General features: G+C 37.2%; 1 long non-coding RNA gene across 1 annotated transcript; it reads left to right on the top strand.

Moving 5' to 3' along the window:
- The first annotated feature begins 35628 nt into the window (after window positions 1–35628).
- Window positions 35629–40094, top strand: LOC126598629 (uncharacterized). Its single transcript, XR_007614907.1, has 2 exons — window positions 35629–35999; window positions 36183–40094. It is a non-coding gene; the product is annotated as an uncharacterized LOC126598629 (long non-coding RNA).
- Window positions 40095–72089: the final 31995 nt, after the last annotated feature.

The following is a 72089-nucleotide window of genomic DNA, read 5'->3' as shown; positions in this document are numbered from 1 at the left end:
TTTATTTTTATTATCTTTCGGAGACATCTGTATAAACCCCATCAGAGGGTAATATATATAAACCCCATCAGAGGGTAAAAAAAAAAAAAAAAAAAAAAAAAAAAAAACAAACGGCAAAGCCCAAAATAAATGGGCTGGAATGTTGTGTGGAGAGCAAAGACCCATAAGCCCAAAATAGCACCAACCAGGTGATCAAAAGTACGCCAAGTACTCCAAATTATACATGAGCATTACTCATGTCATTCATACATAAACATTCATGAGCATCATTCATGATAATCATACATAAACATTCATAACCATCATTCATGTCAACATTCATGAGCATCACTCATGTTAACATTCATGAGCATCACTCATGACAACATCCATGAGCATCATTCATGTCAATCAACATAAACATTCATGAGCATCACTCATGTCAATCAACATAAACATTCATGAGCATCACTCATGTCAATCAGCTTCAAAAGCTTCATTTACAGAGCTCTAGCTTCACAAGCTTCATTTACAAAAGCTCCAGTTTCGAAAACTTCATTTACAGAGCTCTAGCTTCAAAGCTTCACTTGCAAAGCTTCACTTGCAAAGCTTCACTTACAAAGCTTCAGTGCAAGGTATACAAATACCACATCTGAACAACCGTCACTTCGGCCCATACATGGATTCAATTTGAAGTCTCCAGCCAACAGACTCTATTGACCGAAGACTTGGGGGACTACATTATGTACCATATATTGGGCCTCAACTGGGCCTTATAAAAAATACTTGGGAGACTCTAGCCCATCACTTATGTATTGAGGAGCGAGCCCTTATTCTATAAAAGGGACTCCTTCACTTTTAGAGAGCACTCATGAAAAATACTTGGGGGACTTAGCCCATTATTTATGTATTGAGGAGCAAACCCTTATTCTACAAAAGGGACTCCCCTCACCACTATTAGAGAGCATCAACTCTAGCCCATCATCCATGTATCGAGGAGTGAGCCCTTATTCTATAAAAGGGACTCCCTCACCTTCAAACGCCACAAACCGAGCCAAACAAGGCAATATAAGTCACAAGCCGAGCAGCCTCGCAGCGTGTGCTACTTCTGGATGAGCATCATTTCACTTTGAGCACCGCCTCATATCGGGCATCAGTTCAAGACAACGTCTAGTTACTTCGGCCCACACATGGACTGAATTTCAAGTCTCCAGCCAAAAGACTCTCTTGACTGAAGACTTGGGGGACTACTGTTTATACCATATTTAGGGCCTCGTATATTTGGGCCTTGGGCCTTGTATTTAGGCCTCACACTAAAGCCCATACTTTGTAAAAGAGGAGGAGCCCCTTATTCTATAAAAGGGGACTCCTCCCCTCATTCTAGAGGAGGCAAAAGAGCCAAGCCTAAGAAGGCTAAGAGAAGCTATCATTACATTCAGGAGAGACCTCACACCACCGAGGCTCTCCTCTCCCTTCTCTTCTTTCTCCGGGGACTTCCCCCAAACACTTGTATCCATACACTTACAGAGAAACAGAATCAACTACAGTGTGGACGTAGCCCAAACATTGGGGTGAACCACGATAACTCTTGTGTCATTTACATTTCATTGCAGATCCACGGTCGGATTTATGTTGTACCAAGGCCATCCGGTTTTGTGCATCAACACGTTACAAACTTATATTCACATGTAGTGGAGGTCGCTTATAAACGATCGCGTTAAGTTTAATTCCTAGCATGAGTGACATGATGTCATAGTTGCAAGTGCTTTGTCAATGCTTAAGATTTTCATTAAACGTAATGATCTTTAATTGTATCTCTATTATGATGTCATGTAGGGAACTTTTAAAGAATGTTTTGGGTTGTCGAATGATGTCATCCAATCCAATATAACAAGGAAAATCTGAGGGTTAACTAGTGATGTCACAGTTAATTTGGGGCATTGTCGTTCATAATTCAATGAAGTAGTAACTGGAAATCAAGTTATTTGCATACATGTCATGTGTGGAGAAAAAGCCTCTAGCTATCTCATCCATCATCTTATTTCTCAAATTTGTTTTACAATCTGTCTAGTTTTTCATACTTGTTTGTTTGTTTCATCTTCGTCCAAAACTCAATCCCCCTTTACTTTAGTGTGTCTAATTAGTTAGAATCTGTTTTAATTTGTGTTTTTTTAATGTTTTGATTCAAGTAAAAATCAATTTTCGTCCAAAGTCATTCCTAGTGTCTAGTTTAAGTTTATTTAGTTGTTTTAAACTGTTTTGAGTATTTTTAAGTTTGCTTTGAGTCTTGTGAGTCTTGTTAAATATTTTTAAGTTTAGTTTTATGTTTTTGAGTCAGTTTAGAGGTTATTAGCAAGCCCTCCTAATCCCCGGTCCAGAACGATCCCTACTTATACTTATACTACAGTTGTCAAAAGAGGGTTAAATTTGTGTGTTAAGTTAATTTTCGCATCAAGTTTTTGGCGCCGTTGCCGGGGATTAGCAACTTTGCTAATCCCTTGTGATTTCTTTTTGTTTATTTTTGTGTCTTTTTGTTTTTAGTTACTGACTTTGTTTTTGTTTGTGTTTTTTTTTTTTTTTTTTTTTACTTTTGATATTTGATATAGTTTTGTTTCCTTGATTTCAGGTACTAGAGAAGTAAAACATGGATTTTGCTGCCATTCAAGCTTAATTGGTGGAACTTACTTCTTAATTGTCACAATATGCCGAAAGGACCACAATGCAAAGTGTCCCTACATGTGGTGTGTCCTATGGGCAAGGATATCCAACTAAGGAATATTCTCAATTCGCTGTGAATGAAGATGTTTGGGGTTTTCAAGGCCATAGCCAATCATGGGACAACATGTTTTTCAACGCTTACAATTCGGATTGGAGAGATTGTTTAGATTACATAGAACCTCAACAATTCCAACAAGATGGATATTAGCAGCAAGAAGAGGAGTTCCATTCTAGACTTATGCAGCCATCACAACCTCATATACAATATGCTCAATCAAACTCAGATTCGTCAATAGATTATGATCGAATTTTTGATGAAATAAATTATTTGGTGCAGGGCTCACAAAATCAAACCAAGGAGGCTCAACAAGATGGATATTGGCAGCAATCTGAGGAGTTTTATTTAACACCTATGCAGCCACCACAGCTTCCCCTGCAACAATTCCAATCAAATTCAAGTATGTCCACGGATAGTGATCAAAATTTTCAATTACTAACCTCTTTGGTGTAGGGGTAGCAAAATCAAAATGAAACAATGCTCAATCAAGCTAAGGAGATGAGTGAATTGAAAAATCAACTTGGAGAGATTATGGAGTTCACGCCATAAATTCAAGAGCAAAGGGAACTCTCCAACTCAACTATTGAAAATTTGAAGGAAGATTTTGAAATCCATGATGTTATCACTTTGGGAAGTGCTATGGAGGTTGGAGGTGAACCCAAGACATCCAAACCAAGCCAAAACATGGATGAACATCTACTGCTCGAAGAAGAGCAGAATAACAAGGCCACAGCAAGGGAAGAACCACCATTGCTGCAGCCTCATATGCCCTCTATGCCGTCCACTACAACCAAGGTAAGCCTAAATTTAATTCGTCTTAACCCCGTTTCACTAAATGTCCTTATTCATTGTATGATCATGCAATCCAAGGAAGAAGAGGGTGAGAAAGGCATCTTCGAAACCTTTCCAAAGAATCAAGAGCAAGAAGTGGATGGGGAATGTCTAGAATTCATCAAAGAAGATACACTTGAGACGAAAAATCCCAAAAAAGTTGGATTTTATGACACGGGACAAGTCATAACTCTCAAAACACCAAATCTGGCCAAGTCCCATATCCTTGCAACCTTTAAAGATGTGGTGTTCGTAACTGAGTTTGTGTCGGAGCAAGCAAGTAAGCCATCTTCTCCAACTTCGATTTTATTTTATACTAACTTGCTGATTTTGATGATTCAGGCACCTACACTAGAATTTAAACCATTGTCGGATCACATCAAGTATCACCTTCCATTCAAGGATCAATTCCATGCTATGGGCCCTATCCAAGCTTAGAAGGAAGTTTCGTCCGGCTGCAAGACGTTAAAGCAAGCGTTTCTTGGGAGGCAACCCATGTATTCAAATAAGGAAGATCTTTGAATTGCTCCAAGATTAGTTTTGCGTTCCTAAAAACCTTCCCTTTTCTGCATTTTTATTTTGCCATGATTGTCATTTTTATTTGTTGCTTGTTTAATTGTTTTTGGTGTGGGTTTATTTTTGAAACATTGACAGATATACAAGGTACTTTTACATTAAAATTCGTGGAAAATGAACAAGAGGCAGAAAAATACAAGAGAGAGCCTTCACAAAGGCTGCTTAGGAAAAGTCTCAGTAGTCGGCGGAGCCTCAGCAGTTGGCGGAGCCACAAAAGGAGGAGGTATCAGAGATTGATAATTTGGAGCTTCACTACGTAGTAAGCCCCAGAAGACGAAGGAAAATGCTGTTGGAACAAACCCACAAACCTCTGATGATCAAGTAAAATCTGACCATCAGATTCCTGCATCTGGTCAATCTTCCTCTTCATGTTTGTAGCATAGTTGTGTGCAAGCCTGTGCAACTGTTTATTATCATGCTTGAGCCCTCTAATCTCCTGTTTGAGACTCATCACTTCAGCCGCCAATGATTCAACTTGACGGGTTCGAGCAAATAGACGTTGGGCCATATTGGACACAGAACATACACACTGCATATTGAGAGCCAGAGAATCCTTAACAGCCAACTCATCAGATCGTTTTGAAAGTAGTCTGTTATCTTTGGGAGTGACAAGGTTCCGGGCCACCACCGCAGTGGTCATATCATTTTTCATCATCGAATTCCCAACGGTAAGAGGACCAGTAGGGGATATGAAGGATGGGCACCATATGTTGTCTGGAGAAGGCATGGATGCCTCTTCACCAAGGTTCAAGTCAAAACGACGATCGGAGGGGCCAGAAATTTTCAAAGGTGTTGAAGAAAGAAGAGGTCGGACAAATCGAGATCTTAGAAGTGTAATGAAGGGAGTTTCTAAAGGCGAAAATTTAAGTGTGCTTTGAAATGAACTGCACGCCTCTATAAAAATCAGCACTCGACGGGATTTCAGAGATCGAAGAGGCGAGCTTAGAAATCGAAGAGGCCAATTCAAAAATCGAAGAGGCGCTAGCTTTCTCAAAAGCTGGGCTTGCTCAGAAACCACGGGCCAATCTTCTTTTCCAGATTTGTTTGCACTTGTCACATGCAACCTCTACACTCGACGTAGCTAAGAACTTGAAGAGGCGAGCTCAGAACTCAAAGAGGCAAGCTCAGAAATCGAAGAAGCATCTGCTTTTCCAGATGTGTCAGCATCTATCACCTGCACACTCAGCTTTGCAGAAATCACGGGCAGTTTGTCGAAGCGCCGATTCCAGATATCGAAGAGGCACTTAATTTTCCAGATGTGTCAGCGCCTGTCACATGCACACTCAGCCTTGCAAAAATTACGGGCAATCTGTCGAAGATTTCTTGTGAAGTAGAAGGCACATCAAGTTTACTGTTAAATCATCCAACGGTTGCCGACAAGAGTGAAAGAATAGTACCGGTTATTAATTCCTATAAATGTCAACCTTCACCCTCCATTGCAAGGCAGACATACATAACCTTTCTTCATCTCCGAGAATGCCTTCCCAACGAAGCCTCTCGAGTCACTCAGTGTTCCTTATTCCTTGGGGTACCTCTGCAAACAACTCATCCAAAGCAAAAGTATTTCATATCATGAAGGTTGAAAGCAAGAGTATCTCATATCATGCTTTCTCCCTGTCCTTCTCCTTGTCGTTGTTTTCATCTGTGGGACAAGGAGAAAGAGAGCAATCAGCCAGCACTTGGTATCAATCTTCCGATCTAGAACCAACTGCCTGGAACCTCTTCCTGATTGCTTACCTATCCTTGCTCTTGAGTACTCATCTTCAACATCTTATGCTTCCTCTTCGTCTACCACATCTGCCTAGGGAACAGATAAGGGAAGTGAAAATGATACCTCGAAACATGTGGAGACAATGTGCTAATTCATCCTCAGCTAGGGACAAGGAGAAAGAAAGAAAATGGTGGGCACTTGGAAAGATTGAAGAAAGAAACAAACCATCACCTCTACCTCGTGCCTGCCTGCCATGCAGAAGAAACAAGCAGAGAAGAATGCAGACTGCACAACTAAGGAACTCTTATATCCCTCGCTCAGAATTCCAAACCAGTTTGAGATCAAAGCTGTGGAAAGTCAACAAGATCATCTATCTCCAAAACCATGCGTTCTTAAACTCTACTCTGTCTTGTTTTTACTTTGCCATATTTGTCATGTTTATTCGTTGTTTGTTTGTTTGCTTGTTTTTGTGTGTGTTTATGCTTGAAACATTGAGGAAGATGTTTGATTTAAGTATGAGGGGGGTAACCAAGTTGTTTTGCATGAAATTCGTAGGAGTTTATCACCCATTACTTCTAGTGTTGTTCCTTGCTGTTTTTAAGTATTTTTAAGCTGTTTTGGAGTGTTTTTGTGTGTTTTGACATAAAAATCCGAAAATCTCATAAAAATTTGAAAAATTGTTTTGAAAAACCCAAAAAGAGTTGTTTTTGTGTGTTTATTTGTGTCTTAGGGTACCTTTCAACACAATGATGAGGATTTGGTTTTTAATTACATGACTATTAAAGAGAGCTATAAACATGGATGAAAATTTGATTTACTCTTTGGTGTATGCTTGGTTGTGGTTATAATTTATGAATTCACATGCAATCATAAAGGAAAAATTAGTTTTTGTAACATGCTTGAAGGAAGGAACTCAAATGAATGTTACAACCTTGTGAGACTTAAGCCTAAACGTTTATTTGGAGAGTTAATAATCTGTGCACCATTGTTTTCTAAAGTCGTTGCATGATCTCATTATTCTTTGCTTGGTTGCTACTTAGAAGGCGTTTCATCATTTAGTTCCAAATGCTAGAATTCATGCCTATTTCATTCAAAGCATGCTATTGATTTGCATAACACATATTCAAGATGAAGTTGTGTAGTGACCACCAAAGCCAAATTGCCGTGCCCCTATTTCATTATGTGTTTAAGTTTAACCCCGTTGAACCTTGTTAAGCCTATGTTCTTTGTTAACCCACACTATCCCTACCTAGCCTAGTTTTAGGACCATCCATACCTTTATTCTTGAAGCATAGTAAAGCATGACTTAAAATGAACTCCTTTTTTATCAATGTATTGCAAAAAGCAAGTGTGGGGGAAGTGATTCTTGTGTGTGTGTGTGCCAAAGTCCTTAATAAGGCATGGGTAGAAAAGAAAAAAAACAAGTGAAAAGAAAAAAAGAATTGAAAAGAGTATGAAAAAGAGCCCTAAGTGTTGCATGAATCTTCCCTTTGTATTTAAAAGTTGATTCTGCATTCTAAAGTGAATTCCAAGTGTCCATTTCATTGATTTGCTTGCTATCGCTTTAAGAACGTTTGTTATTCCTATCCTTTCTTTATTAGCCATTACCCCCAAGCCCTGTTACAACCCTTGACTTCAGTCTTCAGTGTTGTGTGTTTCAATTTGTGGAGTTTGAAATTGGTATGAGCATATGGTGTCACTGGTTCTCACATCTAAGTAGTAGCATTCCATTCATGAGATCATATCTAAACATGCTTAATAACTCCAGAAAATTGCTTTCTTTGTTATAACATACGTGAGTCCTAGTCTTTCGTGTTTACATCAATCTTCTCACATATACTAGTGTAGGGTCTGTAGTCAGAAAATGTGTGTGAAAATAGAGAGTATCTTGTAAGGAATTGAGCAAATTCTCTAAGGCATGTTACTACATTCAAAACATTGTTTTAATTGGTTAATTGTGAACTAGTAAGTGGTGACTGTGATTAAGTATGTGCTCAAGTGTAAAGATGACCAAAATCAGTGGGAATGATGATTTTTAACATGTCATGTTTCATTAAAAATCCCTGAGGCAAATGTTGGAAGATCTAGGTTGTGTTTTGTTTGTTTGGTTTGTTTTGTTTTGCTCGAGGACTAGCAAAAGCTAAGTGTGGGGGAATTTGATAGGAGCATATTTATGCGACTGAGTTAGCTTGTTCTCATGCATTTATGTTGTTATTTCTTAGTTAATTATGTATTTTAAGCTATTTTCGTGTGTTTGTAGGTCCATAGGCCTTATAAAGCAATAAGATGCATTTTGATGCATTTTGGAGCAGTTTTGGGCTTAGAGTGAATAGCACATGCATGGAGCAAGGTGGATGGACGAAATTTAAGACTAAAGAGGCTAGGAATGTGTTAAAGAGAAAGAAGAATTAATGTAAAGAGGACAAAGAGCTCAGCCACAAAGGGGTGTCACTCCACTATTCACCTTTCCATCATTTCAGATTCATGTATCATTACATTGAATCATTGCACTCAATTGCTACACCATTCCTTGTTCCCTCCATCATTTCAGATTTCATGCATCATTGCACTCAATTGCTACACCACTCCATGTTCCCCTCCATTGCCATGCAGTTCCTCTATAAAAGGAAGTGTGTCTAACATAAATTTAGTTCATACTTTGCTTGATCGTTCATCCCCATTTCAATACAACCTTCATCCAAACACATCCATTCATCTTTACATCCATTCCTCCATACAAACAAACCTTCAAACACTCACCAACACCTTGTGCCGTAGCAAAGGAAGGGAAGGAAAGTGCTTTGACGTGCTTGCAATCTAACTCGGATCGTTGGAGCGTTTAGGTGTTTTCTTTCTTTTGTTTCTAATGTTTAAATTCATTTCCTTTTGTTTTGTTGTAAATATGAGTGGCTAAACCCCTCTTGGCTAGGGGTGATTTCAAAGCCATGATTATGTGTGCAATATAATTTGATAAATTCCAGTTATGAACTCTTGAATAGTGAATGCAATTGGCTTAACTATTTGATTGATAACTTATTTGTAATTGTTAATTAAGGGTCGACACTTAATTGGCATGCATAAATCCGTTGCTAGAATATAAGGAAGTTTCACATAATCGTTACAAACTTATATTCACATGTAGTGGAGGTCGCTTATAAACGATCGCGTTAAGTTTAATTCCTAGCATGAGTGACATGATGTCATAGTTGCAAGTGCTTTGTCAATACTTAAGATTTTCATTAAACGTAATGATCTTTGATTGTATCTCTATTATGATGTCATGTAGGGAACTTTTAAAGAATGTTTTGGGTTGTCGAATGATGTCATCCAATCCAATAAAACAAGGAAAATCTGAGGGTTAACTAGTGATGTTATAGTTAATTTGGGGCATGGTCGTTCATAATTCAATGAAGTAGTAACTGGAAATCAAGTTATTTGCGTACATGTCATGTGTGGAGAAAAAGCCTCTAGCTATCCCATCCATCATCTTATTTCTCAAATTTGTTTTACAATCTGTCTAGTTTTTCATACTTGTTTGTTTGTTTCAACTTCGTCAAAAACTCAATCCCCCTTTACTTTAGTGTGTCTAATTAGTTAGAATCTGTTTTAATTTGTGTTTTTAAATGTTTTGATTCAAGTAAAAGTCAATTTTCATCCAAAGTCATTCCTAGTGTATAGTTTAAGTTTATTTAGTTGTTTTAAGTTGTTTTGAGTATTTTAAGTTTGCTTTGAGTCTTGTGAGTCTTGTTAAGTATTTTTAAGTTTAGTTTTATGTTTTTGAGTCAGTTTAGAGGTTATTAGCAAGCCCTCCTAATCCCCGGTCCAGAACGATCCCTACTTATACTTATACTACAGTTGTCAAAAGAGGGTTAAATTTGTGTGTTAAGTTAATTTTCGCATCATCAAGCACCATACTTCAAGTTGTAGTCATACTAAGACCTTTAAAGTAGTCATATAAGAATTATCCAAGTCATTAGTGGAAGCATGGCTCCTACTAAGGATATAGGAATTCAACCATACCTCATAGGTGGTTGATTTAATTCTTTATCAAAACTACATAGAGTATTATAGTTACATGAGGTGCCGAAATCGGACTGTCTTGTTGTTAAACAATATGTTGTGACTCAATTTGAAATAATTCCCTTTTGTTTCATCAACTTGTCCGTTTGCTTTGTTCTTAGCTTGTTCTCATAAAAGAGAATGATGGACAACTCCCAACATAAAACCATTTTATGCTAGGTTGGTGAAATCAACATTCATAGGTTATCCTTAACAATTTAAAATTACAAGCTCAATAAGAATAGTATTGTACTGTTAATTTTAGACAACTATAAACCAATCACATTCAAGTTTATATCCTTTTCTCACCTCCCACTGTTTCTCATGACTTTAATGAGAAATCGCATTATACATTCAAATTGTATAATTCTGAAGTATACGGGGTAGAAGACATTGTGGAGTAGCTTCAAACCTTTTAAGCTTATTGTTCTAACTCCACTAAGTTGATGTCTTGTTATTAAGTGACTAAGGTCTTTAAACCTTTTATAGATTTAGACACTTCATTCTTGGTTTGTTTTACTTACACATTTGACATTTCTTAAGACAATTTAAGAATGTCCAATTAGTTGTTCAAAACTACTAGTTGAACCAAGAGTGATCTTGGTTATTATGGTTAAGTAAGTGGTAACCATATAAGAAAAAAATTTCTTATGTATTATTCACCTCATTATAATCTGATCTTCCTTTTCTTCAAGAAAGGAATCTCTAGACTTTATCAATTCATATAGAACTCATATGTACGCAATTGGAACCAAATCTAAAGATTCATTGTATCCATCTATGGCCCACATGTGAGATCTATCCTTAATTTATGGATCCAAAGTTTGGATATCGCATTATATAAGTGATACATTTCTTGTATCTCAACTAGAATACAACAAGACAATATTCAATTCATAACACTACTTTGAGGAACAAATATAGTAGAAGACATTCATCACATTACATTGATATGATAAGTTAAACATTCATAATGTTCAATACAAAAGAATTAGCTCTTACATTAGAGGCTAATTATATACCTTCTTATAGGCACCAAAAGTGGGTCTTCCATCATATGAAGCCACATAATAAGTTCTTAGCAAAATAAGAAAGTTTAAAGATTGTATTTAAGTGCCTAACAGACTTCCTAAGTAGTTAGCAAAAAATATGGGCCGAACTTTTCACTCCATCCTTTATTTTCTCATCCATCTTCTACTTGTCTTCTTCACCTACATAAAATTGCATAAGTGATTAACATTTTATATCAAATATAAAGATTAGAAGATCTAACAATTAGAATTGAAGATAAGAGCAAAAACCATACTTTGTGCCTTGTCCTTCAAAGATGCAAGGTATAGCTTGCAATTTCTCTTCCAATGCCCGTCCATTCCATAGTGGTGGTAGGTCCCCTTGGGCTCCTTTGCCTTCTTCTTCTTCACTCCTCCTTGGGCCTTAGGAGTGGATGACTTCTTCTCATTTCCTTTGCCTTTGCCTTTCGGCTTGGCCTTGGAAGTGGATGGCTTGTTGTAGGCTACTGCTGAAGTCCCCACAACATTCTCTTTCTTCATAGTCTTCTCAGCGGTTACTAACAAGTTTAGTAGCTCAGAGAAAGTGATATCCATCTTGTTCATGTTGTAGTTTATAACGAACTGTGAGAACGAATTAGAAAAAGAAGCCAAGATGAAGTCCTGGGCCAATTCCTCGTCAAGTGTAGTACCTAGGTTCTCCAGTTGTTCAATGAGTCCAGTCATCTTCAATACATGTTGATCCCTTGACCATTTTGGTCTTCACAAGTTCACTGACAGTGCTAAAGAGACGGTTGCGCGTCCCTTCACCATATAACTCCGTAAGACGGAGTATTATGGAGGATGCATTGTCCATACCCTCGTGCTGTCTCTGCAACTCCTCATTCATAGAATCCAACATATAGCACTTGGCTTGTGTATCATCCTTAACGTGCTTGTCATACTTAGCACGCTCATACTCAGTGGCCTCAGGGCCAAGAGTTATGTGAGGTGGAGCCTTGTCCAGTACGTAAACAATTTTCTCCAAGGTTAGGAGAATCTTGACATTACAGTACCAAGATGGGAAATTGTGCCCCTCAAGGCAATGCTTATCGAGTATTTTCGATAGCATGCTTCCAACCATATCTAAATACATAACGATAAAATAAATTAGTTTGATTGTTGATTAAGTCAAACGATTTGGGTCTTTAAACCGAATGACACCACCCACTATTTTTGACAAATCCCATATCCCTCAAGATGGAATCTGGGGAATTTCAAAGAAAGCTCCTAGCGGGTTATGAAAGGCTCACTATTACCAAGCCCACCTCACAATGATATGATGTTGGCTGGTAAAAATAATAATGAGAGGGTAGAGTTACCCATTCACATCAACGTCTTGTAATTATCCATCTATTTGGCCTCTAGAGAAGAATGCCTTACAATGATATGATGTCGGCACCATTTCTCTTAGTTAAGTTGTGACCTACCATGCCGGTTCAGATAAGGGTCTAAATATGACCTCACAATGATATGATGTTGGCCATACTCATTGCCTACCTTCACCACATCAAATGTTGAAATAGACTCCTCCTGAGTATAAGCACGTACTTTGAACTCCCCCATGAGAGGGTGAAGGTGGTGTATGAGTCATAAACGATTGGAGCCTACCATAGTGGAAGGTCATAAAGAAGTGTTCAAAGCACCTCTCCTCTTTCAACTTAATATTTGGATGTTGGTTGAGGGATTTTAAGGTTTCATCATTTTATTTATTTAATAATATTGAAATAAATTGTGTTTTCTATTATAGTCAATTTTGATTATTTTATTTTCTATTCTTGTTGTTCTAATTTACAATTCCGGACTTTTCTAAATTTTGTGTTAAATAGTTCATTAAGAATTAGTTATAAATACAAGTTATTCATATCAATACTTGTGGAGAATGATCTTGCTTGAGCTATCTATACTACAATAACCTGGTTCTTTTGCAAGTATTTTTTAGGTGTTTTAAACTTATTTTTGCAGACAGTAAAAATCCTATTAGCTAATATGGGATTGAATGTAGTGAACGTGGTGTTGTAACTTATCGCATTATGATTGGCCTCCAATGGATGAGATGTAAATTAGTGATCTCATTTATTCTTCTCACAATAACTTAGCGAACATTTATATTTTACATCCTCCCATTAGAGAGTTTTCTGTAGACTTGGCAATTGTGTTGTATTTGCCATGTCCATGTCATTTTCATGACATACCTAATGTCTTAACGGATCATGTCGTGTCAAACCCGTTAAAATGAACAAGTAATATGACCTGACTCGTTGCCCGTTAAAGAAAATATATTTCACTTCAATAAATAATCAAATGAAAAGCGCCGTAATAAATCAGTATATGCATACTACATTGTCCCTAAAGTAGTATTTACATACCCTAAACCCTAAAAATCCAAATAACGATGTAATCATTATCAAAGTGTAGGCATAATTTTTTTCACATTTTTCACGTTTGTAAATTAATTATTATGAGAAATTACACATTTTCAACTCCAACTAAAATCACTGTTCAAGAGGGTTTGGATGGTTTTATAAATCCAAAGGATGATGTACCCATCGCATTTTTTACAATTGTAAATGAATTATTATAAATATTTTTAATGTAATTGATTTTTTCCTACAAAATTTCAAAGCACATTTAAAAATTCATAGTAATTAACTTACACTATGAAAAATGAAAAAAAGAATATGCAAAGGCTTGTGATCACATCCTCTACGCTTAGACGATGAGTACTCGTCGTTTAAATTTTGAAAACCCTCCAAACCCTCGTGAATGTTTTTAGGGGGTTCAAAATAAATAAAAAGTCATAATAATTAATGTACCAGTGTGCAAAATATACAAATGCTCATGATTGCATCATCTATGCTTAGATGAGGGTTGCATCGTCGTTTGGTTTTCTAAAACTCTCCAAATCCTCATTAGTGTTTTTTGTTTAAGTGCAAATTGATAATAATTAATGTACATGTGTTAAAAATGTAAAAAAATAAAAAATAAAATAAAATAAAATAAAATGCAAACACTCATAATAACAAGCTCTACAACTTTCATGGAGTGGTCAACTTCAAAATATGACACCATAATCCATAAACCTTATATTTATATTCAATTGTTGATTGTTGTTTACGTTTACGCTCCATTCTTGTCACTGGATTTTATTTTTTTAGATTTTATTTTTTGAAAACATAATCTTTTAGTAGATGTAGAAAGATGAACAATTCGGATCATTGATATCACATTCGAATTTTTACGTGATAGGAGCATATTTATGCGACTTAGTTAGCTTGTTTTCTTGTGTTTTCGTAATTAGTTTGTGTTTATTATAGTGATTTAAGCTATTTTCGTGTGTTTGTAGGTTCAAATGACAAAGTTGGCAAGAAAATGCATTTTGGAGCAGTTTTGGGCACTAAATGGATAGCACATGTATGGGCCAAGGTGGATGGATGAATTTGGAGTTCAAAAGGCTAGGAATCTGATAAGGAGATGAAGAAATTAAATTCAAGACAAATAAGATAAGGAATCAGCTTAAAAGAAGAAACATTATCCAAAACCTTATCCAATCTTATCTTATCCAAACTAACCTTATCTTATCTTATCCTATCCTAATCTTATCATGCCTTAATTATAGCTGTAAGGGGACCTAAATATCTATTTCTAGAAGCTATTTCTAGAAGCATTCTCTTCTAGAAGTCCCAAATTAGCCACAAAACACATTGTTTCTAGAATCCGTACAAAAGTGGTGCCTATTCCCTTCTAGAAGGCTTTTGCCTTGCCTTGCAAGCCACTCATTTTCCCTCCAATATGTGCCTCACCTTTCCTCACCCAATTCCCCTTGGATTCTGATTTTATTAGCCTTATTCCTTATGGATTTGGGCTGTGCAATCCTTTTCAGAAATTAATTGGGCCAAACCTTTTCCTTAGTGGATTTAAATCCTTGTGCCGCACCTTTAGGCCCTAATCCTTAATTTCTACTAAGTTCTAACTCTAATCTGATTAACCCTAACCCTTGCCGTGCCTATATATATGTGTTTTAAAAGCCAAAATTCGTCATCACCCTCATACCATTCAGAAACACATTGTGCCACAACCTATACACCATTCTACATCATTCTACATCAACATACATCCTTGCCACACCTTTTGGAGAAGAAGGAGATCCTTGTCGTGCTTTCCATTGATAAAGGAAGACCTTGTGCATAAGCCACCTGCATCCTTGAGAGTTCTAGTAGTCCTTTCTTCCTTTGTTTTAGTTTCAATGTTTATTTCAATTTGCTTTTCAATAGCTGTGAACATGTGTAACTAAGTTTTTATTAGTTAGTGGTGAATTTGAAGCCATGGATATATGTTTAATATGAATTGATTCCTTTCAGTTATTGTTTCGTAAAACATGAATGTGATTTACTTATCTATTTGATTGATAACTTATTCTTGTGTGTTGATTAAGGATGCATACTTAGTTTGCATACATGAATTTGATGCTAAATTATAAGGGACTTTCACTTAATCGTTAGGAACTTATAATTACAAGTAGTGGAGATTGTTAGTCACAATCGTGTTAAGTAGATTCTTGGCAAGAGTATCATGCAGTTCATAGTTATAATTGCCTTGTCAATGTTTATGATTTCCATGGAACTTAATAATCTTTGAATGTATCTCTATCATGCTGCTCATATAGGGAACTTGAGAAGAATAATTTGGTTGCGATGCGTTGTCCATTCAATTCAATGAATTTAGGGAAATCTGAGAGTTAATTTGTGCATTCACGATTCATTTGGAGCATTGTCATTCATGGTTTAAAGAAACAATACTGGAAATCTATTTATGTTGCATATGTTTATGTGTGGAGAAGGATCTTCTAACTAGCCTATTTAGTTTACTTTGTTTTGCAATCTGTTTAGTTTTACTTCAATTTCGTCAAAACCAAACCCCCTTTTCTATTTGGTGTTTTTAGGTCAGAATCTGTCCAATTTAGGTTCTTTAGAGTGTTTTGAGTTAATATAGGTTAGAATTAGTCTAAAAACATTGGTTGAGTCTCAATTTAGTCTTAAATTTGTCCAATTAAATCCCTATAGTCTGTTTTGAGTCTAATTGTTAGTATTGTGCTGTTTTGAGTCTTTTAAGTGTGTTTGGAGTTAGTTAAGTCATAATCTATGTTCTTTTAGTCTTTTGAGTCAAATTAAGTTTTATTTTCGTCCAAATCAATTGTTGGGTCTATAATTGAGTCTTTTTAAGTTAGTTTTGCTGATTTGAGTGTTCTAGGTCAGTTTAGAGTCTATAGAGTCTAGTCTTGTGTTTTTAAGTCTAGTTTAGTGTTTTAGAGTTTAATTTATGTAGGTTAGTAGCCCTAGTTAATCCCCGGTTTAAAACGATCCCTACTTGCTTAATACTACAATTACATATTCAATAGGGTTTAATTTGAGTGTTAGTTAAATTTCACATCAAATTTTCGTGTCTTTGTGTTTTCTTTTAAGTGAGTCCGGGGGTTAGCAAACTTGCTAATCCCTTGTTTATTTTCGTGTCTTTGTGTTTTCTTTTAAGTGAGTCCGTGTGTTTGTGTGTTTCTGCCGTGCTTACTACTTGTTGCCGATTGTGTTTGTTTCTTCGTTTCAAGTACTAGTTTATGACTCGTAGTTCTTAACACATTAGTGCACATGGAGTTCAACGACCATTTTGAAAGAACTTTGAGATGAAAGAGGAAACAACCAGAACCTAATCCACCTAGTTCAAGTTCAGAGGCCGAATCTGAGTTTGAAGAACAAGAAGATGAGGAAGTCATGACAGCGGACAATCGAACAATCAAAGAACTCTCGGCCTCGGGGTTGGCCAATGCCGCACCCATTTGCATTTAATACCCCGTGGTTTCTCAAGGCAAGACCAATGAGTTCGAATTGAAGTCTAGCTTGTTGCATCACATTCCCAAATACCATGAGCTATCCATGGAAGATCCAAACAAGCATCTTAAGGAGTTCGAAGTGGTTTGTTCGAGTATGACACCCATCAATGTCGATGGGAACATTTTGATGATGAAGGCTTTTCCATTCTCTCTTTTGAAAAAGGCTAAAGATTGGATATATGAATTAGCACCTGGAACGGTCACTTCTTGGGAAAGCATGAAGAGGGCGTTTTTAGAGAAGTTCTTCCCCACTTCGAGAGTCATTCTCTTAAGAAAGAAGATTAGTGGCATTCAACAAAGCCAAGGAGAGTCATTTCCAGCATACTATGAGTGTTTTAAGGCTTTTGTCGCCTCATGTCCTCAACAGCAAATGAAAGAAGAACTTCTACTTCAATACTTTTAAGGCTTTTGAGCGACAAATGCTAGATGCTTCAGCGGGAGGTGCATTGGTTGACAAAACACCAATGGCTGCAAAGACCCTAATTGCCAACCGAGCGTTAAATGCATAACAATACAAAGGACTTGGACAAAGAGTCTCCTAACGGCAGCAAGTTAATGAGGTAAGTTCTATGTCCGACATTCAATCACAATTAACTAACCTCACTTCTATTATATCTCATATGACCGAAGGGATGAAGATACAAGGACCAAGTGTTTGTGACGTGTGTTCTATGCAAGGACATCTTAATGACCAATGCCCTCAATTAATTGAGAATAGAGGGTGGGAATCTACTAATGCCGTGGGTTTTGGGAGCCAAAATCAGCCACGAAACAATCCATACTCTAATACCTACAATCTGGGATGGAGAGATCATCCAAATTTCAAATAGAGAGAGCAACAACAACCTGCCCAACAAGGGGGATTTCGAAAAACACCACCTAGAGTGTTTCAAAGGCCATACGCACCAACACAAGCCCCACAACAATATGCCAAAAACACTTTAGGTACTTCTTTGGATAATGACACACTTATTAAGTTACTCACCAATTTGTCTCAGGAGCAAGAAAATCAAACCAAAGCAATGCAAAACTAAGACAAAAGGGTGGATCAATTGGAAAAGCAAATTGGGCAGATTACGGAGTTTGTAGGGTAGTTTTGAGACCAAGGAAAACTGTCTAGTTCAACCATTGTGAATTTGAAATGAGAATTTGAAACCGCCAAGGTAATCACGTTGAGGAGTGGAAAGCAAGTTGGAACCGACCCACAACCATCCAAATCAAGTAAAAAAGAGGATGAAAAGTTGCTGATTGAGGAGGAGGAATAAGCTAAACCCACGGCAAGGGTGGAGCAACCCTTGCCGCAGCCATCTTCCACTTCCAAACCATCTAATTCGACCAAGGTAAGTCCTAATTCGAATTTTTCTATTTCTATTCCACTAAATGCTCATTTTCCTAGCAGATTCATGCAATCTAAGAACGAAAAGGATGAAAAGGACATTCTGGAGACATTTAGGAAGGTACACGTCAATATCCCGCTCCTTGATGCTATAAAGCAAATCCCGAAGTACGCTAAGTTCTTGAAGAAGCTTTGTACAACAAGGAAATGGATTCGGGAGAAAGAGGTGGTACACGTAAGTGAGAATGTAACTGCATTGTTGCAAAGAAAGCTACCACCCTAATGTAAAGATCCAGGTAGTTTCATTATCCCTTGTGTTATTGGAAATACGAGGTTTGATCATGCTATGCTAGATTTAGGTGCATCAATTAATGTCATGCCATATTCTGTTTATGCATCTATGAATCTAGGAGAGCTTAAAAATGATGGTGTTATTATTCAATTAGCCGATCGATCTAATGCATATCCGAAATGAGTTTTGGAGGATGTTTTGGTGCAGGTAGACCATTTGATTTTTCCTGCAGATTTCTATGTTCTTGATATGGAAGACTCGGCACAATCTCCATCATCACCACTCTTACTTGGATGACCTTTCATGAAAACAGCTCAAACCAAGATTGATGTGGCTAAGGGAGCAGTAACTATAGTGTTTGGTGGTGACTTGATTAATTTTAAAGTTTCTGAATCTTTTGAGAATCATAAGGATGTTCGTTCTTGTTTTGCCATTGATGTAATTAGAAATATAGGGCATGAACGTTCAGCACCTATCAAGAATGATGCATTTCAAACCACCAACGAAGAGGGAATTGGAATGGATGACAAGGAGTGCACGGCCACAATCCTCAAAACCCCAAATCTGGCCGAGAGCACCCTACATGCATTTGCTGATTATGCTACCACTTCCTTGCAGTACATTGGTAAGCCACCTATTCCAATTTCGATTCCCATTTCAACTAATAGGTTGTTACCTTGTATGGTGCAGGTCTCCAATCGAATCCAAGCTGGTGGGAATGATTACATAGACTTTAGGATGCTCAACGCCCCAATCAGGAATGATTACTATCTCCTTCCATTCATAGAGCCAATGTTTGAGTATTTTGAGGAACAGGTCGTGGAGAATGTACCCCTCCATGCCATGGGCCCTATTCAAGCTTAACTGGAGGTATCGTCTAGCTGGAAGACGTTAAAGCAAGCGCTTCTTGGGAGGCCATCCATGTGTTCAAATGAAGGATTGAAGGAATTCGAGCTCCATAACCAGATTTGCGTTCTTAACATCTACTCTTTCTTGTTTTTACTTTGCCATAATTGTCATGTTTGTTAGTTGTGTCGTTTGTTTGCTTATGTGTGATTCTATGTTTGAAACATTGAAGACAATGTTTGGTTTAAGTGTGGGGGAGGGGGGGGTAAACAAGTGTTTTTATTGCAAATTCGTGGGATTTTACCACCTAGCATAACTAGAGTTGTTTTTCATTGTTTTTAAGTGTTTTTAGAGTGTTTTGGAGTGTTTTAGTGTGTATTTGACAGAAAATACGAAAATTTGAAGAAAAAAAGTAGAAAAAGTTTTGAAAAAAAAAACAAAAAAGAGTCGTTTTTAAGTTGTTTTTGTGTGTTTGTTTGTGTCTTAGGGTACCTTCCAACATAATGATGAGGATTTGGTTTTTAATTGCATGACTGTTAATGAAAGTTACAAACATGGGTGGAAGTTTGATATGCTTTTTGGTTTATGCTTGGTTGTAGTTAACGTTTACAAATTCACATGTAATCACAAAGGAAAAAAATTAGTTTTTGTAACATGCTTAAAGGAAGGAACTCAAACTAACGCTACAACCCTGAGAGACTTGAGCCTAAATTTTATTTGGAGAGTTATTAATCTGTGATTTCTTGTTTCTAACGTCGTTGCATGATCTCATTATTCTTTGCTTAGTTGCTACTTAGAATGCATTTTATCACTTTAGTTCCAAATACTAGAACTTGTGCCCGTTTCATTCAAAGCTTAAAATTGAGTGCATAACATATAACAAGATGAAGTTGTTTAGTAGTTACCACCAGAGCCAAAAAGCCTTTGTCCCATGCATTTGTTTTGTAGGTTTAACCCCTTTGAGGTTTAATTAGCCTATTTTCCTTGTTAACCACATTATCCCCACCTAGCCTAGAATAGGACTATCCATACCCTTGTTCTTAAAGTATAGTAGAGCATGACTTAGAGGGAATTCCTTTTGATCTAACATATTGCAGAAATCAAGTGTGGGGGAAGGTTATGTACATGAGAAAAAGAAAAAAAAAGGGTGACAAAAGTAGAAAAAGAAAGAAAAAAATTGTGAAATAAGTGAGAAAGAACTCACAAGTATTGGTTGTTGAAGAAAGGGTCCAAAAAGTGTGAATATGACCCTAAGTATGTAGGAAATCCCCTTAGTGTTTCAAGTTATTTGCTGCATTCAAGAGTGAATTCTAAGTTGATTTCATTACTTTGCTTACTATTGCTTTAAGAAATTTTGTTTATCCTTACCTTTCTTTGTTAGCCAACACCCTTAACCCCGTTACAACCCTTAGACTTCAATCTTGGTTGTTGTGTGTTTCAATATGTGGAGTTGGGATTGGTATGAGCATATGGTATCCCTGGTTCTTGCGTCTAAGTAGTGGCATTCCATTCATGAGATCATATATATGTACATGCATTAATAACTCCAGAAATTGCTTTCTTTGATGATAACATATGTGAGTGTTAGTTTTCATGTTTACATCAATCTTCTCACATATACCTAGTATAGGAAGTATAGTTAGAAAATCAGTGTGAAAATAGATAGTATATCTGGTGAGGCATTGAGGGAATTCTCTAAGGCATGTTACTACATTCAAAACCATGTTTTAAATTGATTTAGTGCAAGCTAGTAAGTGGTGACTGTGATTAAGTATGCGCTCGAGGATAGGGATGACTAAAACCTATGTGAGTAGTAATCTTTAATGTGTCATGTTTCATTGGAAATCCCTGAGACAAACGTTGGAAGGTTTAGGTTTGTTTTATTTGTTTTGTTTCCCTTGTTTTGCTTGAGGACTAGCAAAAGCTAAGTGTGGGGGAATTTGATAGGAGCATATTTATGCGACTTAGTTAGCTTGTTTTCTTGTGTTTTCGTAATTAGTTTGTGTTTATTATAGTGATTTAAGCTATTTTCTTGTGTTTGTAGGTCCAAATGACAAAGTTGGCAAGAAAGTGCATTTTGGAGCATTTTGGGCACTAAATGGATAGCACATGTATGGTCCAAGGTGGATGGACGAATTTAGAGTTCAAAGGCTAGGAATCTAATAAGGAGATGAAGAAATTAAATTCAAGACAAAGAAGATAAAGAATCAGCTCAAAAGATGAAACATTATCCAAAACCTTATCCAATCTTATCTTATCCAAACTAACCTTATCTTATCTTATCCTATCCTAATCTTATCATGCCTTAATTCTAGCTGCAAGGGGACCTAAATATATATTTCTAGAAGCTAATTCTAGAAGCATTCTCTTCTAGAAGTCCCAAATCAGCCACAAAACACATTGTTTCTAGAATCCCTAGAAAAGTGGCGTCTATTCCCTTTTAGAAGGCTCTTGCCTTGCCTTGCAAGCCATTTCTTTTCCCTCCAATCTGTGCCGCACCTTTCCTCACCCAATTCCCCTTGGATTCTGATTTTATTAACCTTATTCCTTATGGGTTTGGGTTGTGCAATCCTTTTCAGAAATTAATTGGACCAAACCTTTTCCTTAGTGAATTTAAATACTTGTGCCGCACCTTTAGGCCCTAATCCTTAATTTCTGCTAAGTTCTAACCCTAATCTGATTAACCCTAGCCCTTGCCGTGCCTATATATATGTGTTTTAAAAGCCAAAATTCGTCACCACCCTCATACCATTCAGAAACACATTACGCCGCAACCTATACACCATTCTACATCATTCTACATCAACATACATCCTTGCCACACCCTTTGGAGAAGAAGGAGATCCTTGTCGTGCTTTCCATTGATGAAAGAAGACCTTGTGCACAAGCCACCTATCCTTAGGAGTTCAAAGAGTCCTAAAAACTATATAACATTGACTCATAAACGACAATCGATGGTTAACTATAAATCTAGAGTTTTTGGATTATGGTGTCGAATTTCGGAATTAACCCCTTCCCAAAAGTTGAGCCTCTCATTACGAGTATTTGTATATTTTTCTTTACATTTATCGCATTTGTACATTAATTATTATTTATTTTTATTAATTTTGTATTCAAATAAAAAACACTATTCATGAGGTTTGAAGTGTTTTAAAATCCAAACGATGATGTCACCATCGTCCAAGTGTAAAGGATGCAATCACGAGCATTTGTATTTTTTTTACAATAATTTTCACACTTGTACAATAATTATTGTGAATTATTATTTATTTTAAAACACTGAGATGCCACATAGGCCTTCTAGTAGTAGTGGTGAAATAATCAAAATGCCCTTGAGATGCCACATAGGCCTTCCATGTAGACCTCAAAGTTCTATCCATTTTTCCACTCTTATTTTACTATTCTTGAATAGTACTCATTTTTACGAATACGTGGCCGCAAACGCCATATCCATTTCCCCTACCTTATGTCTCTCTGTCTCTTACACACACACGCCATATCCCATCACTTTTCCCTCACATCTTTCTCCTTCACAGTCCCATTTTCCCCCATTTCCCCTCATGTTAGCTGATTCTCTGTCTCTCTCTCTGCCCACTCAACCTTTTCTCATCTTTCAACTCTCTCATGTAGCTCTCTCCTCACTCTCTCCCTCTCAGTGCACATCAAAGCACCACCATAACCACCTCCAAAATTATCAAAACATCACCATCTTGTCCAAGCTTCACCAAAAGCCACCAAAAAAAAAAAAAAAAACTCTCAAGACATCAAGGACACTTTGCAACTTGTTCAAGATCTCGTGGCCATGCCTAGCTCGGGAAAAGTATGATTTTTTTGTTTTGTATCTCGATGGAACCTAACGGTTCAAAACATCTTGGTAAGCTTCAATTTCTTCACTTTGTGAGCTTTCCTCAAGTTGTTCAAATGATTCCTTGACATGCATGTGGCTTTTGGGACGTACCATTTAGCTTTCTCCTAATGCACCATCTTTTCCGGCCAATTGTAGGATTTTTCCAAGCTAACTCCGGCCAAACTTTGTTGATTTGGTCGAGGATGAAGGTGTAGAACAACTTCCCATAACCCCTAGGCCTCGAGTTTGAGCTTGCATGCTCGAATCCATTTTGAAACTGACGAAAGCAAAGAACTCCAACTCGGACCATCACTTTTAGGTTATTTTCTATTGAGTTCCGGCCAACTTTTGACCTTGGAATTGGTATAATCCTATTCCTCTCATCCTAAGCTTCATTTTGACATATTATGCGTTAAATTTGGTTGTGTAGCGGCTCCAAATGGGGCTTTTGAATTTCTTCCCAAATTTCCGACAAAAATTTAATTCTTGTGCAAACTAAGGGAAATTAAGTTTATTGCATTACTTATTATTTCTTTAATGATTAGTGTAGTACAGAATAGTTGGATGGTTACGACATGCATGTACCTGTGAGTGGGTCTTTTCATTTTTCAAGTATATATGTGTATATGTGGTTTTTCCTGACAACTGCTTTTATATATTTTGATGTGACATGCCCTATTTAGCTTTACAAGTAAACTTTTCATACATATTTATTATATTATTTGTGAGCATAAACTTGTGGCATGACATCCCTGCGTTTTATCTACTCATTATTACATGTTTGCACGATGTTTCTTAGTTATTTGTATTGTCTTAGGCTAAGGACCAGCTTCACGTGTAGTTCATATGCACCGTTTACATTTGCTTTGGATCCAGAGTTAGGTGTCAGCTTGTCCTTTTGTGTGATGTGTTGGACTCGTATGTGATGCGACTAGCGCAGCTCACGTGATGTAGTACTAGAATGTGAAACCTACACCCAGCCTGTTTCATTGTCTGAATATCTCTGCAATGGATATGTGTGCCTACATAAATTAATGAGCATTGATTTCTTGTAATAATGATTTGAGATTTAATGTTGAGATACTTTCTTGTTGTACCCTACATCTTTTGACTCACTTCTGTTGCAAGGTACCGTATTACATACAGTATTATAATATTTTCGGGAAACTTTATACTTCGTTTGACTCACTTCTGCTGCAAGGTACCCTACATCTTTTGACTCACTCTGCTGCAAGGTACCGTATTACAAAACTTTATTTTTCAGGCCCACTCACCCTTATTTTTCGCCCTTCCAGGATTTTAATGGCAAAGGTTTCGTGATGACGAGGATTACTGGTAAAAGCCATCATGTAGGAGAGTTCTCCTTTCAATATAAATGTCCTTACTCTTCTTTTACTGCAATTTATCTATGCTTTGACATCACTTGTGTGATATGGGTTCAATCCCTCCCACATGCGCACTCTAAATTAGTCACTTTCAGGTTTTAATTTATTCACATTTTCCACATCACTACACTTTATGGCTTCTTCACCTTCCTGAAGGGAAAACTATGAGTTTAACACATGGGATTTCTAAATGACTAGCATGCATATACAATTCAAAATTTATATACATAAGCAACGGAAGCATGTTATCAAATAATATCAAAGCTATAGTCATGCAAATCCCCTTCAAGGTTCATAGGTTTATATATACTGCATCTAAAACATTCAAGTTAAGAACTAAGTGAAAGTATAGATCTATACCTCTTGATCTTGATTTTAGACCAAGGATGGACCACCTCCAAGCCCTTTGCTCTTTGAAGTCCTTGAGCCTAGCCTCCCTCCTTGCCTCCTCCACTTTGTTAGTAAGAGTGCTCCAAGGTTCTCCTTTAGTCTCCAAAGGAGAAGACCTCTAAATATGCACACCCACTAGTGTAGTGAGATGGATGGAGGAATAACCAAAAGGGTGAAAGATTGTTAGCTAAATCACCCTCAAGGTGGCCGGCCTTTTGTGTTTTTAGAGAGATGTTTCTTTTGCCTCTTTGTTGTTTTAAAACACACAAAAAAAACCCTAAGGAATAAATCTCTATAAAGTTCCTTATATAGACAAAAAGAAACCTAGTCAACAACTTGACTAAATATCTCTCCCTCTCCACTTTAAATGGCCGGCCCCTTTGTGTTGGTTTGGGCTTTGGGCTTTTATTTATTTCTAGTCATCCAATGCTTGAATAAAAGCCCAATGGGTTTAGGCCCAATGGACCCAATTAAACCCGAACGTTTCTTTAAGCCCAAAACGATCTTTTATCGCTTTTATGATTTCTTTAGACTTTCTAAATTAATCACAACACTTAATTAATCCAATTAATTATTTCCATCATCCATTAATTACTCACTACAAGAGTGTATCGGTGTACAATCATTTTAGGTTCTAATTAGCAAGGCAGTGAGGTGATTGACATCAATCCAATTGATTATATTTAATCCAATCACTTAGTGAATTAAAACTTCCTTTTAATTCACCTTTCGTCTTTGATGACTACATTTAATCATCTAGAAGAACTCACAAGCTATGAGTGACATCTAACCATATGTCATAGCTACCCAAGCTAATGTAGAAGTTGTTCGGAGAACCTATTCAGTTGGAATTACAATGTAATTCGATCCTTCTCTAAAACAATACTCTCAATCACATTACTAGGGTATGGATATATTATGTCAAACCCCTAAAGTGATAATTCCTTCTTATATGATTCTATTGAGTCGTATAGGAACGCTTTCCTTTATTACGCTCGATACTTCGGCCGAAGGTTCCCGAATCATATCTTAGAGTATTCTTCCTCTCTTATCGAAGATTAGAGATTCCTTGTTGCGCATTCACTTGCCTTCATGACTAAGTGGCTTAACCCCAATTATGCTGTGGACACCCACGAATGGGGTGACTTTGACATAATCAAAGATTAAGTACTTAGCCACAAGACAACGACGATGCCTCAGGTCAAATGACTACTTACATTATTCCAACCATTAGAGTTACTTGCTTGACATGTGAGTAGACCTCCATGCAAGTACTCTCGTTCGATTGTGTTCAGTGAACTCACTCCCTTAATGAGCACCTACATACTTGTCTTAGTGCTACTACACAAATGGGATGAGACTTTCCATTCTTCCATTTGAAGCGGACACAGTATGTACCGGTCTAAGCACTGTCAGTATCCCTCCGACAATCCAATGACCAGGAACCTTTTGGACATAATGGTTATGTGAAGAAGGTCTCTGTAGTCTAACATCATTAGATTACTTCTTCAATCAATCCATTGTCCATGGATTCATCAATTAGGACATATATCGTTTATTGAGATAGTCCTAATTAGTATCTTTGCCATTTGATGTATAAGAGTCATCCATACATCGATTCATTTGTCCTGAAAGGTTTCTTCCAAAGATTGACTTTCAGGGCATATTTCCAACACTTCCAGGTAGGCAGTATCGCTATCATCAAACATGTGATGTAAGCATACTCAATTCTTGAATTCTAAAGTCATAATTATGCCACCTCGTCGAACATGAAGTATACCAGCTTTTCATGACTTTAGGGCAACTTGGAACAACTATTGCTGACAATTTTCTACAACTTACCGACCTTTTAGAATGACGCTTTGGCAACTGCCATTTAACTTTTAAGGAAAGAACCTCATTGCTAAAGAAATATCTAAAACGAAGACATTTTGTTGACTGTGAAGTATGGTAGGCATGTCAACAATTATGTACCACCTAAAATTTACCGATCAATCCCAACTATAATCCAACAATCGTTACCAACCCTTATTTGTTAGGAAACCGCATGCGCTTTCAATCTTGGTAGTCTTTATTTAATGTGCCACTTCCTAGAATTTCCTCGAGGTTTTGCTTCACCTCAAAGTTTTTGAAATGTCTTGAGTGACCATGTTAGTGTTAGAAGTGGTTGCACTTTACATAAAAACATTTGGGGGATAGTCACAATTGGTCTCCGACAACATCAATCTTTCAAACATAACACTTATGATTCCGGATCTTCAGGAGGAATATCGAATTTTGGTAAAGTTAGCCACAATTTCCATTCTCGAACATAGGGTAGTTTCACTAACACTAGTACCCGTCACTACGGTGAGTATTGTTACGAGAGTACAATTTGTTATACCTACGGTTAACATACATACCAAAAACAGTAGTAGGTGTTTGCAAAAGCGACAAAATCACCTCAAAGGAGTAGCCTTCCTAGAAATCTTACTTACTCTTCCGACCATGCCTTAGGTAGTAGCTAGCCTAGGTGACGTTAATTGTCACCAGAACAAGATTGTCCTGTATCCGGGAGTTGTGAACCAGTATCCAAGCAGTATGATCTCTTTATATTGAAAATACATTGTGATATATGGTTATCATACCTCATTGCCAGGACATTGGTTTACAATTTCATGAAGGCGAACATTACTAGAATACCATAGGCAGCACCACCAACATACACACATATCAAGACAAATAGAGCCAACAAAACCACAATCGTGGAAAATTAGGAGCGAGCCATGCATGAGCAGCAAACTTGTAATCATATCAACGACATAATCCACCAATCAGTCATATTATTCTTGTTTGCTGAAATACTTCAACCACATGGTACCTTAGTCCAGTACATCTTGAGAATTCCAATGCCACAAGGCAATTGTGTTATGTCCATTGCAAGTGTAGTGGTTGCACCATTTCATTACCAATCCAGTAATGCCAGTTAATCTTATTTTATTGGATATCGTGGAATTCCACGTCAAAGAGATAGATCGACTACATTATTATTATTCCTTTGGTGGATCATTGATTGAAAGTAGTCATTTTTCGACGACCTGTCATCCCAATGGTCAGCTCCACTGGTAAACATTAGAAACTAAAGCACAAAATCCCGCCGTAAACGCAAAACATTTGTTGATGCACAAAACCAGATGGTCTTAGAACAACGTAAATCCGACCGTGAATCTGCATGAAAGTAAATATCACAAGATGGATCGTGGTTCACCCCAAAGTTTGGGCAACGTCCACACTGATTATGTATTTATCTGAGATGTGAGAGGAGTGAGGGAGAGAGATTCAGGGCCTCTGAGGGAGAGAGTGAGGTCTCGGATGACCTCTCAGGATGAGAATAAGACCCCCCTAATTGTGATGGTGAGGGGTCCTTTTATAGAATAATAACCCCTCACTTATTACATATTTGCCCTTTCTTTTATCATATCATTACATTTAAGTCCCTCGAGTATTCGTACAAGATCTAAATATGAGGCCCTAAATATGGTATAAACAGTAGCCCCCCAAGTCTTCAGTCAAGAGAGTATTTTGGCTGGAGACTTGAAATTCAGTCCATGTGTGGGCCGAAGTAACTAGATGTTATCTTGAACTGATGTTCGATATGAGGCGGTGCTCAATCTGAAAAGATGCTCAACTAGAAGTAGCATATGCTGTGAGGCTACTCGGCTCGTGGCTTATGTTACCTTGGTTGGCTCGACTTGTGGCGTTGAAGGTGATGGAGTCTCTTTTATAGAATAAGGGCTCGTTCCTCAATACATAAGTGATGGGTTATAAGTGATGCTCACAGCGAGGCGGTTGCTCAGCTGACGGTGTTGCTCTCTAATGAATGTGTGGGAGTCCCTTTTATAAAATAAGGGCTCGCTCCTCAATACATAAGTGATGGGCTAGGAGTGATGCTTACGGCGAGGCGGTTGCTTAGCTGGCGGCGTTGCTCTCTAATGAAGGAGAGGGAGTCCATTTTATAAAATAAGGGCTCGCTCCTCAATACATAAGTGATGGGCTAGGAGTGATGCTTGCGGTGAGGCGGTTGCTCAGTTGGCGGCGTTGTTCTCTAATGAAGGTGAGGGAGTCCCTTTTATAAAATAAGGGCTCGCTCCTTAATACATAAATAATGGACTAAGTCTCCCAAGTATTTTTCATGAGGCCCAGTTAAGGCCTAATATATGGTACATAATGTAGTCCCCCAAGTCTTCAGTCAATAGAGTCTGTTGGCTGGAGACTTCAAATTGAATCCATGTATAGGCCGAAGTGGCATTTTTTCGGATGCGGTATTTGTATACCCTGCATTGAAGCTTTGTAGGTGAAGCTTTAAGCTAGAGCTCTGTAAATGACGATTTTGAAGCTAGAGCTCTGTAAATGACGCTTTTGAAGCTTAGAGCTCTGTAAATGAAGCTTTTGAAGCTGATTGACATGAGTGATGCTCATGAATGTTTATGTTGATTGACATGAGTGATGCTCATGGATGTTGTCATGAGTGATGCTCATGAATGTTAACATGAGTGATGGTCATGAATGTTGACATGAATGATGGTCATGAATGTTTATGTATGATTGTCATGAGTGATGCTCATGAATGTTTATGTATAAATGACATGAGTAATGCTCATGTATAATTTGGAGTACTGGGTGTACTTTTGATCACCTGGTTGGTGGCATGAAGAAAAGTACAGGTTGTACATTTCGACCTGGTTTGGGAGTAAGGTGGTTAAAAAAAAAACACCCATGAAAAAAAGCTGTAAGGGTTTTAGGTGTTTGGTAAACTGAAAAAAAAGGGCTTATTTTGGAAGCTGCTGTGAGAATAAGCTGAAATCAAAGGAAAAAGCTAAAGCTGCTATTTGCAGCTTTGGAAAACTGGCTTTTTTTCAAAGCACACGGAACTACAGTGCTCCTTTAATGAAAAGACCCACTATCAGACTGCTTTTTTTTCCAAAAGCACTTTTACAAAAAAGTTTACCAAACACTCTGCTGCTTTATTTCACAGCCGCTTATTCTCACAGCAGCTTTTTTTCAAAGCACAGCAATATCAAACCAACCCTTCATCACCTGGTTGGTGGCATGAATGGCTAGTTGCCAAATGATATTAGAGTACGGGTTGTACATTTCATCACTTGGTTGGTGACTTGAATGGCTAGTTGCCAAATGATATTAGAGTACGGGTTGTACATTTCATCACCTGGTTTGTAGTAATAGCGGCAGGTTGCCGAATAATTTTATAGTACTGGACGTACTTTTGATCACCTGGTTGGTGGTAAGAGCGGCGGGTTGCCGAATAATTGTGGAGTACTGGGCGTACTTTTGATGACCTGGTTAGTGCTATTTTAGGCTTATGGGCCTTCGCTCTCTACACAACATTTCAGCCCATTTATTTTGGGCTCAGCCTTTTTTTTTCTTTTTCTTTTTTTTTTTTTTACCCTGTAATGGGGTTTATACAGATATCTCCGAAAGATACGGAAAATAAATTACATCATTCAAAAATAAGGAAAGTAAACCACATCACTCTGGTGATGTGTTATTCCTTGCTTTTGCAGTGTACCCATGTGCTCTCGCAGAGGAAAGCCTTCCTTTTGCTTTCTGCTTTTTCTCGGTTTTTTCTGCTTTGCTTTTGCTGTTCTGCAATTATCTCCGAGACTGATTGAGTAGTGGGTTGTTTCATCATTCTTTGGTGGTGGCTTAGAGAAGCAATAATGATAAAGCAAAATAATAAAGAAAAATGGGTCTTATTTGCAATCACGAAAGAATCAATTTTTTTGGTAACCCAACCCTTTGTGCGTCAGCAGTTGATTTGTTTGTGTTGTCCACATCGGCTTTTCCAAAAAAGCTTCTTTAGTCTCTCTCTTCCTCCAAATTTCAGAAAAGCACTGATAAAGCTTATGAGGCATGTTGGGACGTCGGCATCTAATACAGCATTTCTAGCTCCTGATTCTTTAAAAACACCTTCCTTATATCTGGGCCCGGCTTTACACTAGCACATGGTGGGACTGGGGGAAGACATAGACCATCCGTCTTCCCTCTATTTGCATATGGCTTGGAATAATAAAGAAAAATGAGTCTTCACTGCCTTTTTCTTTTTCTTTTTCTTTTGACTGTACTTTCTCTAAGAATAATCATCAGGTGGAATATCAGCCAAAGTTTAGTCAAGAGTGGAAGAGGAAGGCTGGACACCGAGGATAGTGCAAGCAGTGGAAGTGGCGGAGAGGGGAGAAACATCCTTTCTGCAGTTCTTCACTGTGAATCGTGGCTTATCCAGATGCAGCAGCAGCAGCACGAATTGGGAACTGTGGAAATGCGAGCGGGGGCTGATGATGGACGACGACCGCCGAATGTTAATTCCCACCTGATCTTGGATATGCTGGTATGGGAATCTTCATTGCACGAAAAATAGTAAGGCTAGTAGCTGCTAGATCTGACTCCTCCAGACAGAGTGGGCAGACTCAATGGCCTTCCTGCGTCTACTAGCTGACAGATCCCGATGACGTTCTTCGTTGCATACTGCTCCGTCGGCATTTTCGTCGGCTAGCACCATGCACTTCTCAACGGGCCTCGATTCATTCTCACTCTCCTTTAGCAGGTAATCGTCAGCAATGGCATCACCATCGTCCGATGGCGTCTTCGACGGCCTTTTTGGGTAAGACTAGAACAGTCATGGAAGAAAGCCATCTCGGGCTGGATCATAACCTAGTGGAAGGTATGGCGTTGCACAGCTCTTGGGTGTCACCAAGATTGTGGGGGATGCTGAATCGGAACCTATTGTCGTTAAGAAAAACTGCATCGAGATCCTTATCGAAGAGCTAGGAGGGGACGGAGCCTTTGAACTCGTTGAAGCGGAGATCCAAGTACTTGAGGGAAGGCAGAGACAACACTACTTTGTGACTCAATGAGTGACTCGACCACAAATTAGAGAAAGAGAGAAGGAGGCCGGTGAGATCGAAGTAGGGGCGTGAGGGAATAAGGAGTTTGAGAGAGAGATTGTGTCTCTATGTGGGTTTTGCAGATCCACGGCGGAGGTGAAAAATTGAGAGAGAACCGACATAGCTTTTTGTGTCATTTCCCATAGACAGCGCCAAATGTTGATGCACAAAACCGGATGGTCTTGGAACAACGTAAATCGGACCGTGAATCTGCATGAAAGTAAATGACACAAGATGTATCGTGGTTCACCCTAAGGTTTGAGCTACGTCCACACTGATTATGTATTTATCTGAGATGTGAGGGGAGTGAAGGAGAGAGATTCAGAGCCTCTAAGGGAGAGAGTGAGGTCTCGGATGGCCTAGGAATTGTCCTCTCAGGATGAGAATGAGACCCCCCATAATTGTGAGGGTGAGGGGTCCTTTTATAGAATAAGGACTCCTCACTTATTACATATTTCCCCCTTCTTTTATCACATAATTACATTTAAGTCCCTCGAGTATTCATACAAGATCTAAATACGAGGCCCTAAATATGGTATAAACAAGTCATATTATTCTTATTTGCTGAAATACTTCAACCACATGGTACCTTAGTCTGGTACATCTTGAGAATTCCAATGCCACAAGGCAATATGTCTAGTGCAAGTGTAGTGGTTGCACCATTTCATTACCAATCCAGTAATGCCAATTAATCTTATTTTATTGGATATCATGGAATTCCACGTCTAAGAGATGGATCGACTACATTATTATTATTCCTTTGGTGGAGCATTGACCGAAAGTAGTCATTTTTCGACGACCTGTCATCCCAATGGTCAGCTCCACTGGTAAACATTAGAAACTGAAGCACAAAATCCCACTGTAAACACAAAACATTTATTGAGAAAAGTTGTGAAGGCTTATAAGCATGTGTTGTAAAGAAAGATGACAATCCAGTACAACTAGAAACTGTGAACCCGGTCAACCTAAATTCCTGACATCATTCATAAATATCTATTTGTGATACCACTAGATTGAGATGTGTGAAGCACCATTGACCTACGTCCAATGATAACACTTATCTTCCTTGAACCTTCATCATAGAGACCTTTGCTTCCATTCATGTAGAGCAAAAACTGAACCTTAAGACTGTACATTGTTTACTAGCAATTTAATTGGGTGATAATTAAAAATCGTTAATCCTGTCTCGAAATGATGATCTGTCCGACCAACTTTATAGAACCCCAGCTTTCTTTGAGATTGATCTGAAGTTTAGTTGTGACCAACTACAGCGAAAAAAATGATGATTTTCCTAGGACTATGTTCAAGACTCGACATGTTCATTGTGAGTTCCTTATGATGTCATGCAGGTTGACAAATGCTCCAATATCATTCATGAACCTGACGGACTGCACATTCTGCCCATATCTTGAGAAATTCATGATAACCTTATCAAGAACTTCCTTGTTTACTCCAATAATGAAGTCAAAATTTCTAGGCACCAATGATTTGATCTGAGCAATTTCAAAGTGAATTAGCGTTACACTAAATTTCCCAAATGCCTGTTTTGTTTAGATCATGTGCCTTTTTGGGAGACGTGATCTCATTAGACAACATTCTTGTCAATCCCCAAAAATGTTGCAATTGAAGAACAAAAAATTTGGAACCCCCACAAGGTTTTGCAAAATACGAGGTATCCTTAGTCTTGCCGATTGCCATTGACGGTCTGTTTTAACTTTCTCCGCCATAGCCTTATTCCTTACAAAGCTGACCAAGAAAGAAGTTAGTTTTGTTTTAGACATGAATGTGATTAAGTTTCTGACAACTAAGGTGTTGTCTCTTTTCGACTATTGTTCTTACATTTCTCAATGACACCAATAATTTCAAATTCTACCATGATACTTCACTGAATGATCTGGCTGCGTGCTGATGCAGCATGGTAGGGTAACTGTTTATGCCTTCCAACAACTGGAACACATGAAGTGAACTATCTTACCTATGACTTAGAGTTGACAATTGTTGCCTTTATAGAAAACTTAATGGTTTCTCTACAGAGAAACATGCTGAAATCTTCATCGACTCTGATAACCCTCTCAAATACATCTTTACTTGGAAGAAGTTTAATTGCAGACAGCGGCGATAAAAAAAAATCAATTAGTGTCTACAATTGCACCCTCTTGTACTACCCTGGTTATGTAAACATAGTTATTGACGACTTTAACAGAAAAACACATGAATGATCGAATACCTTTCAGCTTGTCCTATCCCATTTTAGTTACAACTCATGAGTATTGATGTGACATTGCTTACAGATCATTAGAAAACTTTGTTAACTAATTTTCAAGTTCGACCCTTTTACTTTTTACTTGGGATGAAAAAGGAGATTGCTTAGTTATTAAGCAAATACCTGATTTGTAAGCAAGTTAAAGCAGAAAGAAAGAAATTGTTCGAGTTGTTACAGTCACTCCTTATATCCAGATGGATATAAGAGAATATCACCATGGACTTCATGTACGAGTCACCTCGTACACGTGGAGACTTCGGTGATTGTCAACCGACTTACTAAAATGCCCATCTTTCGTCGGCCCACAGAGACACCGTCTAAAGCACTTGGCACAATTCCATCCCACATTTATTCTTATTTTATTCCTTAACGCCAAAAAATTTCGAAGTGCCCATGGTCGACTAAGTGGAAATCCTACATGGATTTCATGCATGGCCATCTGAGTCCTTATCACTTCCTGTTCCCTTTCAAAACTTTCTAGGTAGTATGTGTTCTTACAAACACACGAGTGTGAATGATCTGTAAATCAGACAATTTATGCACTTTTCCCAATAGTGGCAAAATAATAATTTTGCACCCTCACGATTCCATTACATGTTTATCGAGACAATAATCGGTTATTGGTATTGCAGGCTGTAGACTGTAGACTGAAATATCGATAACTTATTCGTTACGTTCGTCAAGCAAGTAGGCGCCCATTTATGGTAGTATTTTTTTAATTAGGCCTTGTGCCAAATTAATTATTGTTTGGGCTTGACCCAAAGACACACACACACATACACTCGTAGTGCTCATCACTACGATCCCATGAAAGCAAGCCATACATAATTCAGGGAAACCACTATGCTGAAAAGGCTTCATGGGAAATTGAAGAACATGTGAGAGACTTGTATCCGTACTCCTTCTTTGATTAAATTCTTTTGTTTTAATTTTGAGGATGAAATTTTCTTAAGGGGGTAGATTATGACATCCCGTCTCAAATTTATTATATTTTATTCTCAATAATAGTGAAATGATCAAAATGCGCCTGAGATGCTACTTAGGCCATCCACGTGGACCTTAAATTTTCCTTCATTTTTCCACTCTTATTTTACTATTCTTGAATAGTACTTATTTTTACGAACACGTGGTCATAAACGGAACCCAATTTGAAGTTATAACAAACAAGTTATAATCAAAACTGTGTAAAAATACCTTAGGCAAATTCAAATTCGAAATTCTTATGCAGTGTGCCACTGCTTTGGTCTGAATTTCGAATTAGCCTTGTGGGTTGTGTGAGTTGCAAACCAAGAAATTTGGTTTAAGTGTGCAGCAAGTAGACAATTTAATATTGTTTTATTAGGTTTTGAAAACCCACACTTTTGTGCCATCATCCATCAGACATCATTTATTTTCCACTTTTTTAAATATATTTTCTCTCTCCCACTATCTCATGTCTCTCTCTCTCTCTCTCTCTCTCTCTTATACACACACACGCCATATCCCATCACTTTTCCCTCACATCTCTCTCCCTCACAGTCCCATTTTCCCTCATTTCAATCGATTCTCTCTCTCTTTCTACCCACTCAACCTTCTCTCATCAATAAACTCTCTCACGTAGCTCTCTCCTCATTCTCTCCTTCTCGGTGCACATAAAAACACCACCACAACCACCTCCAAAATTCTCAAAACATCACCATCTTCTCTAAGCTTCACCCAAAGCCACCCAAAAAAAAACTCTTAAGACATCAAGGACACTCTACAATTCGTTCCAAATCTCATGGTTTTGCCTAGCTCGGGAAAAATACGATGTTTTCATCTCGTATCTCGATGGAACCCAACGGTTCAAACCATCTCGGTAAGCTTCAATTTCTTCACTTTGTGAGCTTTCCTCAAGTTGTTCAAATGATTCCTTGACATGCATGTGGCTTTTGGGACATACCATTTAGCTTTTTCTTAATGCAACATCTTTTCCGGCGAGTTGTACGATTTTTCCAAGCTAACTCCAGCTAAACCTCATTGATTTGGTTGAGTTGTGTAGAATGACTTCTCATAACCCTTAGGCCTTGGGTTTGAGCTTGCATTCTCGAATCCATTTTGAAATCGACGAACACAAAGAACTCCAACTTGGACCGTCACTTTCAGGTCATTTTCCGATGAGCTCTAGCCAACTTTTGACCTTAAAATTGGTATAATCTTATTTCTCTCATCCTAAGCTTCGTTTTGACATATTATGCGTTAAATTTAGTTGTGCAATGGCTCCGAATGGGCCCGTTTCAATTTCTTCCCAAATTTCCAACATAAATCTCATTCTTGTGCAAACTAAGGGAAATTAAGTTTACTGCATTAATTTTATTGCTTTAGGGAACTGTTATTAGCACTCCAAAAATCTCATTCTACACTCCTCACAAGTGTATTTTTCTTTCTAATTATAGAAAGTTTGGAGTGCCAAATGAGATTTTTGGAGTACTAATAACAATTCCCTTACTTTAATGATTAGTGTAGTAATTTTCCGTTTAGGAGAGGACCATCCGAAGGTGTACCATGAGCATAATAATTGGACGGTTACGACATGTATGTACTTGTGAGTGAGTCTTTTCATTTTTTAAGTGTATATGTGTATATGTGATTTTTCTTGATAACTGCTTTTATATATTATGATGTGACATGTCATATTTAGCTTTACAAATAAACTTTTCGTACACTTTTGATGCAGGGCACAACGGACAGAAATGAATAAAATGAAATGAGAACAAAAAATTAGGATAATAAGGATGGATAGGTAGGGTTCACTATCTCTTAGTGAGAGAAGAGGCCTGAAAACCCTATAAACTTTGGTTATAGTACCAGCCTACAATGTAGACACTAGAAAGAACAAAGATGCAGACTCTTAACTAAGAGAAAGGCACATAAAAACGAGTTTACAACTCAAATATTAATATGATAATTCAAACAAGTTCTCCCCTCCTTCTTTATAAATACAAGTATTTATAGGCTTACAACTTAAAGTGAAAAATATTAAAAGACATAAAACATAAAGGCTTACAATATAACTCCTAAAAAACTAAATGATTTCTTAAAATGTCATTAACCTAGGAATTCCATAAGCCACAAATTTAAAGCTAGATACATGCATTATAACTCTAAAAATGCACGTATTATATTATAAAACTTAAATCCCAGTTGCCAGTAATTTTATGTAATAACGCCTTTAGTCTTTGGCCTGCATCATTCTCGTGGGGTTGGAGAGAATTTGTCCTTGAATTCGGATCATCATTTGATTTGGAGCAATAAAATTGAACTCTACCAGTCCAAACAAATAGGTATTTGGAGCATTTAATATTGACTTTTGAAGTGTGAAAAGCACCCTTAATAGCATACCTCGCAACCTTGACATTCTTTTTCATTATTTATAATGTCAACCAAAACTTTGGAAATTTTGAAGTAGAAGACATCAACCCCAATTAAATCACATATCCAAAAGTTTCCAATGAACTCATTAAATCATGAAACTCCAACTTCAAAAATTCTTTGTAATCAGCATTTTTAATAATTAGACAAGATTCCATATCAACATTTTGTTGAACCACACAAGAACCTTGACAGCAAACTTGATAAGTACCTATTTGTTTGGACTGGTAAAAAACTGAACATTACATAAAGAAAGTAATCCAATCAGCCAAAAAACGTCCAAAACGCCTTGGCTATTATTAAGAGCTACTAATGTTATTAAGTTCTTCTAATAAGCCATAGTCATTGATTTTATCCCAATGATTCAATAAATATAGTGGCAAATTGATATGCATCATCATCTTGGGGTTGGAGAAAATTCACCCTCGAATTTGCATTTCCAGTATCATCGATGTCCCCTCTGTATGGAATGAAGTGTTTCAGTTTGAACACATTGAATATGGCTTGGTAACTTGGTGTCATGATTGAAACAATCGAACTTGGTAATCCAAGAAGTCAGTACATGCCACAAAATAATAACTTAGCAACTTCTAAAGCATCCATTGTCTTCTTGTAGGCAATAAGGTAAGCCATTTTAGAAAATTGATCCCCCACAACAAAAATTGAGTCTACACCATGCTGAGTATGAGGCAAACCCAAAACAAAATCCTTTCTCATGTCCACCCATGGTTGTGATTGACTAGGTAATGGCATGTACAAAGCAGTGTTCGTCGCCTTGCCTTTAGAAACTTGACAGATTCGACTTTGTTCCACAAAACAATATACCTCTTTACGCATGGCAGGCCAGAAATGAGAAAAAAACACTAGTGTAAAGGTTTTGTCCCTTCCAACGCGGCCATCATTATGTAACTCTTGTATGATCTACAGCCTCAAACTAGACTCAGGTATACAAAGTTGATTCCCTTTAAAGAGAAACCCATCATAGAACACATAATATGTTCTTCTCGAATAAACTAGTCCCCAAGTTTTATTTGGTCTTCCTTTGTCTTTCGGATACCCAACAAGTACTTGCCACAATAGCCAACTAAGAACCACAAATTCAGCATGCATCAACATATCCAAATAGTACAAAATTCCAAATAATTTCATTCTTCTCCACTTTGTCATGTTCCGTTTGGAATTTAATCTTTTCTTGATGACATAAATTGCATTTAAGTGCACATACAATTTACAGCAAAACATCTTGATATTTTAGACTTTGAAAAGTGTAGACATAATTCTAACAATGTGAAAAATTTCTTTTCTCCAAGTAAAATTTTGTAACATGACAAGCAACAAATGATTCCCAAACATAATAATAAAAGTTATAGAAATGAAGAATAGATTTTACCGCAAGTACCTCAACCATTGAACCCAAATCTTCATCATTATTCCATTCATCCAGAATCAAGGCAGAATCCCAATCGGCATCACAATGAGTTTCGATTTGCAGAGTAAATTGAATTTCATTAGCTACTTTAATCACAAGCATATAATCTTCATCATACTCATCATAAATAGGTAGAAAATTCCAATCGACTAAATTATCGATTTCGTAAAAGCCTGACAACATCAACATGATAACCTAAGAATCGATTAAGGCTCTGATTACCAACTGATGCAGGGCGCAGCGGATAGAAATGAAATAAAATGATAGATATGATTGATATATAGGGTCCACTATCTCATAGTGCGAGGAGAGACCTAAAAACCCCAAAACCCCGTCTCTAGTACTAGCCTACAACTTAGACAACTAGAAAAACAAAGCAGAACAATCTCACAAAGAGAAAGGAACAAAACTGAAATAGAGAAACACTCTGAGAATTTCATTCATCAACAACATCCAACTCTTTCATCTTACAGAAAGAGGTGGTATTTATAACCATTTTATAACATACATTTAGAAATTAAAAAGGCAATAAACTTAAAATGATAAAAAAAATGAAAATTACATAAATAAAGTAATCCAATCAGCCAAAAAACGTCCAAAACACCCTGGCTATTATTAAGAGCTACTAATGTTATTAAGTTCTTCTGATTGGCCATAGTCATTGATTTTATCCCAATGATTTAATAAATACAGTGGCGAACTGATCTGCATCAACTTTATAATTATAATATTATTTGTGAGCATAAACTTGTGGCATGACATCCTTGCATTTTATCTGCTCATTATTACATGTTTTCACAATGTCTCTTAGTTATTTGTATTGTCTTAGGCCAAGGACCAGTTTCACGGGTAGTTCACATGCATCGTTTACATTCACTTTGGATCCAGAGTTAGGTGCCAGCTTGTCCTTTTGTGTGATGTGTTGGACTCATATGTGATGGGACTAGCACAGCTCACGTGATGTAGTACTAGAATGTAAAACCTACACTCAACATGTTCCATTGTATGAATATCTCTGCAATGGACTTGTGTGCCTACATACATTAATGCGCATTGATTTCTTGTAATAACGATTTGAGATTTAATGTTGAGATACCTTGTTGTTGTACCCTGCATCTTTTGACTCACTTCTGCTGCAGGGTACCGTATTACATACTAGTATTATAATATTTTCGGGAAACTTTATACTTGTTTTACAGCAAGGGGTTACACATTTTCGAAAATGATTTACAAAATGTGGGAAAAAAATAACTAGCAATGCCAGACCTGAATTGAACCCACACCTGTAAAATTGAATTAGGTGATGCTTAGTACATAAAATTGAATTAGGTGATGCTTAGTACATTTTATTTTGTATTTAGACATCTTAATCATATATATAACGAGTTTTCTTGATCGGGGTGCCTATGTGGCCATCTTTTTCAACTGTCTTCAGGATTCACCTGTATTTGAAAGTGTGTTAGATTTGCGTGCTCAAATAGAAATTTCACTACATTGATGCTAGGTGGACCATGTCCAACACTATTTTGATATGAATAATATTATATGGAATGCATTACTGATCAGCTCTCTAATACAGGTAAACCTCACCCATAAAATTTGCAATAAAGAAAAGTTTGTGACTAAAAGGGATATCTGATGGACTTGCTTTTTAAGAACATTTTGTTCACAAAAAAATCTAGAATGTTTATTTGACGGGAAAAATGTGTGTGGCGCTACATACACTAAATTTGTGCATCAAATATTGTGGCACATTCTACATCAAATAAATTTTTATTACAATTATTCTTCAAATTCCAAATTGATTAAAGTACAAAGTTAATTGGTGTTGCATCATTTGGTGCACAAATTTGACAGACAAATTTGGTGTACTTGCATTATGCAAAACTTTAAATTTTCCATAATATAAATATATCGGTAGGATTAAGACTCCCATTTGAGAGAGATTTTTCAGTGTATCCAGATCACGAGGTGGTACACCATGTTTCACTAGACAACTGGTGAGATACTTGTTTTAAAAAATTAAGAACTTGAAAATAAAACTTCTCTACACTTATATAGTGATACGCGGTGTACCACTCGTATTCCAAACACAATGAAAAACTTATCCCCCCTTTAATATTGTTTTTTTTTTCTTTCATTAAAGGCTATTTCACTTTAAAATTAAGCAACAAAAAAATGTTTGGTAAAAATCCTGCTTATTTTAAAAGTCATTCCATACAACAGCTTTTAAAATCTACTTTCATAAAAATGAAGTAGTTGAGCCTTTGATAAAGATTTTCAATTTATTTAATACCCTTGTTAGTTTTTTTAAATAACGTTATTTATTGTTCAACACACATTTTATCTCTTGTTGAATAAAAGTGATCTCCAACAGTTACCACTACATGCATTAACCCCACCACAGCCATTACCACCACCAATGTTGCCACCACCACAATCATCACAACCAGCACCACTGGTTAATAGGTGATAGGATTAATTAACAATGCACCTCTGGTATTTCTTAAATCTTGATGGCTAGAATTATCATTTAGTGGTATTTTAGAGGATGAAGAACCACTACTTTAACCCTTGTAGTGTGAGATTATAAAGTGATTAATTGGTTGGTCAAGTATATAAGTGATTCATTGTCACGTCGTTGAGACCAAATAAAGCACATATTAAGCTTTCAAGTTAGTAGGGTATGCACCACCTCCAGTATGTAGTACAAAATCACTTTGAAAGAAACCAACAAGATTATGATGCCACTTAACATCTGGTCCAGTTTTTGCTTCCCAAGAAACTGTGAGAATAGTTTAGCTGATACTAGATTTAGACATGATGTTTTGGTGTTAAAGCACATAGAGTTTTTTTCGGCTTATAATGTTTTCATGGTCGATCTTCTTGTTCAAATGTTTTCCAGTAGCTCCTTCTAACCGAGATTTTTATTTTCCGTGCAACAAAATGAAAGAGACAACTAGAATGAGCAAGCACCGTAGATAGGAGTTATCACGACTGGTCATATTGCCTGCAATATATATTTTGTGCGTTATACTGCACCTGGTTTTGCCGAATTGCTTGGATCATAGGGTCTGCAGTATTGATTTGTCGGCCTTCCACGTCTATGTAATCTCTTTTCCTTAAGTTAGTTTGTGAATCTATTGCCTTGAGCTTGAATATTATGTTGTGCTTTACAAAAATAAAAAAAAAAATAAAACCATGATTTCTTGGTTGGGGTTTTGCCAAATGCTTGCCACCTTAAATTTTAGGCATAACAACATGATGATATCCCAGAAATTTGTGCTGGTATTGGAGGTCCTATGCAAATCAAATCGAGGAGAGATTTTTCAATGTGACAGGTACACGGAATGATACACCACGTGTCATTATACAAATAGTGGGATATATGTGCTAAAAAGTTAACAACTTAAAAAATAAAGTTTCCCACAACTTCTATTAAAATACATGGTGTACCACTTATATTCTCTTCACAATTAAAAATTTCTCCAAATCGAGACATCCAAGCATGCCACTTGTAAATTTAGGTCTTTTTTTGGTGGAAGGTGACGAGGGTTGAATTGTGTTCCCATGCAGCTCTTCGGAGAGGTCTCAGAGACCTCTAACGCATGAGTTTAAACTTGTGCCACGTTTAAGGCGTCTAATTCATCATATACCATTCATAAGTATATCAAAGAAAAATGGGAAATATTGTTGAAGGAATGAAGTGTGTCTCGATGGGTTTAGGGTTAGCTTCTAGAGTCAGCTACCATGAGTGTATCTCTAGGGTAAGCTTAAGGCCATATTGTTGTAAATAAGTTTTTCCTTAATTTAAGGGAAGTGATTGATTAGTGTAAAGTAGATAAAGTTTTTCCTTGATCTTAGGAAGATGACTGATTGGGTTAAGTAGGTGAGCTCTAGTTGGCTGTGATAGACAACCTTCTTTTCTTCCTTCTAGTTTGCTGCTTGCAGTAGCTAACTACCCAGACATCTCCTCCCTCTCTTCTCTCATATATACCTTGTGACTTGTGCATTTGAATACATGAAAAATACATTGAAACTCAAAAACTAGAAAAATTGATTTGACACACCTCAAGGTATTTGGATGTGTTTGCTTTATTCACATTCAAGTCTTGAATCGTGACAAATTAGATGCCAGGGCTACCAAGTGTGTGTTTATGGGGTACTCTCCCACTCAAAAGGGATATAGGTGCTTCAATCCAGTCACTAAGAAGTGCATTGTGTCAAGAGATGTGACGTTTGAAGAGGACTATCCTTATTTCACTTCCAAAGGCACTACTACTAATCAGGGGGAGGAATTGTTTAAATTATTTCCACTCCTTCAGAACTTTGATCATCTGGTGTTTGAAGACAACCCAATCTCTGTGAGTTCAGATGGAGAAGAAGTGCAAACAGACAAAATCACTGTTAGTCCAATTACTGTCAGTCAAGGGGACGATAAGCCCCTTTCTGATCACTCTCAACCTCCTACAGAGTCTCAAGTGATTAAAAGAAACCCTCATCGAACCAGGAAACCTCCAACTATGTTGCAGGATTATGTTACTTGTGCCTCACAACATCCTATCACTGAAAGCATCAATTTTCGTGATTTCTCTGCACCTGATGCTGCATTTCTCAATGAAATTGATAAACACTGTGAACCTAGGAGTTTCCAAGAAGCATTGCTTCTCCCACAATGGAATCAAGCCATGACTAATGAGCTTCATACACTAGAACAAAACAAGACCTGGAGCTTAGTTCAACTACCACAAGGAAAAAAGGTTGTTGGAAGTCATTGGATTTACAAGATAAAATTTAAGTTTGATGGTTATATTGAAAGACACAAGGCTAGACTTGTGGCTCGAGGTTTCACCCAAACCTTTGGGGTAGATTATAAAGAAACATTTGCTCATGTGGCCAAGATAAATTCAATGAGAGTCTTACTCTCAGTGGTTGTTAATTGTGGATAGCCTCTTTATCAAATGGATGTGAAGAATGCCTTTCTTCATGGAGAGTTACAAGAAGAAGTGTATATGAAGCCTCATTCAGGCTATAATGGTCTTAAAGACAACATGGTGTGTAAATTGCACAAGGCAATATATGGATTAAAACAATCCCCAAGAGCTTTATATGCCAAGCTTAGTTCAGTACTAGAGAAGGCTGGATTTGTTCGAAGTAATGTTGATTCCTCACTGTTTGTAAGAACTAGTACCAATGGGAAGTTGGTGGTTCTCATCTACGTGGATGATCTCATCATCACATGGGATAGTACTGTTGAAATTGAGGCCCTGAAATGTTCTCTACATCAAACATTTGCTATCAAAGATTTGGGGTGGCTCAAGTATTTTTTGGGCATTGAAATGGCAACTTCTTCAAAGGGGCTGTTTCTCCATCAACGCAAATATGTACTGGATCTTCTTCAGAAAGCAAACATGCTTGACTACAAACCTGCCATCACTCCCGTGGATTGTAAACTGAGACTTAACATAGAGAGCGAAGCCATGCATGATGTGAGTTATGGCAGCCACTGCTTGTTAACTTATTTGGCTTAAAGGGCTCCTTTCAAACTTAGGGTTTTCTACTCCGTCCCTGATGTCCTTTATGTGTGATAATCAAGCAACCATGCTCATTGTTGCCAACCTTGTGTTTCATGAAATAACCAAACATATAAAATTGGATTGTCATTTTATTCGAGCTCAACTTCAAACTAAAGTCATACGGACCATCTTCACACAAAGCCATGATCAACTGGCAGATCTCTTTACCAAGGCTCTGGCATCGACTTTGTTTCATCGTTTTTTGGGCAAGCTTGGCTTAATTAACCTCCTCGATCTAGCTTAAGGAGGAGTGTTGAAGGAATGAAGTGTGTCTCGATGGGTTTAAGGTTATCTTCTAGGGTCAGCTACCAAGAGTGTTTCTCTAGGGTAAGCTTAAGGCCATATTGTTGTAAATCAGCTTTTCCTTAATTCAAGGGAAGTGACTGATTAGTGTAAAGTATATAAAGCTTTTCCTTGATCTAAGGAAAATGATTGATTGGGTTAAGTATGTGAGCTCTAGTTGGCTATGATAGACAACCTTTTTTTTCTTCCTTTTAGTTAGATGCTGCAAGCAGCTAACTACCCGGACATCTCCTCCCTCTCTTCTCTCATATATATCTTATGACTTTTACATTTGAATACATGAAAAATACATTGAAACTCAAAACTAGAAAATCTAAAAATATACTAAATTAGTTTTTTATTAATTAGCTATAATAAGCCATGTTTTTACTTTGGGCATCAACAGCCTCACAATCTGACCTTCAACCACACCTCCAAATTCACACATCACGCGAATACCGACACAACGTTTCATAGAAGAAAATTACATGGACAATTGAAGTGTAGATGCCATCAGAAGGGCGGAAATTCTTCCCAGGGTTTCCTTCTTCTTCTTGAATTTTGCTGCTAACATCATGGCTGAAATTCTTTTTGTAATACCTTGGTCATTTCTGGCTAATTCGAATTCATCCCCTTTGAACTTCTCGAGTTTCTAAGGTTTTGCCGCAACCTAAGATTGATACTTTGCCGGTGCCTACAATAAAAGGTGGTTTAGTCTTTATTCAGGTATCGGAAGAATCCTATTAGAGGTGGTTTTGATAAGGGCAAACATAATCTCATGCGTCTTGCTGCAAAAAGGAAATAAGCCATGGTCTATTCAGAACATGGTTTTTTGGTTACAGAGGTTATAGCCTTCCTTGCAATCTTGGCAGGCCATTCCTAAGGGGAAGGGGTTTTATGTTTTCTAATTTGCATCCCCTGAATATATGCAACACGTTTGTATAAGTGGTGTTATTTCTCTTCAACCTAGTAACTTGAGGTTTTACTAATGTACGCCTCGTTTTTCTCCAAAGAACTTCAAAAACAGTACTGCACAATTATGGGTGCGGTTATGCGATCTTGGTTTAGAATATTGGGACCCTACTACTTTGTTTGAAATTGCATCTGGAATAGGTACTCCAACTAAGATTAATCATGCGACTTTGAACAAGAGCATTGGCTAGTATGCTCAGGTTTTAATTGATGTAAATCTTTCCACTAATCTTATTTTGAGATTTTAGTTGAGCGTGCTCATGGTGATTTGTTATTGGTGAGTCTTGAATTTGACAAGTTTCCACCTAGTTTTTCTAGTTATGGAAGCATGGGACGCCCCATCCAAAATTGTCAAGTTAAACAAGGGGAAATCTCTCAATCACAAGGGTGAGGCAGATCATGTTCTCGTCATCGTCATAAGTGAGAAAGAGTGGTAAGCAAGTATGTCCCGAAAGATACAGGTAAAACCGCAGTTGTTGAGCCAACTCCACCAAATTTACTTGATGACAAAAAAGGTCCTTCTTTTGTCTAATATTCCTTTAGTCCTTGGTGCAACTCGTTTAGAGTCTGATCAATCTATTCTATGCTTGAGAGTGCTTATCCCATTAGTTCCTCGACTATGGTTGTTATTTATGTTCAGACTGTCACTAACTTAACAAATATGTTGAATACGATGCAGTTACCAATTTGAACAATTCCTCATCAGCTGTTGGTGAGGATAATATGACTTCGACTACAGCTATAACTTCAGTTGCCGATGTGAGTCATCTGATATTAGGTCCAGTTGTGAATAATGTGACATTGGTTACGGATGTCAATATTTTGACATCGGGCGTAGATAATTTGATGTATGTTGCATATTTATCAGTACCTCTGGCAGAAAGTTGCTGGTCATGTTTGGTAACCTTCATTACCATATTAGTACCTAACGGAGTTAAATTTATTGCTTTCCCTACCTCTACCTCATCTGCCCATGCCTCTTCTTCTTGGGCTAGCAACAATTTGTGAGATCCCTTGAGCAATAATACAAGAGTTTGTTGGGGTAGGAACAACGTGTGAGATCCTTTAAGTAGTAGTACAAGAGTTGCTGGATTCACCATCGTTAAGTTGAATTAAACATGGTAAAATACCAAAAATATATATGACAATATTTGGGAATTTCTTGTATATTCATTAATCTCCAAAGTGGAGTATATATAGGAGTTACAATTGGTATTACATATGCACTTCGTCAATGTGGGACAACATACAACTATTTACACTTTAACTAATATATAAATATATAACTTGCAACACTTCCCTCAAGTTGGAGCAAAGATGTCACACATGCCCAACTTGTCAAGCGAGTTGGAAAACACATTATTAGACATAACCTTAGTAAGCACATCAGCAAGTTGATCTTAAGATCCCATAATTGGAATATTAATAATTCCATCATCCAAATTTTCTTTGATGAAATGTCGATCAATCTCCACATGTTTTGTTCTATCATGTTGCATTGGAATATGAGCAATCTTAATAACAGCCTTGTTATCATAATGGAGTTTCATAACACCCTTGGGTTTAAATCCAAGATCTCTTAACAATTTTTTCAACCACAATAACTCACATACACCCCATGAGACATACCATGAAACTCAGCTTTAGCACTTGGCCTAGCCACCACTTTTTGTTTCTTACTTCTCCAAGTAACTAGATTACCACCGACAAAAATAAAGTATCCAGATGTAGATTGCCGGTTAGTGATAGAACCTACCCAATCTGCATCTATATACCCATCTACATTCAAATGACCATTCTTGGAGAAAACCAAGCCTCTGTTATGAGCCATCTTCAAGTACCTCAAAATACGGATTACTGCATCTATATGAGCTTCACTAGGTGAGTGCATAAACTGACTTACCACACGAACAGCATAAGCAATGTTAGGACGAGTGTGAGACAAATAAATTAATCTCCCCACAAGCTTCTGATACTGTTCCTTACGAGTAGGAACTTGATCCGGAAATAAGCCCAGACGATGATTCTACTTAATCGAAGTATCAACAGGCTTGCAATCTAACATACTTGTTTCAGCTAATAAATCAAGAACATACTTCCGTTGTGACAGGAAAATATCATGCTTGGATCGTGCAACCTCGATTGCAAGAAAATACTTCAATTCAACCAATTCTTTCATCTTAAATTTTGTAGCTAGGTACTTTTGAAGGCGTTGTACCTCCTCCTGATCATCACCAGTCACTATCATGTCATCAACATAAATAATCAATGTAGTTAGCTTACCATTTCGTTGCTTTAGAAACAAAGTATGATATGAATAACTCTGAAAATGCCTAAACTTCTTCATTGAACTTGTATACCTCCCAAACCACGCTCTAGGAGATTGTTTTAAACCCTACAAAGCATTTTGCAATCTGCACACAACAACTTTTTCAAGAGATATACCAATACCAGGTGGGAGATCCATATAAACTTTCTCCTTAAAATCACCATGAAATAAGGCATTCTTAACATCAAACTGCAATAAGGGCCAATCCTGGTTTACTGATAAGGACAGAAGAATACGCAAGTGTTTAGTTTGGCACCAGGAGCAAAAGTCTCATGATAGTCCACACCATAGGTTTAAGTATAACCCTTAGCAACTAATATAGCTTTGTACCGAACAATAGAACCATATGCTTTATGCTTAATAGTGAACACCCATTTACATCCAATAGTTTTCTTCCTGTTTGGCAACAGAACCAAATCCCAAGTGGAATTCCTTTCCAAAGCTTCCAACTCAACATTCATGGTATTAACCCACTTAGGGTCAGACAAAGCATCCTGCAATTTTGTTGGAAATGATACACTAGATAGCTGACATATGTAAGATGCATATGGTTTGGACAAAGGATGAGTAGACACATAGTTGTTGATAGGATACTTGGCTTTGGCATGCATATGAGACTCATATTATACTTTAGGTTTTCCACGATTAACTCGTGGAAGCAACTGATAAGTAGAAGAATCATCAAAATTTACCTCATGTGTGTCACCATTTTGTACCAAACCATTAGAAGAATCATCACCGGACGAACCATCAACAGGAACCTCGTTAGTCATACCAATAACAAGCAACTAGTCATCAAAAAGCAATTCGTCAGATATACCAACAACAAGCAACTCGTTGGGCATATTCGACGGGTCATCAATAAAAATAGTCTCTGGAATGATAGTTGACCGATCGCCATTGATAGTTGATTGGTCAGTATCACGCAACATAATAGGTTATGTCCCCAACTCTACATGTAAAACATCATCCATACCATCTCTTCAAATCTGCACTTCACTCCCCCTCTCCCGCTGAAGTGGGGAGTCAGAAAAGGGCTTCACAAAATATGAAACTTCATCGTGGAAAGTGACAGCCATGGAAATATAAGTTTTTTTAGTCTGAGGTTGATAACATTTATAACCTTTCTGATTGTTAACATATCTAATAAATACACATCATAGAGCACATGCATGAAGTTTACTCCACTGATGAGAGTAGACATACACATACGCCACATACACACCTTCGGAGGAAGTTTGGATATACAAACAAGAGAAACATGTTTTTGTAGCACATCAAACGGAGTCTAAAAATCTAGAATCCTACTTGGAACATAATTTATCAAGTACATAGCAGCCAAAACAGCATGACCCCACAGATTATTAGGAACATATTTATCCAACATCAAGTAGCGAGCAACCTCCATTATTTGACGATTCTTCTGTTTGGACACAAGATTTTGTTGGGGTGTAAATGGAGTAGTCCTCTAGTGAATAATACCATGACCACGAAAAAAGCATGCCAAAGTGTGATTCACATATTCTCTTCCGTTATCAGACCTGAAGACCTTAATTTTGGTTTGAAACTGAGTAGACACTATTGCACAAATTCTTGAAGAAGTAAAGGGACATCACTCTTATTCTTCATCAAGAAAACCCAAGTTAATTGAGTACAATCATCAATAAAGGTAACAAACTAACGAAATCCATTAGAAGTAACCTTCGCCAAACCCTACACATCAAAATGTATCAAATCAAATGGCAAAGTAGCCTTAGAATCACTTATGGGAAAGCAAGCACAATGACTCTTAGCCATGACACATGTTTCACACTTAAAGGAAAAAAAGATATGCAATGAAATTAAGACAATTTACTAGAACACTATAGCAGAATCATTGTTCAGGCATAACAACAATGCACTGTTCACAACACACTAGCAATACAGCATGGTACTATTCTCGACACTGTTTTTTTTTTTTTTATATGGCATAATACTAAGAAAAGTGGGCGCAAAATTAAAGCACATATGTCACCTAGAGCGAACTACTCTGATGCCAAGTTGAATTAAACATGGTAAAATACCAAAAATATATATGACAATATTTGGGAATTTCTGGTATATTCATTAATCTCCAAAGTGGAGTTTATATAGGAGTTATAATTGGCATTACATATGCACTTTGTCAATGTGGGACAACATACTACTATTTACACTTTAACCAATATATAAATATATAACTCGCAACACGTTATTCAGCAAGCGTTTTACCCCCACTTCACCAATTAAAGAGTCCTCTGATGCAGGTCTCTTTGGGGTATGGCAACCCAAGTAAGAGCAACTCTACCATTGCTGCTAGGGCGCCCATTAAGAGTAACTCCACCATTGCTTATTGCCTTGGAGATAGGCAACCCAATCCACTCCCCTTCCCTAAACACTCTAGCCCAATTGGGCAATTAGGCTAAAGGCAATCCTGATGGAGAAGTTAGGCAATATTGTCTAGGCTAGTGCTCTACCTATGTGACGCAAGGCTAACGTCAACCATAGTTTAAATTATTAAAAAAATTATAAAAGTAAAAAAAATAGTCATTCAATACTACGGTATGGTGATATTCATCTTCACTTGTAAGTGAGAGGTCTTAGGTTCGAAGCTCATAGATGGCGAATTCGATACCAAATTAGGTTGTTCATTGTGTGGCTTAGCTGAACTCCCCATCCCCTTATATAAAATATAAGAACCTTTAATGAAAATGGCTTGGACTAAGATTATTTTAACAAAAAACCAACCTAAAATATTGTTTAACCAAAAGCTCCTCAAATTTAACCATAAGGGCGAAGGCCCTAAATTATATGTCACGCTCCGATCCCGACATATGTCCAGGATCGACACGTGTCGTCAACAAATACCCGTATCTCTAACATACCCTGCCTCCAAGATATGGGCAAAACACAACTCGAGATCCAACTGCGTAATAATTTTTCGTATACTTTATGGATGCATCTAACATCCTCGTTAGACTACCTACGTACCCTAAATAGGGATCAAGCCAATCATATTTTGTCCCTCACTACACTCGAATATTCATCACATAAATCATTATTCAGGGCATGCGATATCTCAAATAACAATCGACGAAGCACAACATTATTCTCTAGCCATATTGGCCAATGAATCTAATCATAATGACAACAATCATAACCAACATCATTCCACAATCACATCAATCAATAACACATACAATACACTGAAATGCAAAGCTAGAGCGACACAGTTTGGCCGAAGCCTACATCTCTAAAGCTGTCTCAAATGAATTAATCCAAGGAACCAATGAGTTAAAAGGGGATTTCAGACCATTCAACGAAATCCAAACTAGGATACGATTCTAAAACCATTCAACGGAATTGCTGAGTACAATAAATATCAAACCACTCAATGAAATCCAAGTTGTCCTGGATCACTCAACGAAATCGCGGAACACGAGGGATTCCGGACCACTCAACGAAATCCAGATGGAGCAGGGAATCAAACCACTCAACGAAACCCCAGCGAAACCCAGTTCCGGATCACTCAACAAAATCGAGTGGAAGTCCAAGGAATATAGCAACGATTTGAAGAAACAATACAAGAACCAAGTACTCAATTTAGAAGGCTGAACGAAATGAAACAAAACGCATGTACTGAGTTTAGATTGGATCAACGAAGCAAGATATGAAATGATATCAAGGCAACGAATCCCCATGACAGTGGGTTAACGGTCCACTACTAGCCCTCACATTTCATCACATCATACCAATCGTACAAATCAAACCACATTCCACAAACATTTTCAATGCACAAATCAAAACATACTTAATAAACAAGTATAATATAATACGATGCCACTGGTATGCGAATCGAGTCACACGTCAACCGAGGAGACACGTCATCATGATAAGCCCATAAAGCTCCATGAAATCTCAACCGTACTCTAAGATAACCGACACGCTAGAAGAACTTGGGTTAGTTGACTAAAGAGCCAACCATCGATCAAGGTCGAAAGTAGGGTCCACAACCCTAGAAATCTAAAATGGAAGATCCGCTAATAGATTTCTGATCCGTAACTTCCCAAAGTCCACATTATGCTTCTAGAACAACATACTAAAATTTTATTACGATCCAACAGTTGGATCTTCACCATTGCAAATTCAAGTAGAGGTCAACGTTTGATTTTACAAACTTAGAAATCCACTTCAGGAAGATCTGCACATCTGATTCCCGATTCGTTAATTCCTCATGTTCTAAAATATTACATATTAAGGCTTGGTGCCGATCAAACGGTCGGATCGTCAATTCATATAATAATCAAGTGACGGCCAACTAGGCAATCAATTACAAAACTATATTAAAATATGGAATCATGGTATCAAAATTAGCCTATGAAGGTCAGGTGGGGTCTCAGCCTATGCGCCACCGCCATGTGCCGCCGCACGTGGTGGCCGACAGCCCCGACTCGCCGGAAAATTTTACCTACTCTAAAAATTACCAAATTTTACAAGCAAGTAGATCTCAATGAGGGGAGCAATTTTCATACCAGGGCTGAAGTCCAATTCAGGTACAAAGTGCTCGGAATTGCCTCAAACCCGAGGAACCCTAGAATTTGGGTGTCCTTGATTTAACCTCCATACTAGCTCCAACGCCTCCTCCACTGCTTGGGTTTTGTTCCTGAGGTTGAGGAGAGCCTTTTGGTGGTGGTGGTGATTGACGGAGTTACCTTTGAATTTGATGGATCACCGCCCTAAAGCCCGTTGCACCCACCAGTTCATTTCTCCACAATCCCGAACCCAATCTCCTCAAATTTGGTGTGGAAATGGTAAAGGAAGAGTCCAGATGATGATTGGGAGTGGTGGATCGGCCCAATTCGTCGGAAAAACGATGAATTTAGCCAAAAAAACTCACCGGTCACAACTGGGTCACAGGTCGAAGGGGGAACCGATTTGGTTCCCCTCCTTCTCCTTCTCCTTCCTTTCCCCTCATTTTCTCTCCTCTTATGATTGGCCGACTTCCCTCCCTTTTCTCTCCTTTATTTCTTTTCTCCTCCGTCCATCTCTCTTATTTCTCTCCTTAACTCTGCATTGCAGTCATCCATGTGTCACTTCTTCCCCTTTTTATTTTTTTATTGATGTTCAATTTTTTTACATCACATGTTTTGCACTTTTATTTTGTTATAATTTTACAATAAATTCATATGATTTCTGAAAAATATTTCGTAAGTACTACGGTTTAAACTTTCAGTTAATTCTATCAAATTCACCAAAGTACTAAAAAGATAAATAATAAAATTACTTACATCCGCCTAAGCCCAATCCATATCCCGACTAGCACCTAACATCTTTTAGAATCTTAAGAAATAGTGTGTTTTCTTTAGTTTGATAAATAATATATAATTTTGCGATAGTTAAAACAATAGTGTGCGATATTTATTTTTTCAAATCCAGAATTAGTGTGGGTTATTTTGTTCTAGTTTCAGAAATAGTGTTTATTTTATTACCTTTCATAAATAGTATAAGTTATTTTGGATCACTTTCAAAAGTAGCGTGAGTTATTATGCTGTGGTTTTAGAAATAGTATAAGTTATTTTGGTTCACTTTCAGAAATAGTATGCATTATTATGTTGTAGTTCCAAAAATGGTGTTGGTTATTTTGGTTCACTTTCAAAGATAGTGTAAGTTATTATGTTGTAGTTTCAGAAATAGTATGAGTTATTATTCTATAGTTCTAGAATTAATGTAGGTTATTTTGGTTCACTTTCAGAAATAGTGTGGGTTATTATGTTGTAGTTTCATAAATAGTATGAGTTATTTTGATTCACTTTCAGGGATAGTGTGGGTTTTATGTTGTAGTTCCAGAAATAGTATGAGTTATTATGTTGTAGTTCCTGAATAATGTGAGTTATTATGCTGTACTTTCAGAAATAGTATGAGTTATTTTGGTTCACCTTCCAAAATAATGGGGGTTATTATGCTGTAGTTCCCGAAATAATGTGAGTTATTTTTGTTTACTTTCAGAAATAATGTGGGTTGTTATATTGTAGTTCCATAAATAATGCAAATTATTATGGTTTACTTTCAAAAATAGTGGATTATTTTATTGTAGTTCAATAAATATTGTTTATTTTGTTCTCTTCCATAAACAGTATGGGTTATTTTGGTTAGGTTTCATAAATAATATGAGTTTTTTATTGTAGTTTCAGAAATAATATGAGTTATTTTGGTTCACTTTCAGAAACAGTGTTGGTTATTTTAATATAGTCCCAAAAATAATATGGGTTATTTTGGTTTACTTTCATAAATAGTGTTGGTTATCTTGCTGTAGTTTCAGAAATAGTGTTTTTGTTACATTCCAGACACTGTGTGAGTTATTTTGGTTCATTTCATAAATAGTGTGAGTTTATTTGCTCAAATATATCATGTAGCAGCATTACCAATCTCTTATTAACCAAATACTTGCTCAAGAAATTTATTAAGTTACATTGTTAAGAAAATGCTTACGAAAATGTTTATTTCCCTCAAGTAAATTTTCAAGCTTGTTCTTCAGCGGAGCTTTCTTGCTGTAGTTGTTTTAAACATCTCAAACATCTATCCCAAACATTATTGAGTCACATTTAGATGCAAGTGCCATGCTGGAAACCCTTTCTTCATCACAAGGGTCGAGTGCAAACACAAATGAAATACAAGTCCAACACAAGATACCAAGATTTCCAATTTCTAGTCCGAAATATGATTGTAGAGTTAATGAAGGGAGGAGCAATAGTTCATTAGCTAATGGATTTTTTCGTTCTAATATTCCATGCGAGAGTTATCAGTATTTATCAAAGCTGTTCCTATCGATGTGCATTGACAAATTTCCAATTGATTGTATTCTTTAAATCAATCATTTTTTATATAGCCAACAGCTAGAGAAATTGATAGTCATGAACTGGAAAACCTAGTCAAGCTAGAATAAATCCATCTCGGTACGGAGGGTGGAAATTTGTGTCAATACCCTAACTGATACACCACTTTGAAGTATTAAGTGGCTAAATTCCCAAGAGTTTGACGAGAGAAAATCATCATGAGAGAAAACAACGGAATCAATGTTCATTTGCACATCCACGACGGGAAGGGGAATTGCTTGAGCCGCCAACCTGCCAGGTTTCAAAGGAACATCAAGCCTGCATGAATGTGTGCGGTGGAGGTTTGGGCCCAGGGGATAGGATGTGGATGGGTGTGGATGAAGGCCCAGAGAAGTGGGTGGGCCTGACCGTCTTTTACTACTTGTCTTGTCCTTGGGCTGATTTGACAACCAACCCTTACGTGTCCCTGCCGGTGGTACAAAGCGAGTTTGTCTGCTAGTGGACGATGCGACATCCGGCCATGCCGGATTCCGACAGTCGCCAGTACGGTGGCGAAAGACTATTACTATCTAGCTTCAACATAAAAATAGCGTTTGTAAATCACTTTTTTGATAAATTTTAAAACGTATAGAAGCAAAAACCAACATTTTTTTTTTCAGACAAAAGCTAAGGTTCACCAAGACAAATTTCAATTAAATTATTCCTCTATATAAGATAGGATAACACGAACAAAAGGGGGGAAAAAAAGAGATGAAGAGAACTTAGCATGAAAGCGGCAATAAGCATAAAGTGCTCATCAAATATAAGGCTTTGCCGTTTGGAAAAAAATACTATAAAAATTGCAAATTTAATTAATGTTGGCCTAAATCATGTTTATATTCATTTTTTTAACTTACGAGTAAGCTAGGAATGCCACTTAATATTACAGTCTAGTGATATTCCTCTTCACTTGTAAGTAAGAGGTCTTAAGTTCGATTCTCGCTAAAGGTCAATTTGAACAATATTATTTTTAGCCCATTGTGAGGCTAAGCCCATCTCATCCCCTTACTAGCCAATTGAATAATATTATTGTTAGCCCATTGAACAATATTAATGCTAGCCCATTGTGAGGCTAAATACCCCCTCCCTTTGCTAGCCCATTGAACAATATTAGTGTAGATAATATCATTTGTCAAAAAAAAAAAGGATAAGCTAGGAATGAAAAATAAAAATATTTATTTGTATCACACGGGAAAGGAATGGTTACCCTAGGCTCCTAGGCAATGTAAAAAATATTAACGGAATTATCAATATTTTCATCAAAATATTCGAAAAATCAAAGATCGGTATGGAAATGCAGAGAGAAATGCAAGCTTCGTTCTATATGGACAAGATATAGGAAATATCAATGAATATAGAAGATATTTACCAATTCATTAACAAATTTTTTTCGAAATTCATTATAGAATTTGAACTTTTGAATTTTTTTTTTTTTTTTTTGAGAAATTTTTCTCTAATTTCAACTAAATCTGAATAAATAGGCAACTTATATATCAAACGAAGGCAACCGATAATACCCTCCATTCAAAATTTCCACAATTTTCTTCGAAGGCAACTTATGACAACCCGTCCCTAATTTTCTATGTAATTTCTCCTCGAGTATGTGAATTGACATTTATGCCCTTGCTGGCAAGTCACGTGGATGTGACTGTGCAAATTTAAATTATTTGTCTCACCTTTGTAATTAATTTGTACTCGTTGTTATGAGGGTACGTTAATTTTATCAATGCTAGAAACACTGTTTTGGATAGATTTCTAATTACCTTTCTACTGTGCAAATCTGAAAGTCTTATCCCTTGTTCTTTTTAAAATAGACTCGTGCCCTCAAACCCCTCACAACCAATCAAACACTCTCCTCAATTCTCTCACCCAACCAGACAACTTCCCTCACTTTTCCACCAATCAGAAAAGTTGTCTCTCTCTCTCTCCTCTCCTTCTATTTCCTTCACAGAGCTCTCTTTCTTCTACAACACTCAAGAACGACATTAAACACTCATAGATCGAGTACAAAAACACCGCTATTGTGATCTTCTCGTCCTCACGATCACAACCATACCAACTGATTCTCTAATGGTTAAGTTTTGAGTGGTCAACACAAAGCGTCTCAAAAGCTCCGACTCGATCGAGTTGGCATCGTCGTGATCTTGGCTGAGTTACAAGGTTTTAGGATGTGGGGAAGCTTTTACTCAACTCCTCATGGCCATTAGACTAGTTTTGGAGAAGCGTTGATGTCGAAACAAGCACGTTCAAGGAGTTGAGCTTTTAGCCAAGACGTTCAAGCCATTTTTAGGCCATTTCCCGTCCACTTTTGGACTTTTGGAAGGTACAACCTTGTACTGCTCTTCACGAGCTTCGTTGCCATATAAATTTCATGAAAAATGGTTAAGAAATTAGCAAGAAATTAAGGTTTAAAATTTTACCCAGAAACTGGCGAAAATTTCCAGTTTCGGTGAGTTCAGACGGCAGCGGATGACGGTGACAGCGATGACCCACTAGAGAAGATGAAAAATATTCCGTCAGACTTGACAGAATATTCTAACGACGTTAGGTAACGCCGTTAATGTACATTAACAGTTCAACAAAATATTCCGTCAAGTTTGACGGAATATTCTTGGATTCCATCAGCTTCTACCATGCACATGCCTGTGCGTGGCCATGCGAATGGCCATGAGTTGGACAGCGCGTGAGGGCACGTCCAGCCTCCGGCCGATGAGTGGTTTTTACGTACGGGTTCATGACTTCGAGTAGAACATTTTCGTATATTCAAACCTTCTGTTTGAGCAAACTATGGGGAGTTATTCCTAGTTTTAGTGTATGTCCTTATTAACTAACTAATTTAATTTAGTTGTTTCACATATAGGGGAGACTTACCCCGAGGACATACGAGGGCAAGCGAGACTAGGGAGCTACGATCCTACGACATAACAGTGAGTGGGCATTTTGTTTTCATATATGTATAGTTTCCACAAATGCTTTTAAGTTGATTTATGTATGTTATGCCACGTTTTACTTACTTTTAAAATAATGCCATAGTGGTTGAGATTTATATGTGATCGTGGCATATTCATATGCATTTTACATGCTCATAAAAATTATACTGTTGTGAAATGCCAAAGTAATTCTATGGGACGCGCAGGTAAGTCCAGGCAAGTTTATGGTGTTCTTTGGAACAATTGAATTGTATGGCATGCTTATATTCACATAGTTAGCTCATTATTGTTGCACCCTAGTTTTAGTGCTCCCACCTTGGGCCAGGGCCAGCCTTCACGTGATTGTTCACCTCCTGCACCGCACGCTCGCCTTGGATCCAAGTTAAGTGATAACCTGTCGTACGGGTCGCATTAGGTGACTTTGACTCGTAGGTGACCCACACATAGCGCTATCCTTTACGTGATCGTAGAACTAGAGCATATATTATTACACCTAGCCTGTCATACAGGTCACAGTAGGTGACTCCAACTTGTGTGTTAGCATAGAGTGATAAGCCATAGGTGCAGTCGTACAGGTCACATTAGGTGACTCCAACTGCATGCTAATATAGATTGTTGAGCACATGATTTTATTCATATTACTGTAGAGATATTTTATTATGGCATATTTCTGGATTTATTGTCGGCATGCATTTGATTTCATACTTATACTTAGTATGATTTTCTGGAAACTATACTTGTTTTACAGCTTAGGGGTTAGTATGTTTAGAAAACAAATGGATTTTATAAATCTTTATTTTTGTGCCCACTCACCCTTCTATTTTTTACCCCTTCAGGTCCTAGATAGCTGACCTACTCTGGCATTTAAGGATTACCCAGCGATTCTGGCATATCCCTATTCTTAACGTAGGAACTTATCTCCAGTTGTGTATTAAGTACATCTCAAATTTGACTGCTTTACCCTTATGTTATCTACGCTCTGAATTTTTGTAGTTATGGGTTGTAACCACTACTGCGCCCCCACGCGCCGCCCAAAGTGGGGTTCCACGCGCGCCCACGCGCCCCCGCGAGTACACTGTACTCGCCTTCTTCGCGAAAATCTGCAGTTTTGCAGATTTTTGGGTCAACTTCCAAAGCCCATAACGAGCTCGATTATCAACCAAATTCACTTCTACAAAAACCAAATTAAAGCTAGGAATGTGATCTACCGATCTCAATTTACAGAAAGTTCGAATATAGTCCGTGTTGTTCAGAAATTTGGTCTGAAAGTGGCCAAACGACCACGGCTAAAATTTTCTTCCCAACTTCCAGAGTTGATTTGTAACTCATTACTTAACCAAACTCAGTGATTCAAAAGCCATTTTGAAGTTAGGAATGTAGAGAACAAGTTGGTACCTAGAAGAAGTCCATTTGTGGTCGAGGTTGACCAGAAAAATGGTTTGAAAATGACTAAATGGCCACCAGAAACTAAAATTTTCTTCCCAACTTCCAGAGTTGATTTCTAACTCGTTACTTAACCAAACTCAGTGATTCAAAAGCCATTTTGAAGTTAGGAATGTAGAGAACAAGTTAGTACCTAGGAGAAGTCCATTTGTGGTCGAGGTTGACCAGAAAAATGGTTTGAAAATGACTAAATGGCCACGGTTCTTGTACGAAAACTTCGGGTTCTCCTTCTTCTCGAGTTTCTGGGTAAAACCACACGTTCAAAACACAAACAAAGGATCAATAACAACCCATAGAAGTGAAATGAAGGTTCTAAGGGTTTCTTAAGGCTTACCTTAGCCATGCATGGCTTGAAAACCGTAGTATCGAACTCACCGAGTCGAACCTTCCGAGTTGGACGTTCAAAACTCGGTCAACACGCGAACCAGGGGTATGGTTGTGATCGTGGGGCTGAGATGAGCATGATGATGTAGTTTGTTTGTTCGATCTATGAGTTTTGGAGCTTGCTCATGGAGTTGCAGAGGGAGAGAGAGCTCACGGGATAGGGAGAAGGAAGAGAGAAGTTTTCAAATTTTCTTTGCTTTTTCTGATAGAGGGGGGACAAAACATACAGAAAAGATGGGATTGAATAGCTGAAAGTGGAGTGCTGCAGAGAGTGCATGGGATGGGTTTTAAAAGGAATCCAAGGTATAGATTTCTATATTTCCTACAGTAAAAGGAAATTGAAATCTATCCGAAGTAGATATTTTTACACTTTAAAATCTACGTCTACTCGTACTAGCGTGTACAATTTAAATGCGATAGCGAGAAATAAAATGGAAAGCGATAAGAATAAGTCCACGTCACTTGCCAGTAAGGCATAGTCGTCAAAACACATACTCGGAGAGAAATTACATAGGAAAATTAGGGATGGGTCGTCACACAGAATTTTCGGTACACTTATGTTTTTACATATTTTCTTATGTGCCACTAATTTACTACAATATATTTAGGTATGGACATTTCGATGCACTAATTTAGTAAAATATATTATGATATGTACGTTTAGGTACACCAATTAGAGGAAGTTAAATAAAATTAATGAATTAAAATGTGTATAATAATAAATTTTAATTTTAATGTAATGACATTAAATAAGATATCTATTTTTATTTTATAATATGAATTTGAACTAAGCACACATTAAAGGACTAAAATCAATATTAAATCTAATACCAGGTTTTTATTAAATTTTAATCTTCTTCGAGGATTAAAGTTGAAAACCCCCTTAAATCTAAATATAGCATTTCTCTCCAGGACAGAGAAATTAACCAACCACTCAGTAACTCCTTAGCTTCACGGTCTCTCTTAGTAGTGGATTCTTAGGGTTTTTCTTTTCCTCCTTTTGAATAGGGATTTAGTTTTATTTTATAAAATTTATTAATAAACCATGTTCAAATTGGATACAATTGCAGTAAACCCTTTTTCTAGATTACATTTGTATAACACTTCTCAATTTTCTATATCAAAAGCATAGAACTGTCACATCCCAGATCGGCTCCGTCGTAGCATGATATTGTCCACTTTGAGCCCCGACCACACCCTCACAGTTTTGTTTCTGGGAACTCAGACGAGAACTTCCCAATGGGTCACCCATCCTAGGATTGCTCTTGCCCGAACTCGCTTAACTTCGAAGTTTCGATGGAATCTGAAGCCAGTTAGTTCTCAAAATGCCTCGTGTTATAGGAGGTGGGCATGTACATATAAGGCACATCACCCCCTCTTCGTTGGTCGATGTGGGATGTTACAATCCACCCCCCTTAGGTGCCCGATGTCCTCTTTAGCACACTCGCACCACATAGCAAAGTGGCTCTAATACCATTCTGTCACATCCCTGTCTCTGCTCCATCGTAGCACGATATTGTCCATTTTGGGGCCCTGACCATGCCCTCACGGTTTTGTTTCTGGGAACTCACACGAGAACTTCCCAATGGGTCACCCATCCTGGGAATGCTCTCGCCCGAACTCTCTTAACTTCAGAGTTCCAATGGAATCCGAAGTCAGTAAGTTCCTAAAAAGCCTCGTGCTATAAGAGGTGGGCATATACATATAAGGCACATCACCCCCTCACCGTTGGTCAATGTGTGCATCCTAGTCTCGGCTCCGCTGTAGCACGATATTGTCCATTTTGGGCCCCAGCCACACCCTCACGATTTTGTTTCTGGGAACTCACATGAGAACTTCCTAGTAGATCACCCATCCTAGGAATGCTCTCGCCTGAACTCGCTTAACTTCGGAGTTCCAATGGAATCCAAAGCCATTGAGTTCCCGAAAGGCCTCGTGCTATAGGAGGTGGGCATGTACATATAAGGCACATCACCCCCTCTCCATTGGTCGATGTGGAATGTTACAATCCACCCCCCTCAGGGGCCCGATATCATTGTCGGCACACTCAAACCAAACGGCAACCTGGCTCTGATACCATTCTGTCACATCCCAGACCGGCTCCGCCGTAGCACGATATTGTCTGCTTTGAGCCCTGGCCACGCCCTCACGGTTTTTTTTTTCTGGAAAATCACACGAGAACTTCCTAGTGGGTCACCCATCCTAGGATTGCTCTCGCCTAAACTTACTTAACTTCGGAGTTCCAATGGAATTCGAAACCAGTGAGTTCCCAAAAAGCCTTGTGCTATAAAAGGTGGGCATGTACATATAAGGCACATCACCCCCTCTCCGTTGGTCGATGTGGGATGTTACAGAACAACTTCAGTCGAAATCTAAGGCCTCATTTGGTAGCTTGTATTGGATTGGACTTTCTATTTCAAATGGGTTGGGTTAAGATTGGAGAGAATAAGATAGGAGTTTTATCTAGTGTTTAGTGTATACTTGTGAAGTTTCAGATTTCTCATTGAATGACAACGTGAGCTTTACAATTCTTTTTTATATATTATAAAAAAATAAATAAAAAATAAAAACAAACTCTTACGAGTAGACTTAGCAATTTCTTACACGACATGTAAACGACACGAAAATAATGGGTTTCAGGTCGGCACAATAATTAATCGGGTTATTATTAGATCACACGATAAGAACCCGTTAATAACGAGTTCTTAACAAGTTTTCACAAAGGTGACACGTGGGTAACCCGTTTTGATACGTTAAGAAAAAAGTTATTTTGATGATTTTCATTTTTTAAACTACTAAAACAACTTACGATAAAATACAATAGTCATAGTGTATATGTAAATATTGTACATTAATTATGTATTATTGTATTATTATTCTATATAAACTTAAAAAATATAAGTTTTATTTATTTATTTATTTATTTTAGTATACTATACGCAAAGAGTGAGATTAAAAAATTATAAAGCACATTAAAAATAAAAATATCAAGTAATGTAAAAATACCAAACACATTAAAAAAATTATAATAATTAATTAACAAGTGCGGAAAATGTGAAAAAATATGCAAATGCTTGTGATTGCATCCTTTACGCTTTGAGTATAGGTACATCGTCTTTTGAATTTTTAAAACCATACAAACCCTCATGAATAGCATTTTAAGGGAGTTCAAAATAAATAAAATTCATAATAATTAATGAACAAGTTTGAAAAATGTGAAAGCATATATAAACGTGCAAGATTCCTCAACCTTGAAATGCAACTCTCTTCATTTTGCATATCCTTGAACATTTGGTATTTTGTAGTAATGTACTAATGTTTTTTCATCAAGCTCTTATTTTCGAGTATGTATAACACACCACGACCCAGAATGTCTTTCTAAACACTCGAATCACGATGTGTTGGCCGACATCTGGAAGATGATGAAGCCATAAAGTATAGTGATGTGAAAAATGTGAATAAATTAAAACCTAAAAGTGAATAATTTAAAGTGCGCATGTGAGCAGAATTGAACCCATATCACACAAGTGATGTCAGAGCATAGATAAATTGTAGTAAAAGAAGAGTAAGAACATTTATACCGAAAGGAGAAGTCTCCTACATGACTAGTTTTACCAACAACCCTCGTCGTCACGAAACCTCTGCCACTAAAATCCTGGCGGAGCAAAAAACAAGGGTGAGTGGGCCTGAAAATAAAGTTTTGTAAAACCTTTTCGAAAAGTGTAACCTCTCGCTGTAAAACAAGTATATGGATTCCCAAAGATATTATAATAATAGTATGTCATAGGTACCCTACATCACAAGTGAGCTAAAGGATGCAGGCACAATAACAAGGTATCTCAACATCAAACCTCAATTCATTATTATAAGACATCAATGCTCATTAATTTATGTAGGCACACAAGTCCATTGCAGAGATATTCAAACGATGGAACAGGTTGGGTGTAGGTTTTACATTCTAGTACTACATCACTTGAGTTGCACTAGTTGCATCAAATACAAGTCCAAAACATCACACAAAAATACAGGCTGGCACTTAACTCTGGATCCAAAACGAATGTAAATGGTCCATGTGAACTACACATGAAGCTAGTCCTCGGCCCAGGATAGTAGAAATAACTAAGAGACATTGTGCAAACATGTAATAATGAGCAGATAAACTGCAAGAATGTCATGCCACAAGTTTATGCTCATAAATAATATTAAAAACATGAAGTGTACGGAAAGTCTATCTGTAAAGCTAACATGGCATGTCACATCATAGTATATAAAAGTAGTTATTGGGAAAAATCACATATACATTTATATACGTAAAAACGAAAAAACCCACTCACAGGTACTTGCGATATCACATCCTTTCAAGCTAAGAAAGCCAGAGTCTCTGATAGTAATGACACCTAAGTATAGTATTGGGTCTCATCAGTAAAACTCAACTAAAATAATTAAATTTGGAAAAATGGACGGCGAATTCGGAATCGGCGCGTCGAAATACGCTAACGAGGGTCCCGGGCAAATTTTGTAAAAAGTCAACGGCCAACCTTAAAAAGTCAATCGAAACACCTCGATGGTCAACTATGTTAAAAACCTCAGAATTTTCCTAAATGGATGTCAAAAACGGACTGGGGGCGTCGAAATTAGCCTATGAGGGTTTGTGAGAAAATTTCATAAAAAGTCAACACAAGGAATATTCTAAGCCCATTTCGAAAATGGGCTGGGCTGGAACAATGGCCCAAAGGTTTAGGCTTAAGTTTAAGGCCAGGTTTGGGCTTGTTTTTGTACCAGGTCGATCTCGTGGAATTAGGTTAAGGTTAACAGGTCATGGGCTTGGGCCGATTCCCAGTTTGGGCTTTTTGTTTTCTCAGGTCGAATTGACCCGATCTCCATCACGGGTCCGGTCGCCGGTTTCTAGGTTGGTTTGGCAGGGATAAATTCTCAAGCTCTGATCGAGCTCAAATCTCAACCATAACTCACCATTTAATTACCAAAATGAAGCTACGAAGGTAGAGATTCGAATTATACCATTTTGGTTCCCTGCCGTGGCCGGAAGACGCCTGCAACAACCCGTGAGTTTTTCGGAAATCTGAGGAAATGTCCCCCCCCCCGTGCCATTTCTGCATCATAACGGTGCTAAAAATCTCAAAATTTCCCTAATCATACACCAAAACAAGATTTAAGAAGTTTTTAGGGGTTTTTGAAGCTCACCTTCGCCGAGAACATCAAAAACTCGCTGAAGTTCAAGAGGTTAGGTGGTGGTGGTGCTGCCTCTGTGTTTACAGAGTGAATAAGAGATAGAGGGCTGCTAAGAAAGCATCATGGTTGCTGACGACTTGCTGCGAGACCTGCAGCAAATGGGTGATTCAGCTGGGCTCACTGGGTTCTATGTTACAGAAGTGAGAGAGAGAAAGAGAAAGATAAGGAGAGTTTTAGTGAGAAAGAGATAGAGAGAGAAAGAGAAAAAGAAATGGGATAAGAGAAAATGGGAGTTGAGGTGGTGGTTTGTAGGGTGCCTCACCAGAGAATGATGTGTGGTTCTCGGTAACCCTCACAGAGAGAGGGAGGGACGAGAATAACCTGAGGGGGGAGAGACAAAGAGTTAAAGGAAAGAGGAGAGAGAGAGTTAAATAGTAGAGAAGGAGTGAGTTATGAAAATAATGAGATGGAGAAGTGAAAGAGATAAGTGGAAAGAGAGAGGGAGTAACGTGAGAGAGATAAAGAGATGTGAGGGAAATGGCGTGTGTGTGTCAGAGAGAGAGAGATTTCAAAAATCTGTAAAGGAGATGAGTGGAAAGAGAGAGGGAGAGTCTGATAGGTTAGGTGAATATGTGGGGTTTTTTTTTAACCTAAAATAAACCATTATTTTAATATCCATTTGCCACAATATTATAAAAAAAATATTCAGGATAAGATTCACACGGGTGTACTGCACAAAATCAGTCTCCCATCAAAACAAGGAAGTGATGCACACTGCACAACGTCACAATACAAGTTTTAAAATTGTCTCGGTAGTTTTACATAGTTTCGGACATAACTTGTTCATTATAGCTCCGAATTGAGTTCCATCTACGGCTACGTGTTCGTAAAAATGAGTACTATTCGAAAATAGTAAAATAAGAGTGGAAAAGTAAAAGGAAAATTGAGATCCATGTGGAAGGCATACGTGGCATCTTAGGGGTATTTTGATAATTTCACTACTGCTAAGAATAAAATATAATAAATCTTGGGACGGGATGTCACAATCTACCCCCTTAAGAAAATTTCATCCTCGAAATTAAAAACGATAGAATTTAATCAAGGAAGAGATATGGATACAAGTCCCTCACACAGTTCTCTGTTTTCATGTAGGCTCTTCAACATAGTGGTTTCTTTGAATTCTGTATAACTTGCGCCCATATGATCGTAGTGACGAGAACTACGAGAATAGGGGTGTGTGTGTGTGTGTGTGTGTGTGTGTGTGTGTGTGTGTGTGTGTGTGTGTGTGTGTGTCTTTGGGTCAAGCCCAATCAATAATTAATTAGGCACAAGACCTAATTAATAAAATACTACCGGAGATGGGCCTACTTGCCCACTTGCTTAACGAACCCAACAAATAAGTTATCGATATTACAGTCTATAGCCTACAATACCAACAATCAATTGTTGTCTCGATAAACAAGTAATGGAGTCTCGGGGTGCAAAATTATTATTTTGCCCCTCATTGGGAAAAGTGCATAAATCGTCCGATTTACGCATTGTTCGCACTCACGTATTCGTAAGAACATTTACCACCTAGAAAGATATGAAAAGGACAAAGAGTGGCAAGGACTCAAATGTCCACGCATGAAATCCATGTAGTCGCTCAGGGGCGTTCGTAAATTCCTAGCGCTAGGGAAAAAAATAAGAATAAATGTGGGATGGGATTATGTTAATGTCTAGAGGGTGTCCTCATGGACCGACAAAATATGGGCACGTTAGTAAGTCAGTCAACAATCACTGAAACATCATTATAGTATCCACATGTACGAAGTGACCCGTACATGAAGTCCATGGTAATATTCTCTCATATCCATCCATATATAAGGAGTGACTGTAACAACTTAAACGATTTCTTTCTTCCTACTTTGACTAGTTGACAAATCAAGTTCTTGCTTAATGCCTAAGCAATCTCCATTTTCATCCCAAGTTAAAGGTGAAAGGGTCGGACTTGGAAATTAGCTAACAAAGTTTCATGATGATTTGTAAGTAACATCACATCAATACTCGTGAGTTGTAACTAAAAAGGGATATAACAGCCGAGTCATGCATGTACTTTCCTGTCGAGGTCCTCAACAACTACGTTTACACAACCGGGGTAATACACGATGGTGCAATCATAGACATTGATTAATTTCTTCCATCATCGCTGTCTGCAATCAAGCTCCTTCCAAATGAAGACGTATTTGGGAGGTTTAAGGGAGTCGATGAAGATTTTGGCACGTTTCTCCATAGAGAAGTGTCATCCGGTTTTCAAGTAAAGATGATAATTGTTGACTCTAAGTCATAGGTAAGATAGTTCACTTTATATGGCTCCAACGATCGGAAGGCATAAGTGCTTACCTTACCATGCTGCATTAGCACGTAGCTAGATCATTCAGTGTAGTATCACTGTAGATTCCAAAGTTATTAGTGTCATCGAGAAGTGTAAGAACAATAGTCGGAAATAGACAACATCTCAATTGTCAAAAACTTAAACACATTAACATCTCAAAAGAAACCTTTTTTTTTTTTTAGTCAGCTTGTAAGGAATAAGGCTAAGGTGGAGAAAATTAGCACATACCATTAATGATAATCAACAAGACCAAAGATATCTCGTATTTCGAAAAACTTTGTGGGGGTTTCCAATTTTTCTTCAAGTGTGACATTTTTGGGGATTGACAAGAATGTCATCTGTTGAGCTCATGTCTCCCAAAAAGAAACATGATCTGAACAAAACTAGCATTTGGGGAATTTAGTGTAAATATGATTCACTTTGAAATTGCTCAGATCAAATCTTCGGTGTTTAGAAAGTTTAACTTCATTATTGGAGTAAACAAGGAAGTTCTCAATGAGGTTATCACAAATCTCACGGGACATGGGCGAAATGCACGACCTGTCAGGTTCATGAACAATATTAGAGCATTCGCCAACCCGCATGACATCACGAGGAACTCATAATGAACATGTCGAGTCCTGAACGTAGTCTTAGGAACATCATCATTTCTGATCTTCAATTTGTCAGAGAAATCATCAATTCAAGACATGGATTAATGGTTTTTAATCGTCACCCAATTGAATTGCTAGTAAACAATGTACAATCTTAAAGGTCGGTCTCTGTTCTTCATGAATTGAAGCAAGAGGATCATATAGTGAAGGTTTAAGCAAAATAGGTGTTATACTTGGACGTTGATCAATGGTGCCACATATCTCAATCTAGTGGTATCACAAGTAGATATTTAGGAATGACGTTAAGAATTTAGTTTGACTAGGTTCACAATTTCCAACTGTATTTTGTCGTCTTCACAACTTTTCTCAATAAATGTTTCGCCTTTATGGCGGGGATTTTGTGCTTCAGTTTCTAATGTTTGCCAGTGAAGCTGACCATAGGGATGACAAGAAAATGACTACTTTCGGTTGATGCTCCACCAAACGAATAATAATGATGTAGTCGATCCATCTCTTAGATTACGTGGAATTCCACGATATCCAACAAAATAAGATTAACTGGCATTACCGGATTGGTAATGGAAACGGTGCAACCACTACACTTGCACTGGACATAACAAACTTGCCTTGTGGCATTGGAATTCTCGAGACATACCCGACTAAGGTACCATGTGATTGAAGTATTTGAACAAACAAGGGTAAGATGACTGACTAGTGGCTTATGTCATTGTCATGACTACAGGTTTGATGTTCACTTGCATAGCTTGCTCCTAAGTTTCTACAATTGTGATTCCGTTGGCCCTAATTATCTTGATAAGTGTGTATGTCGGTTGTGCCATTACCTAATGTCTCTATGGTATTCTAGTATGTCTGACTTCATGGAACTATAAACCAGTGTCCTGGCAATGAGGTATGATAACCATATACCGCATTGTATTTTCAATATAAAAAAGTCATACCGCCTGGATACTGGTTCACAACTCCGGGATACAAAGCAGTCTCGTTCTGGTTGCAATTAGCGTCACCTAGGTTGGCTACTACCTAGGGCACAGTCGAAAGAGTAGGTAAGATTTCTAGAAAGACTGCTCTTGTGATGTGATTTTGTCACTTTTGGGAACACTGACTATTACTTTTGGTGTATAATTATGGAAACTAGTGTTTGTGGAACTGCTCTGAGCTCGAGAATAGGATTTATCGAAATTCGATCTTCCTCCTAAAGATTCGAAATCATAACTAATATGCTTGAAAGATTGGTGTTGTTGGAGACCAAATGTGATTGTTCATCCGTTAAGTGCAACAACTTCTAACACTAACATAGTCATTCGAGACATTTTCAAAACTTCGAGGTGAAGGAAAACCTTGAGGAATTTCTAGGAGGTGGCCGCTTAAATAAAGATTGTCAAGGATGAAAAGGTTTGCAATTTCCTAACAAAGAAGGGTTGGTAACTATGGCTGCATTTTAGCCTGGCAATTCCTGACACGACCCGATGACCCAACACGACATAACACGAAATTAACAGGTGTTCGGGTCGGCACGATAACGAATTGGGTCATTATCGGGTAACCCGATAAGCACTTGTTAAGATAACAGGTTGGTTCAGGTATACATGTGGGTAACACGATACACGATAAGCAAAATATTAATTTTATAATTTTATAACCCTAAAAAATACTATAATAATTATATATATTAATTTAACAAAAACTATAATAATTATATATATATATATATATATATTAAATTATATTAAAAATTGGTGACCATTGGATCGGCTTAAATATACATACCATTCAATTTCTTAAGTGTTATACGTACAAAATGAATAAATTTAAATCTACTTAATAAATATATATATATATATATATATATATATACATACACCATTGAACTTGATGGGATACGAATTCTACGAAACTAATTTCAACAATCCAACCGTCAAACTTGTTTGTATATGCTTCAAGATCGCATCAGTAAAAAAATAGCAAAAAACAAACATTTAGAGATGAAATATCGGGACAAAACTTTTCAACGGTTATCAACGAAAAATCACAATTTAACGATTATTTTAACTCCGATTTTGATGATTTTTTACAGTTACACTCCTTGACCATATATGAATACAATGAATGAACTCGATCTTCAATTTAAAATATTTACACTATACTTAATGAAAATATGAATAAACTCTTAAGTGTTAGTGAATCTATTGTTTTGATGAGATACGCATTCTACGAAACCAATTTCAATGATCCAACCGTCAAACATGTTTGTATATACTTCAAGATTGCATACGCCAAAAATTGCAAAAAACAAACATTCAGAGATCAAGTAACGGGACAAAACATTTTGACGGTTATCAACGAAAAATCACAATTTAACGGTTATTTTAACTTCAATTTTGATGATTTTTTACGGCTACACTCCTTGACCCTATATGAATACAATGAATGAACTTAATTTTCAATTTAAAATATTTATACTAGTTGATACCACAAAATCTTATATTATACTTGATGAAAGTATGAATAACCTCTTAAATGTTAGTGAATCTATTGTTTTGATGTGATACACATTCTACGAAACTAGTTCCAACAATCCAACCGTCAAACATCTTTGTATAAACTTCAAGATCGCATATGCCAAAAATTGCAAACAACAAACATTTAGAGATCAAGTAACGGGACAAAACTTTTCGACAGTTATCAATGAAAAATCACGATTTAACGGTTGTTTTAACTTCGATTTTGATGATTTTTTTACAGCTACACTCCTTGACCCTATATGAATACAATGAATGAACTTGATCTTCAATTTAAAATATTTATACTAGTGGATACCACAAAATCTTATGTTATACTTGATGAAAGTATGAATAAACTCTTAAGTGTTAGTGAATCTATTGTTTTGATGCGATATGCATTCTACGAAATTAGTTTCAACAATCCAACCGTCAAATATGTTTGTATATACTTCAAGATCGCATACGCCAAAAATTGCAAAAAAACAAACATTCAGAGATCAAGTAATAGGACAAAAGTTTTCAACTGTTATAAACGAAAAATCAAGATTTAACGGTTATTTTAACTCCGATTTTGATGATTTTTTACAGCTGTGTTCCTTGACCTAATGAATACAATTAATGAATTTGATCTTCAATTTAAAATATTTACAGTAGTGGATACCACAAAATTTTATGTTATACTTAATGAAACTATGAATAAACTCTTTAAGTGTTAGTGAATCTATTGTTTTGATGGGATACGCATTCTACGAAACTAGTTTCAACGATCCAACCGTCAAACATGTTTGTATATGCTTCAAGATTGCATACGCCAAAAATTGCAAAAAACAAATATTCATTGATCAAGTAACAGGACAAAACTTTTCGACGGTTATCAACGAAAAATCATGATTTAACGGTTATTTTAACTCCGATTTTGATGAGTTTTTGCAGCTATACTCCTTGACCCTATATGAATACAATGAAAGAATTTGATCTTCAATTTAAAATATTTACACTAGTGGATACCACAAAATCTAATGTTATACTTAATGAAAATATAAAAAAACTCTAAGTGTTAGTGAATCTATCGTTTTGATGTGATACGCATTCTAAGAAAATAATTTCAATGATCCAACCGTCGAACTTGTTTGTATATGCTTCAAGATCGCATAGCCAAAAATCGCAAAAAACAAACATTCAAAGATCAAGTAACAAGACAAAACTTTTTGACGGTTATCAACGAAAAATCATGATTTAATGGTTATTTTAACTTCGATTTTGATGGATTTTTATAGCTACACTCCTTGACCCTATATGAATACAATGAATGAATTCGATCTTCAATTTAAAATATTTACACTAGTGGATAATACAAAATCTTATGTCATGATGATCAATGAAAATTGAGGATTTTGTAAAAGGAATAACATGCGAGCTTTGAGTTCCATTGGCAAGGTTTAAAATTTTGAGAAAGGCTTCACAACCTTGAAAACAAAAACTCCGTCATTTTGCATATCCTTGCACATTTAATATTTTGTAATAGACTAGTAGTGTATGGATGTTTGTTTATTAGGCTCTTATTTTCGAGTGTAGATGTAGTACTTAAAGGACAAATGTGTTTTAATGTTGTGAAGTAATACT

The sequence above is a fragment of the Malus sylvestris genome, chromosome 14 (assembly GCF_916048215.2).
Source record: "Malus sylvestris chromosome 14, drMalSylv7.2, whole genome shotgun sequence".
Classification (NCBI taxonomy): domain Eukaryota; kingdom Viridiplantae; phylum Streptophyta; class Magnoliopsida; order Rosales; family Rosaceae; genus Malus; species Malus sylvestris.
The sequence above is the reverse complement of the archived record's forward strand: the minus strand, read 5'-3'. Positions and strand labels throughout refer to the sequence as shown.